At 43.9% G+C, this 72,089-nt stretch overlaps 2 protein-coding genes across 2 annotated transcripts in view; both read left to right on the top strand.

The window, feature by feature from the left end:
• The first annotated feature begins 20,400 nt into the window (after positions 1-20,400).
• Positions 20,401-65,207, top strand: plekhh1 (pleckstrin homology domain containing, family H (with MyTH4 domain) member 1). The gene is made up of 30 exons (XM_079528437.1): positions 20,401-20,437; positions 21,838-22,042; positions 34,248-34,310; positions 36,278-36,427; positions 36,530-36,613; positions 37,757-37,838; positions 38,221-38,403; positions 38,740-39,536; positions 40,269-40,347; positions 41,732-41,817; positions 42,607-42,754; positions 43,116-43,252; positions 44,965-45,075; positions 45,618-45,704; positions 46,178-46,336; positions 48,969-49,049; positions 49,760-49,939; positions 51,237-51,348; positions 53,021-53,133; positions 55,735-55,911; positions 57,000-57,097; positions 58,206-58,383; positions 58,693-58,848; positions 59,169-59,266; positions 59,455-59,596; positions 59,885-60,024; positions 60,305-60,434; positions 60,892-60,975; positions 62,461-62,607; positions 63,192-65,207. The coding sequence occupies exons 2-30, from the start codon at positions 21,899-21,901 to the stop codon at positions 63,345-63,347; spliced, it is 4,302 nt and encodes a 1,433-aa protein (XP_079384563.1). The 5' UTR covers positions 20,401-20,437; positions 21,838-21,898; the 3' UTR covers positions 63,348-65,207.
• Positions 65,208-69,809: 4,602 nt separating this feature from the next.
• The window catches only part of slc25a21 (solute carrier family 25 member 21), a 119,862-nt gene continuing 117,582 nt past the window's right edge, over positions 69,810-72,089 (top strand). The window contains exons 1-3 of the mRNA XM_079527730.1: positions 69,810-69,920; positions 70,234-70,467; positions 70,557-70,648. Of these exons, the coding sequence (XP_079383856.1) occupies positions 70,579-70,648 (70 nt within the window). The 5' untranslated portion in view covers positions 69,810-69,920; positions 70,234-70,467; positions 70,557-70,578. The remainder of the gene's footprint in view (positions 69,921-70,233; positions 70,468-70,556; positions 70,649-72,089) is intronic.

The following is a 72,089-nucleotide window of genomic DNA, read 5'->3' as shown; positions in this document are numbered from 1 at the left end:
AGGTTATTTGCCTCTTTTTTGTCCTATTTTCCTCCATTTTTGTGGTTATGTGCGGTTGTTTGCCTATTCTTTTTTGGCATATTTTCCTCAATTTTTTGGTTATGTGCATTTATTTGCCTATTTTTTGGCATATTTTCCTCCATTTTCTCTCCCCTGGAGCCATGGCAGCTGCCATAGCTTGCCATACGGAGCAGCAGCAGGAAACATGCTAAATGTTCTAATTCCAAGAGTGTACAAATGTGTAGAGACAGAGGAACCCCACTGCAAAATGTGCAGTTATGGCGACCTCTCAGGGTGAATGGTAGAACAATGAGTGAGACTACATTTTGTGTCCAGCAGAGGGCAACACGCTCATCTGAAACTAGCAGGACCAGACATCAAATATTGCCACCAACACTTTAGCATGTTTCATAAACATGTCTGTCTGTCTGTCTGTCTGTCTGTCTGTCTGTCTGTCTGTCTGTCTGTCTGTCTGTCTGTCTGTCTGTCTGTCTTGCTAGATGCAGTATGTATGTAGGCTACACTACCACACATGAAGGCTCGCCATATGAGGTAAAGTAGTAGTAGTAATGAAAAGTAGTGTGCCTCATTTATACTTGTTTGCACAAGATCTATGAACTGAACGTATATAAATGATTGAATACTTAGTATACATTCTGTATTGGCGCGTGGTGTGTTGACCTGTGCGTGTTGTGCTGCAGACCGAGGGTTGTTTTCCCCCTCCTTTCGGTCTCCTCGCAGCGCAGCGCTGCCTCTCTGGTCCCAGGTCTGGTAAAGCCATCACTCTGCCCCCCCTCCAGCCCTCCAGCCCTCCAGCCCTCCCGACCTCCACCCTCTGTTTTTCTGCTTACTGATTCTCCTCAGTCTTTTCCTCTCCCCTCCTCCCTCCTTCCCTTCCCTGCACCGCTTGTCTTTTCTTCAAACGTTTCTTTTCTTCTCTTCTCCTCTCCACAGTTTTCTCTGTTTTCTCTTCTCCTAAACTCATCATCAAGTTATTCGTCCCATCTCCTGGTTCTCCTCTTTTCACTTCACTTATACCCTCTCTTCTTTTCTAGGGTAGCTCAGTGGGTAGAGCACTCGCCTCTTTGGACTACAATGTCCTGGGTTTGATCACAGCCATCTCGGCAAGTGAATAGCACGGCTTGGATAGGTTGTGCTTCAAGTGCTGGGAGCGCTGATGGTAGGTGTTGCGCTCCATCTCAGCAATACATCTCCCGGGGGTCCCGTGTGTTGATAAGGGAGGCACCCTCAGCCGATACCGACAATTAGCCACTCCAACCTACTATAAATTACCTCTCTTTCAATGTAGTCTTTCATCACTTCTCTTTTCTTCTTCTCTTCTACTGTCTTCTCCTCTCTCTTTTCTGGTCTGGTCTGGTCTGGTCTGGTCTGGTCTGGTCTGTACTCCTCATCCTATAGGCCAGATCTGTCAGATCCATTGACTGGTGTCTATGACTATGACATCATTGTTCTGGGAGTCTCAGCATGGCCTCTGCTCTGTTCTCCTGAGATGAAAGAAAATGACACCTGATCAGCCCTACAAAACACTGCGTGCGTGCGTGCGTGCGTGCGTGCGTGCGTGCGTACACGTATCTGTGTTTGTCCTTATTTATCTATCAAGAAGCCATGTAACTCACACCTTCAACCCGAGGAGGAAACAAGAGGAATCAAACAAACGAAGACACTCTCAGACTTAAACCCTATGTTCTAGGTTGACTGGAGTAATCCAGGGTACTTGGAGTTGGTAGGCTACTACAGTCTACTGTACTAGGCCCTCTCTGTTTTTCCCTCTACATTGCAAACAATAGCCGATCTACAAGCAAATAACGCGTCACATTGTGACGTGTTCTGAGCTCGTGGATCTGCTATTTTGGTCAAATGTTCACCCCAGAATAGAGATGATACGGTTGGTTTCATGTGGTTCGTCTTCTTTCGTATGTCATCGTCAAATGTCCAAGGCAGTGTCATGTAGCCACGCCCTTGTCTCTGGTCCCACTTGGAAGTGACTGACCTCTGAAGGTGGTCGGTACAGGGGACAGTGGTCGGTACAGGGCCAGGGGACAGTGGTCGGTACAGGGCCAGGGGACAGTGGTCGGTACAGGGGACAGGTGGTCGGTACAGGGCCAGGGGACAGTGGTCGGTACAGGGCCAGGGGACAGGTGGTCGGTACAGGGCCAGGGGACAGTGGTCGGTACAGGGCCAGGGGACAGGGGTCGGTACAGGGGACAGTGGTCGGTACAGGGCCAGGGGACAGTGGTCGGTACAGGGCCAGGGGACAGTGGTCGGTACAGGGGACAGTGGTCGGTACAGGGGACAGTGGTCGGTACAGGGGACAGGTGGTCGGTACAGGGGACAGTGGTCGGTACAGGGCCAGGGGACAGTGGTCGGTACAGGGGACAGTGGTCGGTACAGGGGACAGTGGTCGGTACAGGGGACAGTGGTCGGTACAGGGGACAGGTGGTCGGTACAGGGGACAGTGGTCGGTACAGGGGACAGTGGTCGGTACAGGGGACAGTGGTCGGTACAGGGGACAGGGGACAGGTGGTCGGTACAGGGGACAGGGGACAGGTGGTCGGTACAGGGGACAGTGGTCGGTACAGGGGACAGTGGTCGGTACAGGGCCAGGGGACAGTGGTCAGTACAGGGCCAGGGGACAGGGGTCGGTACAGGGGACAGTGGTCGGTACAGGGCCAGGGGACAGGGGTCGGTACAGGGGACAGTGGTCGGTACAGGGCCAGGGGACAGTGGTCGGTACAGGGGACAGTGGTCGGTACAGGGGACAGATCTTCTCCTTCTCCTATAAACCATGCGGTTAAATTGACAATGGATATTTTGTTGTGCACAATGTGAAAGCAGTGGTCTGTTTTTTTTATGCACAAAAAAACACCTGTGATGTGACAATAAAGTTGTCAATTCTGATTCTGCCCAGGCATATTTCTGCATCAGAGCCCACAGATGTCCATGTCGCTCCTCACTACACATCCTCCCATGCAGGATGTATCTGTCATCTCAAACGTGCCGTATCAACCGCCTATCACGGCCTGGATCTTATCATCTCTTCCTGCAACACTCTCGCTGACCCGTGAGGGTCCATTTTGTTCCATTTGTGTAGTCAGGCCTACACAGGCTGCAGAGTCACAGTTTAAACTGTTGGCTTCTCCCAATTACATGCTCTCATACTCTCCATTGTCCTCCCAGCACACACGCTTAGTTCCTAGTCCAGGGGGTTTCACAATCTGTCACGTGTCATTGCCTCATCCTCTGTTTTTTTTTCTTGCTGCTAACGCCCTCCTCCATGTCGCACGGATTGTCCTCCACCCTTCACATTAGTCTTTTTTCCATTGCAGATATTTGCAAATATGTTGTTTGCTGTCTGTCTGTCTGTCTGTCTGTCTGTCTGTCTGTCTGTCTGTCTGTCTGTCTGTCTGTCTGTCTGTCTGTCTGTCTGTCTGTCTGTCTGTCTGTCTGTCTCTCTCTCTCTCTCTCTCTCTCCCATCACTTGATTTCCCTGAGGTATTTCCTAGAGTAAACAGACTGTGTGTCGTGTTGTGTTGTGTGCTTGTACAGATCTTCTCTGCTCTCGGTCGTGTGGACTTCATAAGAATCTTCATAAGAATCTGATAGATTGACACCCCCCCCGCCCCCCCCCCCACACACACACACACACACACACACACACACACACACACACTGATCATGACTGTCGTGTTGGCAAACTGACGTTTTCGATTTCTGTCGGCCTGCCTGCAAACAACACAAGCATTCGGTTCAGCCTCACAACCACAGTTTTTCTTGTGAGTGAGGGACTACATTTTCAGAATGACAGTGAATGCGGTGACATGCAAATGTAGTTTTGGTCTGGTGTGCTCTACCCCAAGATTTATTACTTTATTGGCTTGTCAACACCACAAACTAAAATTTGTGGCACTCCAACTCTGATTGACAAGAGACTGCATGCCTTTTGCTACATAACTCAGGAGGATCTGTTTGGAAAAATCAAGTTTTGATATGTTTCAGCTGTCAGAGACTGCAAGGAATGCTGTGGTATCTAAATAAATAAATATACATTAGCTTCATTTCACAATACACTGTTTTGATTGTGTTGTACAAGCTTCTCACTTATAATAACATGCCTACACTCCCAAGATCTTATACTTATGCCAGCTAGGTTAAAATATGTTAAGATATTTTTGTATTGTGTATACTGGAATAGAACAGTGCACACAAAGTAAGTAGGCTACTGGCCTAGTAAATAAAGAAATAACATACATTTTGTATAATATTATGTAATATTATATTATTGTAATATCCTACTATAAATGCGCCACGTCTCTGTCTGCGTGTGTGTACGGGTGGAATGCACGTAACTCGAGAACCGTTTGACCCACCGACTTCACATTTGACACACACGTTCCACACCCCCACAGGGAGTGCAGTGCCAGTCGAGTCGGTCAGACCCACGGTTCTCCAGAACCACCACAAAAGGCTCTTGTCAGGCTCTGCCAGTGGGCCTAATGAGGCCAACTCCTTTCACCTGGGCCAGGCTCTGCCAGTGGGCCTAATGAGGCCAACTCCTTTCACCTGTGCAATTTCCAGCCTCTGCCTCAGCCAATTGAGGCTCAGCCAATCAGGCTCTGCCAGTGGGCCGAATTGATTGCCAAGTACACTTTTCAGTTTGCAGTCTTCACACACAGGCACATACACAGATCTCCATGTGGGACACCGTCTGACAGTTAAAACGGGTGCTATGACAACGTATATCATTAGGTTCCCAAGTTGCATCGTTTCCAAGTAGGCCGGTGGCCGACTGCGACGGGCACGTACATAGTTGCAATAATAACATATGCTTGTCACAAATCCTATGGCCCAACTGGACTTGTCTCACGACAGCACACCAGTCAGCACACCATTTACTGTAGCTTATACAGAATATATGGCTTCCACTGACCACTGTGAATACTGCCGTACCAATTACTTAGAAAACCACTTTCATTTCTGCACTGTGCAGTTCGAGTGATAGAAGGGCTCTTAATGAAGTGTCACTGTTTCCTTTTGCACACACCATTAATCATTCCGTAAAACAACTGCCTTATATCTTCTTGAGAATAAAAAATGACAGGGAATGAGATGCAACAGACTCTGAATCGGTGACCACAGGATGTGAACGTGACTGGTTGCACAACGTTAGTGAGGGTGGAAGGCTGTATTCATATTGTGGCCCCGCGGTCTGTGGACTTTGGCTGTGATTTGCACACTGACTGATTGTAAACATTGTGACAGGATCACCTATGGTAAGTCTCCACAAAGCATGACCACAGGACTCTGCAGTGTAATTTAGCCTTGCACCGTCTCATCAAGCTACAGTAGTTGAAAGAGGACACGCACACACGCTGACACCCACTTTGCGCACACATATACGTGTACAAGTAGATGTGCACGCACGCACGCACGCACGCACGCACGCACGCACACACAGAGGTACGCACACAGGGACACAGAGCAAGAGACAGCTTTGTGAAATGAATGTTATTGTGAGGTGGATAAACAGTCATCAATCCTTGGACCTGTGATTTAAGGATCATTGTCTGACCACACTCGCACTGTCTGTCTCCAAAGCCACTGTCACCACGCGCTGGCTTGCATCTCACCCGCCAGACCCATTTTCCAGTGTCTCTAAATTGGAGATCACGGTTTAAAATATGTATGATGCCAACTCACCCCCCACAAGAACTCCTTTCCCAGTTTGAATGCCTATTACACATGCCCAGCATTGAGTCAAATTATTGTGGAGATTACGTGTAAGACTGGAAGGGTTTCTGAGGTTTCCTTTCACAACAGTGCCCAGAGAAGAGAAACTGTGGCTATAATCCCTCCTCTGACCAGAGATCCACAGACATGATCATCAGCATTGTATGTGGGACTCAGAAATCTACGTTTCAAGGACAAAGATTAAGCCCTTCAGTTCAGCTCATTAGAGCTCTAAAATTGTGGAGATTATGTGTCAAATTGGAAGGGTTTGTGAGGTTTCCCCTCAAAAGTAGCGACCAGGAAAGAGACCACAGCCATAATCTCTATACTTCCATAACACTGGTCATTATAGAGTAGTCCAGTCTCTGTCAAAGTCCAGATTCATATGTAGAGATTAGACCTTGTCCTGAGCTCATTACACTATGGATATTATATATGATCATTATTATTATATATGATGATCTGCTATGGATGGAGTTTCCATCTACAGTATAGCTGCAGGATGCGTGACCCAGGTAGGATGCGTAAATTATGTCAGACTTCGCGGTGCTCTATTACGTCAGTCATGTATGATGCTATATTAACTTGGGGGAGTTGTTTCAACCAATCAATGAAGCAGATTGAGAGACAGACAGACAGACAAATTCCTGCAGGATAGATTTGCTAACTTTGCATGGTGGGAAGCCGGCAGTGGATTGTATCCTTGTTGATGCCTGTTTTTCTAGGAGGCTGAGGGATCTGAGGAAGATACTGTAGCGTGAACCTCTAGCATGCCTCACGCTCAAAAGACGAAGCATGGGCCCATTCTTCTAGGTTTTCTGAGGTTTCCGTTCAAGACCAATAGAGAGACGACAGCCATGATCGTTGTAGTAGTAGCAGAGGACTTTCATGTCTCGTTAGATGAATTACTATTAGACGCACAAGACAAATAAATATAAAAAATCTCGTTCAAGATTTATTTACGACTGTAATGGTTTTTCTACTGTTTCCTCTCACAGTGGAGGCCAGAGGAGGAGAGATGACCCCCACCTGCATCTGTAGCCTTTGTTAACTTAAGCAGGACCACACAGCGAGCGGGAGGAAACACGACATAGAGCGAGAGAGTGTGTGAGAGGGAGGGAAAGAGGCAAGGGGGTGTAAAGAGGACTTAACGGTCTTGTTATCACAGAGGGGAGGAAAAATGAAATGGTGAGTAGTTTTTTCCGCCATAAAAACTCATAATGTATAGCCGCCATCCCATCCCATCCCTCCACCCACCGTGTCAAATCTGAACTGTAATCCACTGCATCGCTCATCCCCAGTGCTGTCCTTTGCTCACATTGTTGCTGCTGTTAAAAGTGAGTTTGGTTTATTTTCTTTTTATATGGAGTTTCCATCATGCTCCACTCCTTCTGTGGTTCCAGTGAGGCTCGCCAAATGGCAATAAAATGCTCAAAGAGGACATCAGAAGAGGAAAAGAGAGACCTATTTGTTAACCTAACAGAATCCCCAGTAGTTAAGTAACCAGCGGACAACATGAAAATGTGTGTATACCGGTATCTTCAAATCTGTTGTGGGGAGAGGTTGAGTGGGCCAGCCAGCTACCACCAACAGCTACAGATAAGGACTGTTAACCATTAATGTCTCTTTGTGAGAGATGGGTCAATAGCGCTCAATTGACCTCTGAAAATTCAACTGAGTAAGCGTTATTATTTTATAACACACTTTGCAGGTGAGCATGAGGTCAGGTGGACCTGATGGCGATGAGGTAATGAAAATGTGTAAAATGTAGAGGATTCAAAATATGAAACTATATAGAAACATAGCTTGAATAAAAGCAAATTAAGGCAGATCACTGAATGTGTCAACAAAGTCAAACACAGAGTTTTTAAACGGGTGTGTTCATGGAAATTATGGCGACTGTGGGTATGTTTGTAGCCCAGTCTGTAAAGCAGATTTTCCTGTGAACTGCAAATCTTCTTAGCTAAAATAGTTCTGACGAATCCATGTCGGCAATGCTATCGTCTCAGTGTACTAGTCTCACTCCAAAGAAGACAGACAATACATCATCATCATCCACATTGGAAAATGCAGGACTCCATAGACATCAACCTATACTGTATGCTTAACCTAAATACAGTTACCGGTATCCTATTTTGGGAATATGTGTGTTCAAAACTTTTCAAACATTTTCTAATTTGTCATATTTTTGAATTGAGCTTAAAGGGGAATTCCACTCATTTTCAACATTTTACTATGGCATTAATATACCTTAGAGCTGTTGTGTGGAAATAATAAAAAAGTCCCCCCATTCTGTGTTTCCTAGAACTGGAGGTCTGAAAAAAAATCATTAACATGGTGAAGTACATCTTGATGACATCATCAAGATGTACTTCACCATGTTAAACACATCTGTGTTTGGTGACTGAGTTTCGTCCATGTTTGACATGATGACTTCCTTTAGCAGCAAGGTCGCATGTGGTGACCGTTCATAACGCAGTGGCACTTTGGCTTTCGCTCATTGCGGTCAGCTATTATCCTTTGGTTTTCCCTCAATGGTCAGCTATTATCCTTTGGTTTTCCCTCAATGGTCAGTTAGTATCCTTTGGGATGATAGAAGATGACCAATCAGCACAAGCTCATTGCCCTCTCTGTCCATGTATCACCCACTCAGCTTCTGGCATGACTTGGTATGAGATCATTTATTTTTTCCTCAGGACTGTCAGTTGATTTGCACTCATTCCATGTAGTGTAAATATCAGCCTGGTTTCCCAGACACCTTTAGTAAACAAAAACAATAAAATTGTTTCAAATCGTCCACATGAGAACTGATGATAAAAAATGACTTTTAGAGCATCTACCTATCTACCTAGCTGTGCGTAGCAGTGTCACAAGCAGGCTATATAGTGCGGAAAAGTAGAGACACGTCAGATCTCTCCGGGACAGACAACACAGCGCTGACCCGCGTTTCGAGGGGCGCCCCACCAGGAAGTCTGCTATGGAGCGAATTTTGATTGATTCGCAATTCGGTATATCAGGCTTGTATCTTCTTTCTTATTATTACTCATTTGCTGTTCATATTCATATCATGAAGGGACATGTTTCCCTGTAGTCAATATATATGCCATATCTTAGGCTCAATTGGACTTTAGATAATTGAACAATGTATAACGACGCAACAGAACACATGGGCCTGGACTAAGATCTCATGTGGCCAGGCCCAGGCCACAGTCTATGACGTATCTATGACGTATTAAAAGAACATTCCTGTGGTCTCCGAGGCTAATGACGTATCGATATATGACTTTTTTAAATTAATTTGGGCAAGATTTCAGCTTGATATGGGCTGAGTTTACTTCTGTTATAAATAAATAAATAAATAAAAGACACATGAAAGACATTGTGTAGGTACTTCGTTATCCTACTGGCAGTGTGCATATGACGTTTGGTGCTGATTGGTGTGGTAATTTGCAAGATTAGCTGCAGACATGTCTGTCTGTGTGTGTGCATACACACAGACAGACACAGAGACAGACACACTGACAGACACGCACGCACGCATACACACACTCCACAGACCGCACCCCTCTTACACTGTATAGTTGGCAGAGACACTGTAAAAATAGACATAATGTATGTACATATCCAATGCAGTAACAAATAATACTGATGCTATTCAGCATGAATAACACTGTCTTTCTGGTGAATGGTGTGGGGATTTCCAGAGCCTGCATGGACTGGGGTTGCTATGACAATCAATTTGACAGAGATAAACAGTCATTGGACTCACTGATTGGCCAAACCCACCCATCTGATTCACACATTGGCTAAGCTTTGCATGACATGTTGTGCTGGACGGTGAATTTGAAGACAGGACCAAAGTGAGACAGTCATGCTCCTTTGGAGGGTACAGTGACATGGACAGCACTGACCAGATTGATGCGCTTGTCTTCAAGCACTTTGGATAATAACATCATATCCTGTGTTTGTAAAACTTCAGACTGGACTAAGTTGCCCACAGTTCCCCACAGCGACAACTGGAAGAGGACAAAGTCCACTTGGTTTCCTCCAGGAGCCACAAAGCTGTGCTGATAAAAGATATCATCTGCATCTGAGGGGCTATACTTACGCAGGGGATGACCGAAACATGCTCCAGCTCCTTCATCATGTTACTCTACCACCGTCCAGGAAAACGAAAACTATCATCCTCGATGCAGGAGACACACCCAGTGAACTGTACAAGACTTGAATCCTATTATGAAGACGTTGTGCAAGCTAGCAGTTATTCAGTAGGCAGAGCAGTTGGGACTCATGTGGGATCTGGCAACCATGACTACCAACAACAGAAAAACAAAAACATAGGCCCAATCCAAGCCCCTTGACTTACAGTATAACATCTAATTAGTTATTTTAAAAGTATAAAACATATAGGAATAACAATAGCAGAGGTACTAAGCACTGGAAGTGAGCACAATAAAAAAATGGCACCAATCGTGGTCCAGTCACAGTGGTTTGCAAGATTAGCCACACAGACTTTAGAAAGGCACACACACACACACACACACACACACACACACACACACACACACACACACACACAAACTGACACTCTTATAGACAGCTAGACTCCTGCAGAGCCACACCATGCAAATTATCTAAAAGAAAAAGCATTGAATCACCTTAGGGTTGCCACTGGTGTAAGCTTTTTAGTTTTACCAAAGGTCTGCTACCTCTGTTTAAGAAACCAGCTCACAGTCAGGTTAATCGCTGTGGTGTGATTTGACGTGAAGGTATGGTAAATCTAAATAGATCACAATTATAAGACTATCGCAATTGTGATCACGAAATGACAACTGGCCCCAAAGCTACTCTCACTCTCACTGCCCTGTGTTCCCCTCACTGCACTGGCAGCTCTGCCAGGGAGCCGGCATGTAAACCATGTAGGCCTGACACCACTTGTTTTGACTGAGAGCACTGAGGCACTGTGTGATTGTGCAACACACGGCACAAGGCCTGAGCCAGCCCAGCTTCAGTATAGCACTGAAAGCCTACTCTGAGCCCACTCTCTCCCTCTCTAGCTCCAACCAGGCTTGTGTCAAACATTAATTGCAAATAATTCTTGGCATTTGATTATTTGGAGCAGCAGATGGGCTCGATCACCGCATCAGGACAGCTATGTCCAGGGTCAGATAATTTGTTACTCACAGTGTGTACTACTGATTTATAAGTGTATGAACCTTCTGCCGTGGACTGTCCTGTATGACTAACCCCTGAGTTAAAAGAACACTTATTATTTACATATTTGATTTGATCCGGGATTGGTTCTAACTTAGAGTAGCCGTCAGAACAGCCTGACTAATGCACAGGACAGGAATAGTTTTGCTACGATACCAGCACCAGAATGGGACTTGATCTGAGCACGACATGGTGCTGAGGGAACCTTAGACGTGTTTAGAATAAGACAGATACATTACATTAGCATAGAGTAGATTTTGAGAGCCATATGTAGATATATAAATATACAAAGGCACTATGAAAGCAGGATGTACAGAGACCATTTTGTTAGGCCTACCTAAGTGCTGCTTTTATATGTTACCATGTGATTTAGTTTCCATGTAATGCAACATCCCTGTCCACTTTCTGCCATGACCTGCGGTCTGCTTTCATTTATTTATCTAGTCTCGTCAATCTGTGTTTCCCCAGAGTCTCTCCCTCACTTGTACTTGTTGGTGGCATTCGTGCATGTGAACGGGCATGGATAACCACCTGGATTCAAACCCAAGTGTCCCCCACAGCAGGAACCAAGTATCTACTTCTCATCCAAAGGGGAATCCCCCCTTTGGCCAAGGGAGATATTAGGCTTCAGGCAGGGCTATATACTGCTGCATGCATGTATCCTTTTGGTTAACATGGAAGAGTATGTGGTCCACATCACTGCATGCGCATACTGTAGTTATAGAGTATGTGGTCCACATCACTGCATGCTCATACTGTAGTTAACATGGAAGAGTATGTGGTCCACATCACTACATGCTCATACTGTAGTATGTGGTCCACATCACTGCATGCTCATACTGTAGTAAGAAGAGTATGTGGTCCACATCACTGCATGCTCATACTGTAGTAAGAAGAGTATGTGGTCCACATCACTGCATGCTCATACTGTAGTTATAGAGTATGTGGTCCACATCACTGCATGCTCATACTGTAGTAAGAAGAGTATGTGGTCCACATCACTGCATGCTCATACTGTAGTAAGAAGAGTATGTGGTCCACATCACTGCATGCTCATACTGTAGTAAGAAGAGTATGTGGTCCACATCACTGCATGCTCATACTGTAGTAAGAAGAGTATGTGGTCCACATCACTGCATGCTCATACTGTAGTTATAGAGTATGTGGTCCACATCACTGCATGCTCATACTGTAGTAAGAAGAGTATGTGGTCCACATCACTGCATGCTCATACTGTAGTAAGAAGAGTATGTGGTCCACATCACTGCATGCTCATACTGTAGTTGCACTGAGACAAACTTAAGTTCCCTGCATCATGCAGCAGTCCCATCTGAGACAGTGTTTACGTTTAGATTTAAAAAATGTTCTGTTCTTTTATAGCAGAGCCACTTCAGTGCCTGCCTGCCGTACTTCTGCTGTCTGTTATATGATTTAATCTCTGGCACTGAATGTTGTGAATTATTTATTTGGGCGTATCAGGCAACAATGTAAATGTTCATACATGATAAAACGTTCCAGATGGGGATGTCCAATTGCTTCCCACAAAGAGAAGGCTGTTTTGTTATTGAGCCCCATTACTTGCTACAGTATAAACCACTGGTTCCCAAAAACTGGGCCGGGACCCATTTTTGGCCACGGACCCATGTTTATGGGTGACAACGAGTAAATATAGCCTACCTTTATTCTCGTTTTTTCAATTGTTATTTTAAAAGGTAAAAACAAATGTCATTAATAAAAAAAATAAAAATAAACTTTTTCAAAAGAATTTAGAAACACAAATCACCCAAATTCCATAAATAAACAACAACTTGAAGTAGTGAAAATAACAGCTGCATGTGTTGTGAACTTTTTCCATACCCAAACTATTTCCCCTATAGTTTGGGTACTGAGGAGACATGACATTTCTCTTTTGGGTCTCGAGCTAGGTCAATGGTTTAAACGCTGCTGATTAAAGCAACTTTAACTTTTCATAAAGTAAAGACATGAGTTGACTGTCTGAGTCTTTGAGTGATAATAACATTGAAGGCTAGCTGTTCGTTCTTGTATTCTGCAGGCAAAGGTTCAGACCTTCCCAAATTAGGCCCTCACAAAAGTTTTACAGCCCAGATAATGATTCATTTTCTGTTCTAAGCTTCCACACCATGGTCTGAAACAACTTTTGATTCCAGGGAGGGAAAAAACGTTTTGATAGCCCTATTAGCCATTCCCAATGGACAAATGTAATTGCCTGAAGCAGCCTGTTTTATTTGACAGTTGAAGTTAAGAGTTTTAATAAAAGACAAGCTAGTCCAACATAGGTTAGGATTATTTCAGTGCCTTAAATCACGTCAGTTAGTTTTGAGGAAAATGTTCACAAATCGGATTATATAGGCTATGCTTTGTTTTATAGGCTACAGTAGGTTCGTTTGTGTTTACATGTTGAGAGAGGGGGGACCCAGGACCCAAGCAGAGCCTGGCTAATGCAATATCCTGAGTATATAGCTCCTACACACAAGGGGGTTTGACTCCTGGCGAAATTTGATCCTGCATTGGGCCCTTTAAAGGAATATGGGATGAGTCTATTCAATGGGTCTCTCGGCAGCAAAGCGGTAGTAGAGATCTGAACTCTCCGCTCTGAAGAAACCAAAGGACAAGGAGAAAAGCACTAAAAAGCCGAAAGCAATGAATGACCGACAGCGAGCAGAAAGTCAGTGAATGAATGTATCATTCGGTTTCGGTATGAGTCGGACTCGGAGTCGGACAATGAATTACCGGGGGAGGTGTACGTGAGGAGAGAGAGAGAGAAAGAGGCAAAGTCACAAGGTAAAGTATTTCAGAAGCTCCGCTAGAACTATAAGAACTGATTTATGTCATTGCAGCTCGGGCATTTGTTTATTTTCAAGACAGTGCACTATTTCAGTAAACGGAGGAGATGTGAAGTGATGGACTGTTTGGAACGTAACTCTATAGTTAAGTGCGACTCGTCTGCGGATTTGGAGAGATATCTGTTCTTACTTTCTGCTGCTGTCCGAGCAGACGCTTTTATGGTTGCTACTATTCTACTAACCAGTGCGTGTCTGTCTGGCACACCTGTTCCTTGTAACATTTTTTGGATAAAATCGTGGCCATTGCTTTATCCTTGCGATGCCTCCAAAACCATTAATAACGCTTATATTAGCAGGGCTATTTATACGGGGGGAAAAAACGAATATTCATGACTGTGCACGACCTTCAGATGAAATAGCCTGTGTGTGTGTGTGTGTGTGTGTGTGTGTGTGTGTGTGTGTGAGAGAGAGAGACGTGTGCTTGTCTGTGTGTCTGTCTGTGTTTGTCTGCCAGCTCTGCCTCTGTCTCATGTCTCTGTCTGTCTGCCTGTCTGTCTGTCTGTCTGTCTGTCTGTCTGAAGAATACACACATGCAATATTGTCCCAGGCATTATGAAAGCCATTTGTGCATCTGGACAGGAACGGGAAATAAATCCTGACTATCCATACCGGCCTATAACTCAATTTAACTCCTTCCGTCTCACTAAATCTGTTATTTAAACAGTTCCCACGCTGCCTGACATAATTTGGACTGAGAAGGATATTATCATGTTCCCACTCTCATACTGTATTGTATGGTTTTGGTATACATCTCCCACTGTAAGTCATGTTTTCCCCAGCCCAGCTGCCCCGATACCACCACCGCCTCCCCCTCCTCTCCTCGCTCTGTCTGCACTCATCCTTGAGGAAAGGAAAGACGCAGCCAGGGGGTTGTAGAGTGCCTGTGTGGTGGACAGGAGTGCTATCTGGAGAAAGGCTAGAGATGTTTAACACCTCAGCCACCTCAGCGTCACCTCAGCGCCTTGGAATGTCAAGGGGCCTGTATTTACGGCTGACGCTGATAATGATCGTGGTCAGTTTCCTCAAGGCCTGTCATTAAAGTGTCCCTATGGGAGCTAAAGCCTTCGAAGTAGGAGAGTGTAGGTGTGTGTGTGTATAGGAGGGGGTGGTTAAGGTATAGGAGAGTATAGAGTATGAGCGAAGGAAAGGGTCCGGAAGAGAGAAGCAGAGCTGGTGGTGGAGGAGAATGTAGAGGGAGTAGCGTGTCGTTGCTGTGGGGCAGAAACCTCCTATCTCCATATTTTAACTTATTTTCATAATTATTACTTTGTTTTGTTTTTTTAAAGATTTGTTTCTGGCTTTTCTGCCTTTATTGATAGTTTCAAGTGAAGATAGACAGGAAAGAGGGAGAGAGAGAAGGCGAGAGACATGCAGCAAAGGTCGTCGTCATGAACGGGACTCGAACACGCAACACGCTGTCAGGCTAGAGCCTATATTATGTGGCATGCGTCTGGACCACTCAGCCAGCGGGTGACCTTTTTCATAATTACCTTGATCATACTACAGCGTCTGACTCCCACAGAAGCATCAAAAGTAGCAGATCTGTGAGCTCAAAACGAGGCGTGAAGCAGCGCGTTTTGAACTTGCAGTTATGCTACTTTTGCTTTGAATCCTGAAAAGTAAGAGTTTTGGACATACTGTATGAGGTTTCCACCGGGCAGAGACGATATGCAGGTTAAAGTAGCGGTGTTGTAATCATGTATAATAGGAGTAGGGGAAACGTAGGGAGTATAGGTGATGAAGAAGTTGAAAGTATAAGAAGAGCTATAAGCCTGGGAATGAGGTTAAATAGGAGGTGGGACAGCAGGCAGAAGATCTTTTGGGGGAGGAAGAAGAGGAGGAGGAGAGGATGACAGTATAGATAAGATGATAAATGTATGGAGAATGGGGCGGTAGAGTGAGGGAATGGAAAAATAGGATAAAAGTCATTCAGGTGCTGCTGAACGACAATATAAACTTACGTTTTGACTTGACCTTTTGAATTTTGATTTGTCTCACGGTCCGGACAAAGGCTTCTCTTTTTGTACTCACTGTAAACACTTTGCCTTAAATCAGTGTTAATGCATTATGGCTATAAAAAGCACTGAGGAACTTTGTTGAAACATTTTTGCTTGTCAAATAACACAACCCTTTAGTCCTTTCAGGAAAAGCGTAAAAGGTTAAGAAATGTGTTACTGTGTGAGCCCTGGAGACATTTTCCCCTTTTTCTTTATCTATAACAATCAGCTGCCTCGACTTAAATTGTCGTTTAAACAAAAGCATAAGACTGGGTGGGAGTCAATAGGGGTCCCATCGCTTCAGCAGCTGGACCTTGGAAGGTTTTTTTTTTAACTCACTCCCCTTGACTCCATGTGCTCTGTGATACTTTATCTTCATTTGCATACACACAGTCAGACATACGCATGCACACACAGTAACACACACAAACACACACACACACACACACACACACACACACACACACACACACACACACACACACACACACACACACACACACACACACACACACACACACACAATTCAATTCAATTCAATTCAATTCAATTCAATTCAAAGGGCTTTATTGGCATGAGAAAACATACGTTTACATTGCCAAAGCAGAAAGCACAATACAACAATACATCAATACAATCAAAACAAAAAAATATGTACATTTGAACGTCAGAATCTTCAATAGATCAATTTCTATATTGTACCAAGATCACTGGATGCAGGTATAGTGCAGGAATATACACAATGATTAGTCTTTAGGGTGGTTGTGTTCCGTTTGATATCCTTCCACACACACACATACTGTACGCATGCACGTATGCACACGCACACCCCCCTGGGCCCTGGCTGACATACAGTATTCCATTCCCAGCAGGTGACCCAGATTTGCACATTTATACTCCTGTGCCAACATGTCATCTGAGTAATGCCGTTCAGACTGGCAGCCCAAATCCAATATTTATCTAGATCGGAATTAGATTTGTTGAATCAAATCTGCTCAAGCCTGATTTAGACTTCGGTATAAATTGACTGGGTCACTTGCTGAAAATCTCAGACCATTGTTAGCTTGTAGATCTGCTATTTTCGGCAAGGGATACCATCGTGCGACAGAGCATAATGTAAGCATTACTCATGCTTATGTGGTTACGTTGTTACCACAACAACCAATACAGAATAGGTCAACGATGTCTGCATTCACCAATGTGATCTGATCACTTGCCAATAACAATGTGGACAGTCAGTCCTAAAGACCGTATTTTGAGAAACAAATCGGATTTGCCTGCAGTCTGAAGTACAAAGCCTCGGACTGGGGATGCCAAATTCTGGGGAAGCCAAGTCGGATCTCTGCAGAGACACCAACAACAGCAGGGATTTGCAAATGTCTGGTGGGGATGATATCACTGCACCAACTAATCACTTACATCACCGCAGCTGCATGCTCAGCAGAGTGGGTGTGTGTAGTTGAATGTATATATATGTGCATGCTTGCATGTGTACGTGTGTGTGTTTTTATCTGTGTCTGTTTGTCCGCGTGCATACGTGTCGTCGTGCACACATTCGCCGACAGTCTTTCTGCAGGCCAGGGGGTATGTATGTGTATGTATGTATTTGAATCTGCAGCGATAAAGGAGGTGCTGGTCAATGAAATGACCAGCTAGAGAGACTTCCACATGTGTGCCATTGAGAGCAGCACACACCCTCCCTGCTCCATTTCGCTGGACTGGAGAAAGGTGCAAAACGAAAAAGGTCAAGTGAGGCGCAATCATTGCATGATGTCGCAACAGTGAAATAGAAACATCATGCGCCGTCCAAACAATTTTATTGCCTTCTGTGATAGCTTCCACAGCTTGAGCATAAAACTCTTCTGGATATCCAATCTCACTCCGTCAGAGGAATTATACTGTATAACTGTCAGTGTAAGTCAATGGAAAGTAAGTCGAAGGGGATGGCAGGCTTTTTCAACGGAACGACGCTGTAGCAAATACCCTGCTGGGATCCTTGTGGTGAGGGTTTCCATTGACTTGTCTTCCCCCAGTTGTTTGCTCTGGCCAGTGAGTGTGTCCAAGGTCTCCCAGCTGGAAGAAAGCAGAGTAGACGCTCTCTATGCTCCTTCTGCAGCCAGGAGAGGATTCACCATGCTGGGATCCAGCCCCTCTACCCCACCCCCCCATCCCTCACCAACCTGCACTGGTGTCACCCACACTGGGTGGCCCAAATGTTACTAAAAGTGGATCCAAATTGCAGATGCCGAAAAGCCTGCGTTTGTTTGTTTCCTTTACTTCCCACCTGAATTCTTCCACTATATTTCGTATGCCAGATAGAATAGAATAGTATTTATTAGTTCACATGCAATGGGAGTCTCGGTGGAAAAGTCTTCTGGACTTTTATAAACCATCTGCAAAATGGATGGATATGTTCATACGAGTGGAGAAAATGACTCCAGTTTATATCTCATCTGTTACAAAAGCTAAAGGTTAGGTTACACCCCCTCCACACACACACACACACACACACACACACACACACACACACACACACACACACACACACACACACACACACACACACACACACACACACACAGAGCAGGAGCAAATGCATGACCTCATTCTCAACCAACCCTAGTGTTGTGGTTTTTATGCCTGCGCACACTCATTCCATTAGACTCTATGAACTTGGAGACATGTGGCTATGTTTGAAGAGGTTTTACCCATATGGAGATAAACACCCTTTGTGGTAAACGGTGACACATACTGATTGATAGCACAAAATTGAGACCCTTTGCAATACGTCTTTCAAAGGACAGTAGGTAACTTAAGCCCTTTGTTTACAAAATGATAACACCTCCTTTACAGACTGGCACTTCTGGATATTGAATAATGAACAACAGCTGTTTTGTTTACACATTGGATCACATTTAAGAAATGAACTTTTCCTTTGCAGACAATGTTTACCTTCCTTTTCCTTCTTCTCAACAGGATGTCTATCTTGACATATGATGATTGTTCAGGGTGGGTTCCAGGCACCAGTTGGTGTGGGCTGGCTGGACCATTCCCTGTTCCCTCCCCTCCCTCCCATGTTGAACAAGCTAGTGGTACTAAAGGAATTGTTCCGGTAGAGAATTAGCATGGCTGTGCCGAGAGTGTTTAACCAGCAAATGGTATGTTTGCACCCAGCTGTTTTATTCTGTGAGCCTTTGCCTTTGGCCTGGTCTGACCTGCATGCCCTGCCCTGTCCGGGTGTGGGCCGCATGGCCTGGCATGGCCTGGTCTTGCCAACGCAGGGCTGGTTAGGGCTGAGTGCGCTCTCTCCTTGTGCCTGTCCCAACGCCTCCGTCTTCCTTTACCCCAGGCATGTCCTTCACAGTCTCCGGTCTCCAGAGAGACAGATGGGAGACGTCCGGAGCTGGACCCTGGCTGTCCGAATCCTGGGTTCTGTGGTCTGTCGGTGGAACCTCCGCATGCACGACTTCTGTAATTTGTTTGCGAGGCCTGTATTTATGAGCATGCTAATTGCAGGGAGCACCAGCATGGTGCCTTTTTAGCTGCTGGACTTTGAACGTCTGGTGTTCTGCTGACGGTGTCTGGGGGCACTGGTCTGAGTCTGTCTGACTCAGTCTGAGTGCTGTTTAACGTTGTTCTTAATTCATGCCACCACCGTATTTTTATGCAATTTGACGAAAGTGCATACACTGCAAAATATGTGAGTGTTAAATTAACTCTGTGTAAAATGGGCCTGTGGTCTTTACTCTGCAGGGAAATTAATATTTTTTTAGCTGGGAGTGGATGCTATGGATGCATGCATACTTACTCATGCATGTCTTTCACAGTAATCAGAGTGAGCTTCCCTGCACAACTACTACTTGTATCCTTTTTGATAGAGGCTAGTTAAACTATGTAGAGATATACTGTATATATATCTCTGGTTACTTGTTCACATACATTTTTGTTATTTAGGTTTGTTTTTTCCTGACTATAAATGTTTAGAACGTTATTTAGATTTCATGTTGTTTAGACAGATGCTAGGTTTGTTGTTTAGCTGCTGGTTTTCTTAAGCACTAAATAGTTTTCTTTGCACAACATTTACATTACTATTTGAGAGTGTTCATGCCTTTACTCAGACCTTCATGCCTTTACTCTGATCTTGCACGTGTAAGTTTGCAACATGCCTAAATTGTAATGTTGACCCCTAAACAACTCCGCTGCAGCCATTCGTTTTCACAGTTTTTCCCTGATAGACAAATCGTCGTACACAACAGTCATCTCAACCTCATTAGTGTGTCCACCACATAACAGAGGCACTAGGCCCTCAAAGCTGTTTGTTATGGCTCCTTTTATCTTGGGCTAATCAGGTTTTTATTGACACAATAGGGCCTGGAGACCTTTGTGAATGAGTATCCGGCCAGAGAAAAATGGCCACCAGTCAATCCCTTGCAGGTAAAAATAACTTCAGTGCCCCAGTTTTCCCACATTCAGCGCTCAGTCCCATTCATTCTCACACATTCTTTCCTCCTTTCTTTTTGCCTAGGAGAGCCCCCTCTCTCTCTTCTGCTGTGATGGAACTGTCATGCAGAAAGGCGCTATTGTGCCAGCTAGATCCTGTTTCACTCCTGCCCTGTAATTAAGAAGGGATTGCATGGCTGGAGATTTGTGGGTGGGGGAGGCAAGAGGGTGGTTGGGGGTGGGGTTGGGAGGGTCAGGGTCCAGGGATTGGGTTAGTAGGTAATATGGCTAGAAAGCTCAGGACGAAGTGTGTAGAATGGATTATACTGGGAAGTCCCAGCATACACACACACACACACACAGGCACGCACGCACGCACGCACGCACGCACGCACGCACGCACGCACGCACGCACGGACGCACGCACGCACGCACGCACTCACGCACACACGCACACACACACACACACACACACACACGGCATATGCGTGAGAGAAAGTGTGTGCACAATTGCACATTTCATAATATTGTGTTGTGGACCATACAACTTTGGGGTATTATCTTGTCACTGTACATTTGCAAAGACATGAAATAAGTCCTCTGCACTGCAACCCATTCTTACTAATAGGAGCAGTGGGTGCTGCATTTGTGTGAGTTGCTTGTATTTTTTCTTTTTGCATGTGTGCGTGTGCGTGTGCGTGCGTGCGTGCGTGCGTGCGTGCGTGCGTGCGTGCGTGCGTGCGTGCGTGCGTGCGTGCGTGCGTGCGTGCGTGCGTGCGCGTGTGTGTGTGTGTGTGCTTGCATGTGTGTGTGTAGGAGGAGTTTGGCAGGGAGAGAGAGTGAGGCTGAAAGTGACAGGAAGCTTTTATTCAACAGTGTCATCATGAAGTCATTGTGAGTGTTTGCTTTACTCACGTTTCCAGTGAGTGAGTCATGGGAAGCGTGTGGTCAGTGTGAAGTCACTCTGCCCCATCATGTGCACACTACAGTAAATGAAACCACAAGCTGGGCAACTGCCACCTTTGACGCCTTTTTAAAAATATATATCTTGTTGTCGAGTCGATCATGTGTGCTGTTTGTTAGGTTCCACCGTCAGCGTCTCATTATCCTGTCTAGATAAATGAACTTGATTAAAAGAAGAAAGTGCACATACAAGGCTCTCATTTGCAGGATAGTCTGGTATATACAATCAAATGAAATGCTGTACAAAAGTGAAAGGCATGCAGTAGTTAAAAAGTGCAGTCCTCCTCCAAACCTCTCTTTTTTAATATGGACCCTACTGCTTTCCCTGTTCCCTGTATTTATCCCATCCTAGCTACGTACTGTAGGAGCAGTGGGTGCAACGGGGGCAGCACCATGGGGAGAGCAGTTAGGAGTTAAGTGTCCTGCTCAGGGGGGGGCGAGGCGTGAACCCTGTACCTTCTGTTTTCCCACGTGGCCTCTCCCATTAAACCCGATTGTAAATGAACCAGAGAGAGCAATACCATCCTGCAGTCAAAAACGGGCTTATTTTGCATGCAATGAATACATAATTGTCTTGACCAGACTTATCTTGTCCCCGTGTGTTTGTTTAGGACGAGCGTGAGGTCAGAGACAGAACTCAAAAAGGGGGTTTCAACAGCTTCGGCGATCGCCATGGCCGACGTCTTGGAGAGTGGCGGGACGGAAGCCGTCGGATCGGCCAGCGTTGATTGGCAGAAGCGTTGCGTTGCCCTGGAGATGCAGCTGCTGAGGTTCCGTCTTCAAGCGGGGAAAATCCGAGAGCTGTTGGCGGAGAAGGTGAGAGACAGAGAGACAGAGAGAGAGAGAGAGAAGGGGAGATACTCTGTGACAGAGAGACCGCACACAGAAACGTATGGACAAAATAATACTGCCATTAAGCGTGTGAGCTCATGTCACATTCAACCTGACAGGTTCACTTGAGGGTTGATCTGGCCATGAATTACTTAATTATATACTTTAAATTGTGCGTCTGATCTTTGACATATTGTGGCGTATTTTTCATGCTGCAATGACAGGGCATCGGCTTTGTGTCAAAATGGACAGAAGCATTTCAGATTTTGTGATCATGTTTTTTTCCTCTCTTACCCATCTGTGTCTGCGCGGTCTGCCAGTGATTTTATTTTTTTTGCCTCCAGAAGTTTTCTGGTTCCGTTGACCTCTGAGTAACTACCAAAGAATAGCAGTCAGACTTGGCAGTACTTGAGTAAACCACTACCACATGTGACGATGTGAGTAAGTAAAAATACAGGTGTTTGTGTGAAGACAGATTACTTTGTTTAGCTTTTGTGGTAAATGTCTCGATCCTCTCACCATGTATCATCAGGGTGCTTGCCAGTGGTGGAAAAAGTACTCAAATGTTTTACTTAAGTAAAAGTATCAATATTGTAGAAATGTAGAAATGAATACTCTGTTACAAGTAAATGTCCTGAATTCAAAAATATACTTGAGTAAAAGTACAGAAGTATTCAAAATGTACTTAAAGTGCCAACAGTAGAAAGTATTCATTATGCAGAATGTCCTATTTCACAAATTCAAAATGTAGACTATACACATCTATCTATCTATATCTATCTATCTATATATCTATATTGTGAGATTGTAGATCGTCTATTTTCGAATGGGCAAAATGTATATAGGGCTAAAATGGGTAATCTACAAAGTAACTAGATTATAGTAAAAGTATAATATTTGCCTCTGAGATGTAGTGGGGTAGAAGTAAAAGTACAGACAATTGGAAATACTTCAGTAAAGTAAAAAATACCTAACAATTGTACTTAACCCATTTTGGGCGGGAACCCCTTTTGGTGTTAGCATTATGTTATGCTTTAGCTATTGAAAAATAGCAGATCTACAAGCTCATAGCGCGCCACCGAGTGGCGCGCTACGAGCTTGTAGGTCTGCTATTTTTGAAAAATCGAAGAACGACTGACATAGAAACATAGCTTTTTCAGAAAACTGTCAGGATGTAGAAGACATTTTTAGAATCTGATCTCAGGTCAAAATGGGTTAAGTACAGTACTTGAGTAAATGTGCTTAGTTACTTCACCACTGGTGCTTGCTTCAGTTTTTGGCCAAATTGAATATTCAACAGTCTCATCAGTCCTGGTATTTCCCTTCAGGAAATTAAGACCAGGCACGAGCAGAATGCTGTGTAAATTCTGATGGTGGCTAGTGAGCTATTCTACACTACTGGTTACTGAAACGGCAACCATCGTTTGGAGCAGTGCTGTAGTAGTCTACCATCATACGTACTACTGGTTACTGAAACGCCAACCATAGTTTGGAGCAGTGCTGTAGTAGTCTACCATCATACGTACTACTGGTTACTGAAACGCCAACCATCGTTTGGAGCAGTGCTGTAGTAGTCTACCATCATACGTACTACTGGTTACTGAAACGCCAACCATAGTTTGGAGCAGTGCTGTAGTAGTCTACCATCATACGTACTACTGGTTACTGAAACGCCAACCATAGTTTGGAGCAGGGCTGTAGTAGTCTACCATCATACGTACTACTGGTTACTGAAACGCCAACCATTGTTTGGAGCAGTGCTGTAGTAGTCTACCATCATACGTACTACTGGTTACTGAAACGCCAACCATTGTTTGGAGCAGTGCTGTAGTAGTCTACCATCATACGCTATACAGTATACTGTACGTAGTATGCCGTGCCAAACTTTTTGTCTACCGTCTGCTAATCATTTCATCCATGTGAGTGTATAGTATAGCCTATACACATCGGTCGCACAGGGAATAATTATGGCATACCGTCTGAAAAAACCTAGGCTACAGCACTGGTTTGGAGGTCCTACATGGGATTTACTGGGAGTACTGACTTTAACAAGAATGACTCAGTCATAACTGCCAGGTGCAACAAGCTCTTGTAGCGCCTGTTGCGTTCGTTTCTACCATTCTTTTGTTGGTTCACGCACTGTTTTGTTATGGTTGTCCTCTAGCTCCAGTTAGCTCATAGTGTAGGCTATAGGTGGCTGCGTTACTACTTGCCTATGGGGCCATGGCTCTTTAGCCGATTGGTAACGTACGCGGCTTACTGATACGACGTTCCGGGTTCGCCTCCCGGCCGGCGCTACATTGGTGACAGCGGTGTGTATGGGTTCTCTGTATCTCTGGCGACACAGACTAGCACCGTTGAGCATAGTCGACAGCACGTACCCTGCCTGGGGTGGAGGTCCCCCCAGTCAGTCGAGCCTAGCTCCTGGCGTGCGCATATGGACGCGCTTCCAGGTGGGGGGGGGGGACTGTAGGCTATAGGTGGCTGTGTTACTACTTGCCTATGGGGCCCTGGCTCTTTAGCCGATTGGTAATGTATGCGGCTTACTGATACGACGTTCCGAGTTCCCCCCCCCCGGCCGGCGCTACAATAGATTCTGTTCCACTCGCTCCGCGTTGAGGCGTTCAGAGTATGGGTTTTTATGCCATTCAGATTATCATTGGCTTGGGAGGCAGCCAATCATGACTAGGTCGCTAGTAAGGTCGCTAGGAGGCAGCCAATCATGACTAGGTCGCCACTAAAGTCGTCTTTATGGTCGTCAGTAGTGGTGGGTGCAAATGTAGTCCTATTCAAGCACCTGGCAAAACATATAATATAAAATCAAGTCAAAGTAGCTGGTGAATTTTGGGGGCTCTATACTGCACCTGTCACTGTAGCCTGTAGTTAGAAGAGGTTTCCCTTGTGGATTTGGTACAGTTTCTCTATATTCTTTATTTGTGAACTGTATTAACCACATGCATGAACCACAGCGCCAATATTATTTTTTCCTTATACATTTTGGCCGTTTGGTGCATATATATTTTGTTAGTGCACTGTGTGTGTTTTGCTCTCTGTCCTTGGCTCTGATTCTGCTGGTTCGTTAAGGCAGGATGTTTGGAGTCCAAACATAGGCCAGTGGTTGATAAGATGAAGATGGCTCCCTGCTGTGTCCTCTGGCAGCTTCTGTTATGCTGTGCCTGTCAGGCTTCCAACTCCTCACCTAGAAACCCTGGCCTCACATGCAAGTGTACGTCCCCCCCCCCACGCATACACACACACACACACACACACACACACACACACACACACACACACACAGAGGGGCGGCGCTCTTTGAGGGACCGCAAAAACATAAACAGTGAGCTTGTGGGTGTATACCGTCCGCAGCACGGCTGCTGCTCAGCCATTTTTGGGAGCATTGGTACTTCTAAACATTGTTGCATTCAATATAATATTGGAGTCAGTCAGTCAGTCAGTCAGTCAGTCAGTCAGTCAGTCAGTCAGTCAGTCAGTCAGTCTCACCTTCTCTTCAGTTTATGTTGTCTCCATTCTCTCATCTCTATTTCAAGGTACTTTATTGTTACAACTTGTGTACAATGTACATAAGACATTTTAAGAATACAACTTATTTTGGTTTTGGCTTTCATCAGACAATTGCAATGATAAAAAACGTAAAAAGATTTAAAGAAAGAAAGAGAGTGCAAAAGAGAGCAAGGAGAGAATAGAATAAATTCAAGAGCATCTTCGGTTGGTTCTCTCCCATATCACACGAACACACGTATGCACGTACACACACACATGCACGCATACAAGCGCTTGTGCGCGCGAGCGTACACACACACACACACACACACACACACACACACACACACACACACACACACACACACACACACACACACACACACACACACACACACACACAGCAAGTGAGAGTGCACAGTAAAATCCTTCGTTAATTGATCAGTTTGTGACTCTGAGGGTGTACAAATGTAACCCAAATGCATTTGGGTTACATTTGTACACCCTCAGAGTTAAATTAACAGTGGGAAGTTTGTAGTACTGAGTGTTTAACCAGAGGCCTGAGTGTGTTTTTCTGGGGGTGCTGAGTGACTACTGTTCCGTCATGTTATTGCTGTTTGGAAAGAGTCCTTCACGCTCCTCATCTCCCTTCTGGCCAAGTTAGGACTGTTTAACGCATTGACCCACTTTGGTATGGAAAAACATGAGGGGAAGAAAGAAAGGAAAAAAAGAAAGAAGCCGTTGACGTGGTTGTGTGTGTGTGTGTGTGTGTGTGTGTGTGTGTGTGTGTGTGTGTGTGTGTGTGTGTGTGTGTGTGTGTGTGTGTGTGTGTGTGTGTGTGTGTGTGTGTGTGTGTGTGTGTGTGTGTGTGTGTGTGTGTGTGTGTGTGTGTGTGTGACATGGCATTTATCTTGAGTGTGAGTAAAGGCAGAGAGACAGTAAGAGAGTGAGAGAGATGCCCCACTTGCGTTGTGTGTTAAAAGGAAGAACACCATTTGGCTTCAAGGATTTATACGTGTGTGTGTGTGTGTGTGTGTGTGTGTGTGTGTGTGTGTGTGTGTGTGTGTGTGTGTGTGTGTGTGTGTGTGTGTGTGTGTGTGTGCGTGTGCGTGCACATGTGTGTGTGTTGTCCGTCTGGTCTAGTAGGAACGTCAGCTGGTATACAGCCTAGAGCTGGCCTGCCTTTGGAGAATTACTGTAGATGGGGGAGAAGGGTAGGAGAGCATCCCAGTCAGGAGGGAGTATTGTGGATATAACCATGTGTTTTCTGGGTCATAGTTGAACTCTTAATGCCTAGTTCAGACCAGGTCCAAAGACTGATCTATTTACTTTGTCGTATGGCCATGTCATGCGACGAAAATAGCAGATCCAAAAGCTCATCGTGTGTCGTGGATACACCGCGTTGTGAGTTTATAGATCTGTTATTTCCGACACGCGGCACTGTCATATGACAGACAGAGCATAAATGAATCATTTAGATTAATATTGTGGAGCGTTGTGGAATGTCTTCTCTGCAACAGTCTGGATTTACCCTTACAGTTACAAATGGATAACAATAACACACACACATGCACGCATACAATCGCTCGTGCGCTCGTGCACACACACACACACACACACACACACACACACACACACACACACACACACACACACACACACACACACACACACACACAGCAAGTGAGAGTGCACAGTAAAATCCTTTGTTATAATTGATCAGTTTGTGACTCTGAGGGTGTACAAATGAGCGTTGTGGAATGTCTTCTCTGCAACAGTCTGGATTTACCCTTACAGTTACAAATGGATAACAATAACACATGAGGAATTCACTATGCAGAGAGATAATTATGTAAGGTGTACTTATTTCAGTTACCGGTAAGTACAAGTCTTGAGGAGTCACATCATCAGTCTCGTATTGATTGACAACAGAGTAGCTCCAGATATAAAGTAATACCTGCCAACTTCACAGGTTGCGTGAAATGTGAAGTCTTAAAGCTGTAAGGAGGTTTACGTTGAATTAAGTTTACGTTTCGTGCCCTATACGGGATTTGAACTTGCGTCTCAATGGAAGTGTAGGGAGACCAATGCTGATGTGCTAGTTCTATTTTATTAACATACTCCATACAAAGGGTTTAAAACGATGTTATATTCATTAAGCTCTGGATTACAGCTTTCATTCTCAAATTTGTGGTATAGGAAAAAGATTTTATATATATATATATTATATGCCACTGCGTGGCCTGTCCTTGGCCACTATAATAACGTATAGGAATTTGTAAAGTGAGCCGTCTTCCTCTTGAAGGTATTCTATTTCAGTGCTGAGTTAAGCTAATTATGGACGTATACACTCCCAAATTAGATTAATTTCTTCCATAAGCCACAGAAGGCCAGAGGGCCGAACGTGCTCTATCATTTGACTCAGACCAGCCGGATCGCCAAGCAAGGATGTCTGCAGAAAGGTCACAGGGTTCAACTTTGTATGTATAAACATTTATTTAAATGGCAGGATTTGTTTGGATCGGTTCTTTTTAACAGTCCTGTCTGGTTTCAGAGAGATTTGAGCTGAGCTTTGAATCGTAGCATATGGTCCTTAGTGATCTGTGTTTAACTTTAACTGCAAGTCCATAAACTGCTTTTCGGGCGTGCTTTCTTGAGGTTATGTGAGGGAAAGGTTCATTCATTGTGCAATCTATAATGGGAAAGAAACCCAATTCCTAATGATGAGTTTCAACCCCTCTTTTTGCATGATCTATGTTTGATACGAGTCCCCACAATTAAAAGTCCACACTTAAACTTCACAGAAATGTCTCCACTTCATTGTGAATGAAGTGGGTTCCTTGTAAAGTCAGATCAGTTTTCTCTCCACTGAGCTAGACAGTATCCTTAGTGGAAAGAGTAGTTATTTGTAATATTTTGTACACTCACTATATTTTTTTCAACCAACAACTTTTTACAATTAAGTACTGAGCTAGATGTTACTCTCAGTACTAATGCCCTTCATGGCCGAGTGCTTATGAAGACCTCTGTCTTTGAATCTACACGTCCTTAACCGACCTCTAGGGGGAACCCCCGGTGGTACAAAACAATCCTTGTGTGCATACCTTCACTGTCTAACCTTTTAGTTTAATAAAAAATGGCTAAATCAACAATGGGACTTGACTGGACTCTTCAATCTACTTCCGTGGACAAAAACTACAAAAACTGCTCTGGAATACAAGGGTTAATGAAGTTGAGAGAAGCATCTGAATCTCTGAGAGGAATTCGAAGCAGATACATACTTCACAGTAAAACTATTGTCGGTTGACCCCTTTTCTACCTTTCTGCTTTCTAAAAGTAGTGCATAGCAAACTTAAGTTAGTTACACACAATTTATAGTTCATCTCATTAAACGGAATTCCGCCATGGGAAATTAGTGACACATGCCACCATCTTTCTCATCTAGTCATGTCTGCACTCCGCAGGCATTAAGTGACAGCATCAAATCTTGATTTTACTCACACTGAAGTCACCAGGCTTGAATTTGCCTCATAAAATAGCCTGGACATACAGTAACCTTGACAGCAAAGAGATTTATTGTTTTGTTGATTAAGGGGTTTGAGTGGAATTATAGGAAAAAGTAACAAAAAAAAGATTTCAATCAAGGACATATCGAACTTATTTGCCAATATTTGCTTAAAAATGTGTTAACATTATTGGAACCAATATCAGCCTGATTTGTCACACCAATGTAACTGATATTAGATCGGTTTATGTAAAGCCAGTGTGCTAGCCAAATTAAATGTTATGTGTTTCTTCATTTCAAGACGCCTTTTGTCAAGATAAAAACATTCATTGCAATCATATTGAATCATATTTGGCAGTGTGGCTTTCCTCCCATGATACTACCAGTACCGAATAATCAGACTCTGAGATTACAACCCCCCTAAGCAGAGCCTCAGCCTATAGCAGCGCAAAACAAAAACAAAAACAAAAACAAAAACAAAAACAAAAACAAAAACAAAAACAAAACAAATTTACTACCAATACGTGTTTTCTTTCCCTGCCGATGGCGCTTTTCCTCAGAAGCCTTTCTCAGATTGAGGTATTTGATCAGAACGTCGATGTTAGCGGTCATTACTAAATCGTCGCTATACCTCGCGGTTACAATATTAACACTTCTGATGACTTATAAAAAGATGGTAGCCTACTACATCAGCTTAGTCGATTCTGCTGCCGGTTCATTTTGGGATCATCAAAATACAACTTCTGGCTGCATGGCCGTGGCAGGGAAGGGACTACAGACTGAATCAATTCTGAATAAATTCTAAATGAGTTAACCCATTAAAACCGCGAAAGCAACATTATTATGTTATTTATAGCATGCATAAAGTCCATTACTGTATGTGAAAACCACCTCGACAACCAGTGGTTGAATTATGGTGGTCATCAATAATTATATTTGGCAGAGGACCATAGAAAATGATGGAGTCAGATATTGTTATTGCATAAATACGTTGAAATAATTAGAAAAGTGAGAGTACGGTGAAGGCATACTTATGCCATATTTAACAACAGTGTTTGAAAGTGATGTCCAAACTCAACTCCATCTCGTTTGTACTTCTGTGTCCGTGAGGCGTGTCTCAAAGTGTTACAAATCGATACCTGCAGCCAACAGGCATGTGTACTGCTGAACCACTGAACCTTACTACCTGCTCACTCATTGATTTAGGCACCCTGGCTTGTGGACGGTGTCGGCGAAATGCCTGAGATGTGACGGTAAACAGATCGAGGTGGTAGGGCTATCAGCTGTCTGCAGAGTATACCATCTGCTGTCTCGTCTTATCTGTTCACCTCCATGGTTATTATCAGTCCCCTTGGATTCCTCACTCCACCCTGTGGGGGGGGGGGGCTCTCCTTATCTTATCCAAGGGTCTTCAACAGGGGGTCCGGGATCCCTAGGGGGTCCTCAGAGCTACTATACAGGTGGCCCGCCAACTATTTGTGTGATAACCACTTGAACCGTACGAACAACATACACATTAACATGAATCCAACACACTGATGATAGCGCTGTCAAACAAGTCTATGCAGCTATCTATGAAATCTATGGAAAACTTTAAACACAAACTGCAACACAATTTTATACAATATGTACTGGGGGGGTCCCAGCTTCATCTCTCTGTTAGCCGGGTCGTTGGGCTGACAGAGAAGACCCCTGACCATTTTGTTTAAATTTACTTTTCCATTGCACACCCATTAAAACACAGTGGTTCTATGAACTTCTATCAGTTTAAAAGTCCACTTAGTTTGTGATGATGCAGTGTTACAGTAGCCTACAGCTTTGGGTTTGAGCACTTAGCCCAAAGGTAATATGAGACCCCTCCAAAATAAAGTGTGCCTCGCTAACACCAGCTAGCTAGGCCAATGTGTGTCTAGAACAGATGCTGGATAGTTCACATAGTTGTCCCACGCCTGCTCAGCGGTCCAGGCCTCACCTGTTGGAGCCTGCGGTAACTAATCAGGCCCCAGGAGACTGAGGGCTGAGAGAGACACCCAAGACTGACAGCACTCTCCTTTACAAAGCGTGTAATGATGGGCAGTTTGGGGAATTGGGTTTATGTCTAGCTGCTATATGAACACGAAGCGTGATGCAAAAAGACCGATATGTTGGCTGAATGGCCGTACATCGGTATCTGTTGATCATTTGCCTTGTTGACACATAACATGACATTCACGACTGCCAGCTAATCGCTAACAGCTTGATTGATCAGTGCCACATTTCTGGAGCACATTTCTTGTAGACTACAAATGTCAACTTATTTATTTTTTCATGTATGTTTTATAGTTTTTGCAGCATTTGAGTTTATAATGGAAGTCATAGGGGCTCTGAGTCATACATCATAGATATATATATATATATATATATATATACATCATATATATCATATGTCACAGGCTGGTCACATGATCCACCTTGGTATCAAGTCTGAGATCCTCATTGGAGTCACACCGTTCCCATTTGGATTCCCAGATCCACATGATTTCATGTTTTATAATGAAGATTTCTTTGTTTACACGGCACAAAAGGGGGAATAAATAACAACAAAAATGGAATAAAACAACAAAAATATGTTGGAATCGGCTATATCATCCAAATTGGTATTTTGCAGCATGTTTTATTTTTTTAGCTCAGAATGAGTGAAAGTGACTTCAGAGTTCAGACTCAGAGACCTTTGTTGTGACCTCATATTAGCGCTCCCACTTTGTCCTAATTTATGACTATCGTCCCTGGAACTTTACATCTCCAAGCCTCCGGTACTGCTACCAAGTCAGCTCACATCTCAATCCCATGACACCAACCCCACCTTAACCTCGACCTCTACCTCTCAACCTCCGACCTTTCCTCCTCCAAAGGGGATGTGTCATCTCCGGAGGCGGGGCTGACAGCTTCTGTCAATGAGCTGGTCTGCACATCTGTCCTGCTTTATGGATAGTTATATTCACCTAAAGTGCTTCCTTTGCTTACTGTTTCTTGGCCCTCAAATGGAGGATAAATACTGTTTGCTCCTCTTCTCTGACTTGGCTCCATAATGGCTTTGACTCACAACAGAGGCTTTTGACCTTGAGGCGAGCAGTCACTCAACCACTAACATCAACCTTCGCCCCCACACCTCCTCTCCTGTTGCGCCGCGCCTTTGGTGAGTGTTAATCTGGCCGCGAGGCAGCGCTCAGCTGGTGTGAGAGGTCTCTGAGAATCTCTGGGCTTTGGAAGGCGACTGGCAGGAGTGGCTGAGTGCTCCTGAAAAGAGAGAGAGAGAGAGAGAGAAACAAAGAGAAGGGAAACAAAGCAGATGAGAGGAATTCAGATACCTCTCTTAAGCAGGGCTGAATCCATTAGTGTGTTGGTTCTCCTTTCAGACGGGTCACTGAACTCGGGGGGGAAGGGCATCCTGTGTCAAACTATGTGTGTGTGTGTGTGTGTGTGTGTGTGTGTGTGTGTGTGTGTGTGTGTGTGTGTGTGTGTGTGTGCGCCGCGTGCTGCACACTCATAGGTGCATATGCAAATACTTTCAGTGACTGTGTGCGTACTTGAAGGTTGAAGTAAACATGATTGCACACAAGGTGACGCAGGCATGTGGTCTCAAAGTTGAGTCCGAGACTATATTAGTGTGCCTTCCATCACGCCACTGTTTGTCCAGAGGTGGTGTTGTTGTGAAAGATGGACGGCTTCCCAGAGGAGGAGAGGCTTGCTGTTAGTTCTGCAGCTATGCTCTGTGTTTACGTTACCATGCCCCTGTGCTTTAAGTACCAGCCCTTTAGCGATGTGAAAACATCTGATCTCACCACAGATAATCCTTCTGAGATAATAATCCCCCTCCTTTCTGTCTCTGCTCGGCACAGGTTTGACCCTCCTTCCGCCATACTGAGTTCAAGGGCTGCCCTTCACCTTCAACAAGCATTTTATGTTCACTGCCTTCACAGTTTATCATATCTTATCCAATTAAACTCCTCTAGTCTTAGTGAAACGGACCTGAGTTGCAACTGTAGTTGGACCGCTTTTTTCCTTCTTCTCCAAATTTGTTTTCCAAAAACTATATATATATATCTCTTTGAAAGCTCACAGCGCTGGGCTATTTTTGGCGACTGTTCCTCCCAGAATACGAATGCTGAGGTTCGACGTGGTTATAATCTTCCAATAACCTTTTATTATCTCCTATCTCCACCACACTCACTCACTGTTGAAATGTCTTCAGAGGGTAAAAAGCTATTGTTTGTAGGATGTGTGTGTGTGTGTGTGTGTGTGTGTGTGTGTGTGTGTGTGTGTGTGTGTGTGTGTGTGTGTGTGTGTGTGTGTGTGTGTGTGTGTGTGTGTGTGTGTGTGTGTGTGTGTGTGTGTGTGTGTGTGTTCGTTCAATACGTCTGCGGTCTCTGTATACGTTAGTGAGTGTGTCCACAGGCAGACTGCTGGCATGGTGGTCTGTCTGTCTGTCTGTCTGTCTGTCTGTCTGTCTGTCTGTCTGTCTGTCTGTCTGTCTGTCTGTCTTGTGGATCAGTTAGTCTGTCTGTCTGTCTGTCTGTCTGTCTGTCTGTCTGTCTGTCTGTCTGTCTGTCTTGTGGATCAGTTAGTGTGTCTGTCTGTCTTGTGGATCAGTTAGTGTGTCTGTCTGTCTGTCTTGTGGATCAGTTAGTGTGTCAGATTGCAGGATGCATCGTGCCAGAACCTGCAGCACACTGAGTCTCCGTCGAGAGCTTTGAGCTAGACCTGCGTTCTTAATTAAATGGAACTATTGCAGTGCCAGAGCATGGGGGAGTCAACCCCCCTCCAAAGGAGCTCATTAGGAGGTCTGGATTTTCCCCTAAGGCTCCTTAACCACCCTCCAACCCAGTGGCTCTCAAACGTTTTCACATCAAAGATCCCCAAAAGAATGTGTTTGATTGCGGACCCCCATTTGAAAAGATTTTGTGCAAGGTACCCCCATACAATGTTTAAAAGGTTTAAGAAATGTTCCCGATCTACGCATGTTGGTAACCGTGGTAACCTGTTTGTCCCGTCTCCATGTTGGTAACCGTGGTAACCTGTTTGTCCCGTCTCCATGTTGGTAACCGTGGTAACCTGTTTGTCCCGTCTCCATGTTGGTAACCGTGGTAACCTGTTTGTCCCGTCTCCATGTTGGTAACCGTGGTAACCTGTTTGTCCCGTCTCCAGATGCAGGAGTTGGAACAGAGGGTGATGGAAGCTGACCTGCGGGCTGACAATGCTGAGAAACAGGTACAGGTACCGGCACAGTTATTGTTCCAAACGGCACTTAAGGTCACTAACAGGCTGCAGAAAAAGTACTCACATTCTTTACTAAAGTAAAAGTATCAATACTGCAATGTAGAAATACAAGTTACAAGTACTGTAAAAGTCTGAAACTTTACTTGAGTAAAAGTACAAAAGTATTTGTATTAAAATGTACTTAAAGTACCAAAAGTATAAAGTAGCCTACTCATTATGCAGAAAGTTTTCAAATGAAATTGAAAATAGCATTTCTATAAGCTTACAATGTGCAGTGTGAGCTTATATATCTGCTATTTTCAAATGGCCAAAATGTATGGGCTGAAGTGGTTCATGTATGTTTTGTAACATTAATTCAAATCTACAAAGTACTAAATAATATAGTGGAGTAAAGGTATAATATTTGCCTCTGAGATGTAGTAGAAGTAAAAGTACTGTGAATTGTACAGTATAGTACTTGTAGTAGTAAATGTACTACTTACTTTCCACCACTGACCACAGATTACAGGCTGCAGGAAGGACTTTCAACTGTAAATTCATTATTTGAGCCCATTCTTCGTTAAGTTTACTTAGACTAAAGTCACTAGACTATGTGACAACCAGGTAGTCTGGTGACCACCGGACAGCCGGAATGTAGACGGCACCCCGGGAGCAGTATGGGTTGGTGCCCCAGCCTGAATCCTCCGTGAGGAGGAAGCCCAAAAAACCTTCGGTGAGGCCTTTAGGAGGGCCATTCGAGCTGCAAGCGGAGCCTGCAGTACCACCGTTGCCCAGGTGGAGCCTGCAGAACCATTGCGGCTCAAGAATCCACCACTCCTGAATAAAGTGGCTGGTGCTGGGAGTCTGGTGCAACGCACAGGTCCTGGCTGCACCTGGTGAGAGCAGGAGTGGACCTGGTGAGACGTATAGGAGGGGACGGACAGGAGTAAATCCACAGAGCCTAGTCCTTCCACATGCCAGAATTGTGCCTCCCAGTCCCAGCAGAGGCTTTGGTGTTTACCTAGTGGGTCTGATCGAGGGTAGCTACTGGGACGTAAGTCGGGACTTGATCACCCCGGCTGGGTCACCCGAGTGAAGGGTATGATGTTCACGAGACCCGAAACCCTGATGACCTTGGGATACATCACTGAGGACAAGTCCCAGGTGCATCCAATGCGATGTATTTTCGTACTTAGTGTGTACTAGTCTCAGTTCAATCTGTTTCTCCCGATGGTCATGAATCTTTCACTCCTCTTCACACATTCCATCTGTGATAAATAACCACACAAACTGGGATTACTTCAAAACAAAACTATGCTAGTGTCTGCTACAATATTTAAAAAGTTTATTTGAATGTTTCCTGCCTTAATAGACACCAAAACGTCATGTTATGAAGACAATTCCACTTTTTCATTTTACTGCAATTGAGTTATTGTGTTGGGACTACTATCTGGTTGAATATCTGTGAATTTACATTTTTGGTGTTGTTTGTAAATGTATGGGTGCATGTTTTAATGCATGTACCCATGTGGGTTTTGCTCTGAAATTTAAGGGTATTTTACCCTAAAATATTACCGAATGAAAAGCCCACTGGCACCCCAAAAGCACATTTAAAGGGCAATCTGCTACAACACGCACGCACACACGCACGCACGCACGCACGCACGCACGCACGCACACACGCACGCACGCACGCACGCACGCACGCACGCACGCACACACACACACACACACACACACACACGCATGCACACACACACACACACGTGCGCACACGCTTTCCACCATTACTGGGTGTTCCAGGTGTTTTCTGAAGGTGGTAATTTGATGGTGCCGCAATTTCTTTTCCAAAACGTTAAAGACTCAGTTCTCAAGGGCTTTGGAGGCTTATTCCATTCACAGACATGAGTAAATGTATCTCCATCTCCAGTAACCTTTGGTGCTAATACCTTTTACTTTATCAAAATGATGTCTTTTAGATCCACGTCATGGAAGAGAAGCTCAAATCTGCGAACATCCAAACCAGTGAATCGGAGATCTCGTTGTACAGAAAACACCAGGAACTGACCAGTCAAGTGCAAGAAAAAGATGCGGTGATAAAGCGATTAGAGATACAGCTGGAAAAACAGGTATGTGGAGCGGCTACTGTAGATAAGGATCAAGAAATGTCCATTTATGTTCATAAAATGTAGGTTGTAATCCACCGAAACCCTATTTTTCTCTGACTGCAGATCTTAGTCAGAGCCCAGGAGGCAAAGATCATTGAAGAGAAGGCTGCCAAGATTAAAGACTGGGTCACCTTTAAGCTTAGAGAGGTAAGCTCAGACATGTATAGTTAGAGCTCTGCCTAAAAGAACCAGGCTCTGTAAAAGCTTTCAACCTGCTCAGAGACACTATTCCCAGTGATAGAAACCATACGCTTTGTTGATTGATGGTTGAAGAATGAATAGAAACATCACCGTCAAGGAATAGACAGGTTTCCTGTCTGGCGATCTAGCCATGTGTACGTTGATGACAAACTCTGGCAACCAGCAACAAAGCGGGCGGAAGTCATTCATTTGCAGCGATGTAAAACGTACACACATTTTTTACTTAAGTAAATGTATCAAATCAATACTGCAATGTAGAAATACTTAGTTACAAAATGTACTTGAGTAAAAGTATTAAAGTATTGGAATCAAAATGTAGAAAGTACTCAGTATGCATAATGTCCCATTTAAAGTTTTCAAATGTATAAAACTAATTTTAAAATGGCTATCTACAAGCTCACGTCACACAGTGAGCATAGTGAGCTTGTAGATCGGCTATTTTCAAATGGCCAAAATGTATAGGGCTGAAGTGGCTAATGTATGTTTTGTAATAATAATCAAAGTAACTAGTAACAAGATTTTTCAAGTACAATATTGTACAAAGTAGAATATAATTTTAAAAAAGTACAATATTTGTCTCTGAGATGTAGTGGAGTAGAAGTATTGGAAATTGGAAATACTCAAGTAAAGTACAAATACCTCAAAACTGTACTTAAGTATAGTACTTAAGTAAATGTACTTGGTTACTTTCCACCACTGCTAATCATATCCTTTAGCTGTGAAACGTTTTTTGTTAGTTCCCATAGCCGACTTTGTGGTGAACTGATTGCAGCTGTTGCTGGCTTTCCCGTCGTTAATGATCCATCCCTGCTGCCTATTTATTTGACCACTTCTCAGCCCACAGGTTGAGAATCACTGAGCTAGGCGACAGTAGTGACAAAGCGTCTTGGACCTTTTTATTATTATTATTATTATTATTATTTTTAACAAATTTGGTTGACAAAAGAAATAGAATTTTAGAGACTGAGTCCTATTTCTTAAACTAATTAACTGGATTCTTCAAAAACAATTATTGTCCATTTGAAAGCTTGGTAATGAATTCATTGTTGTATTGTGTTAAATCGTGTTAAATCATGTTCTGTGTTGTAGATGGAGCTGGAGAACCAGCAGTTGAAAATGGCCAACTTGAAGCAGACCGAACAGATCCTGGTGCTGCAGGACAAACTACATGGTGATCTGGAACTAAATGCTAAAGCCCTGTGGGCCTGATCTCAAATCAGCTATGTCTTTTGCATTACAATGGAATTTAGAGCACATCTGTATTTCACACACACTCACGCACACGCATACACTACCATTTACACTAGCATTTTGCTTATTAATAATTAGAACGTTATAATGGACACATACGGGTATAGGCTTTAGTTCCGACACATCAAAGGTGTGACAACATACCCCAAACCCTAACCTAACCCTAACCGCTAGCACGACGCAGCGCATGTCGGACCAACGCACGTTGGGAGCGACGGGTGATTTCCGCATGTTGGACCTTTGGTGTGTCAGATATTAAAGCGTGCGCACCTCGGGCTATTTAACACTTATTTTCCCTGCAGTTCTCTTGGAGAAACCTGCAACCCCTGCACCCGCCACTACCTCCCCAGCCACCGACGCCCACCTGGTGCCCAACAGCCCCCTGTATCCTCCCAGCTGCCCGGGCACACCGCCAGCCCAGGACGACGGCTGGCGACAGGCTGGGCCCCGTGCAGCCCCTTGTAGCATTAAGACCTCGCCGTCAGGTGTGGCCGCCATATCATTCACATTGTCTTGCAGGGACAGGCAGAGCAAAGCTTTTGAAGCAGTGGGGTGTGTGCTTGAATATAATAAACTGGGCAATGTCCTGTTACTGAACCAGACGGCACCGGTAAGGGTGGAGCACACAGGGTGAAATGAAAAGACTTTGGGATTAGGTGGCTTGAATCAAAAGAAACGCGCCTGTCGCTTCAAAAGCATGTCTCTGCCCATTCATACTATCATGACCATCTACAGTACTATTGCCTTGCATTGTTTTCTTAACCTCAATCTTGGGCCTTGATTTCAATGTAAACTAAACATGCTTTTTTCTCTCCTTTCAGATGTAAAGAGGTCTCCTGAGCCTGCCAAAGGGACGTGTCAAGGCGACATAGGGAACTATGACGCTCACTGTCGGAGTCGAGGCAAGGAGTGCCCTTGCAGCCATATGTGCAACAGTGGTCTGGATCAATCAGTGGGACCCCTGCCTCCCACCAGGGAGAGGCCAGAGGGCAGAGCCGGCGGCTTCGATAGAGACAATTCCTCCGACGAGCTCAACATCAAATTCCGCTCCCAGTGCCTTCACTCGTCGTCCTCATCATCCTCGTCGTCTTCCTCGGCCTACGAGATGGCCCACGGGCCCAGCACCCACAATACACCTCTCCCTGGGATCACTCCCAAAAGCCCACTCTTGTCTCGCTCTCCTTCCACCAATCACCCCTTCCCGACAAGTCCTCTCCAACATCAGGCCCACCCATCAGGCACCAGCATGACTCTGCCCAAGGTTCGGACCCCTCTGACTCCCAGGGACAGCATTCAGCTGGTGAAGAAGCACTATAGCCAGCCTCAGCCCAGCCTGGACCGGCTCCACCACCTCAACGTCAACATAGACATCATGACCTCCTCGTCCACCCTGCAGAGCTCCGGCACCGCCACCTCGCCCTTCGCCCAGGTTGTGGAGGAAACGGACATCGACGACGGCCTGCCTGACGGCATGGAAGGGGTGGTGGAGGGGCAGGGCCCGGAGGAAGAGCCTCCACACGATGGAGTGTCCTTCGTGGGGCTCGCCGAGGAACTTGAGCGTCTGGATCCGGAGGTTCTGAAGCCCCCGACTCCTCCCTTGCATCGCTTCCCCTCTTGGGTAGGATTAGAGGACGTCCTTCAAGTCACATTCTAGATTTGTGTTGTTTTGTTTGTTTGTAACGGGCTAAAAATATGTTTATTTTGGTAAAAGAAATAACTGTTTCCACATTGTCTTCCCTTGCAATGACAATACTTATTCACATTATATTGACAGTATTGCAGCCATTGTCATGTATAATTATTTGTATTGCCAGGTACTGTATATGTGGAATGTGTCTCTGAAGTTGATGCATTACACCAAAATAGACCTGTGCCCGTCGGCCACTGACCTACTTGGGAACCTAGTATACAATACCCGTTGTCATAGCACCCGTTTTAACCGTCTGTCTGTGTCCCATATGGAGATCTCGGTATCTGTCTGTCTGAATAGTGCAAACTGACTGTGAAAAGTCCACTGGCAGAGCCTGACCAGAGCCTTTTGTGGTGTTTCTGGAAAGGCCGGGCACTGCCCTCCTTGTGGTGGTGTGGAACGTGTGTGTCAAATTTGAAGTCGGTGGGGCGAACAGTTCTCGAGTTATGTGGATTACAGACGTACGTACTGTACACACGTACAGAGAAGTGGTGCATTAACAGTATTAAGAAACATTTACAATTTATTTTTAAATGTTTTCTCAAAATGTAAAAATAAGTATAATGATCACACGTGCGGCTTATTGGCCTTGAAGTTAAGAGAAGAATCTATGAAAATGGTGTAGATTACATCATCAAAATTATTTTTCAATTTCTGCAGGAGAGTCGCATCTACGCGGTGGCTAAGTCAGGCATGCGGGTGTCAGAGGCCAATCCTGCAGCCAGGGGACCTGGACGAGGTGAGTAACCCGTCAGTGCTGGGAAAAACAAGAAACCAGCCATCTACATCTTCCCTTGTTGCCAAACACAATTTTTCTATGACAGTATGGCATTCACTTGAAGCCCATAAATTTCATTAAGTCTAATCCAGCAAAGACAAGGAAATAAAACGGCCTTCCATCCAGTTCTGTCTGTCTGTCTGTCTGTCTGTCTGTCTGTCTGTCTGTCTGTCTGTCTGCGTGCGTGCGTGCGTGCGTGCGTGCGTGCGTGCGTGCGTGCGTGCGTGCGTGCGTGCGTGCGTATATGTATGGCATGGTGACTCGAGTACTGTGAAGTGATATGTCATTCTTAAGGTCCTTTCAAACGCGGAGCGAGTGACGCAGGCAGTGTCGCCTATGCATCAGTGACAGGTCTGCTCATGAGGGGCACAGGAAAAAAAATATCACCATAATCCAGGTCTAGATGTTGATATTGATTTTGTATTCGTCTTTAGGGCCCCAAATCACACCTTAGTGCATTTCAAACACAAAGTGTTTTTTACATGGGAGTCATATTTTGACGGCAGTAACTGCTTGTCATAATTTCACCCACCTCTGTATCGAACTATTGGACAGTATTAAGATGTTGATATTAATTTTGTATTCATCTTTAGGCCCCCATGCGCCCATGAAAATACGCTTGTGCAATGCGTAATCGCCCCTCAACTTCTCTGCGCGTCCAAAATAAATGCACGCCTCTCATTGAAAATGAATTACTAGGCGCGTCAGTCGCTCCCCGTCTGAACAGGCCTTCATGCTGAAGAGGTGGGTGGTGAGTGTACAGGTAGTTGGTCAGATCTGTCATTGCTGCCTTTGATGTCACTTCCTTTTTTACCTGAGGCGTTCGCGCACCTGTGCAGGTGCAAGCCCTTCGCCGGGAGGCTTTTAAGAGCTCCCTTTAAAGACGCAGAGGGAGAACAGAGGGGGGAGTGTTGTGGTGGATGTGAGGGAGGGAAATCCTGCTTTTTAATCAGCTGTGATGAAAAGAACAGGGACCAGGGTGTAATTACATTTCACCGTGTTTTTTAACACTTTGAGATTTGACAGCATTCAGAACCCTGCGTTTACTGAGTGCCTGGTATATATCTCATCGACTGCCAAATGGGCTGTTTTGGATGACTTCATAGGTTGCTGTCAGATAAATTCCCTCCCTTAGTTTTTCCTTTGAGTGCTGTTGGCATATTTTGTGCTCTGACCAGACTGAACAGATAGTCTGAAATAAACACAAGTTGCTTGTGGTTGACATCGCTTTTTCAACAGTTTGTTATTCTGGAATCGGCACACCTGTTGTTATAGTAATTACTAGAAAAGGATGAAGCCAACAGTCTTTAAAGTGTTGTTGTTTTTTCCCCTGTCTCTGTTTCAGGGTTACCCCAGTATCCAGCAGCAGGTCCATTTACCCACATGATCTACAAGAACATCAATGTGCCTGTGTATACTACACTGAAGGGGGTAAGGGGATAAAGAACAAAAACAACCCTGAAAGACAGGGTTTAGGTTTAGGTACAATGTGAGGACGAGTCAGTATTTTGTTAGTTTGTTGCGTTGAATCTGTTCTTAAACTTGAGCCAACTTGATCTTCTGCCTTAGCCAATGGTCCATCCACACCAAGTCTACTATAATTAATAGATACGGACACAGTGATTTTATGGTTGCTGGTCCAACCAAATTCCCTTTCAGCACAAATGATTTCCAGGTCATCAGCGACAAACACGCCAAGTTTGAAGTCAATTAGATGGACGCTGCCCGAGCTATTCCTTAGACAGACAGACAGACAGACAGACAGACAGACAGACAGACAGACAGACAGACAGACAGACAGACAGACAGACAGACAGACAGACAGACAGACACCTGTTTCTGCAATTTATAGATGGATAACTGATAAATTACTATATTATTATACAAATCGATCTAACTCAAGTGGATGGCAGAGTTCACACCACAACTACAGTATAACAACGACAGTAGTGAATGATATAGATGGTGTGTTGACTTCCCTTAACCACTTCAACCCCTATGTAGGTCACCCAGGACTCTACTAGTTGCTTCACTCCAAATTCACACCATATCTCTTTGCCGAAAACAGCTGATCTACAAGCTCACAACTCAACGCAAACATGAAGCGCTGTGAGCTTGTAGATCTGCTATTTTCTGAGTGTTGAGTGTCGCCCAAGAATAGTGACGGCATGTGGTTAATGCTTACCTCCCGTGTTTATGTGTTTTGTTTGTGTGTAATAGAAAGCCACTCAGATCAGCAGTGTCCCTCTTCCTGATGATGACTCTGGGTCAGAGGATGACAGCAGTTCTCTGGCCAGCTTACGCACCTCGATGCTTAGCCCGGACAGAAAGGGCAGCATCCCAGGGAGTCCTCGTGCTGTCAAGAGAGGTGAGGGATTTTACCAACATCACTTGGTGGACGGGTTTCTGAACTGCCCACATCCCTCCCATGAGACACAGAACAATTATGGGCTTGTGGCATTTTATCATGAACATTAGTGAGCAACAATTATATGAAGATAGGTTGAAAAGTGGTTAAGTGGTCCTTGATCTGTAGGCTGCCCCAAAGAGATGATTATGTTTTGGTTGAAAAGGTCAAATGTAAAAGAGACAATCAAGAGACATAGAACAAGAGATGAAATGTTGCGTGTATAGTTTGCACTCCTAGCTGTTTGTTTCATTGTATATATTGTTTGATCTCTTTAAATACTTTCCGCTCCCTGGTTCCCTGGTTCTCTGCTCTCCTACAGGTGTGTCCATGTCCTCCATCAGCTCAGAGAGTGACTACGCCATTCCACCAGATGCCTACTCTCTGGACAGTGACTATTCAGAGCCTGAACACAAAGTCCAGCGCACCTCTGCTTACTCCTGCGAGAGCACTGGACCTGTGAGTGGGGATCTTTCATTTTCTCCCAATTTAGTCATTGTGCCAATTACCCAAGTGGTCCCTTTCACTGACACCTACTGGTTATCGCTTCTTTTCACTTGTCAGTGAGGTGTTTCACTGGGAGGACATACAGTAATGCATGCAGAGGAACATGCTATTGTTCCCAGTTCTCTCTCCGCCGAACAGGCACCCTGACAAAACTGTGGGAGTTGCTGGTGCAATGACAATTGAACCCCTAGTTTCCACAGTGGTGTGCAGTAACTTGACCCCTGTGCCACCCGAACACCCACAATTGTCATCTTGCTGTTTGCTGCTGCTCCGTGCTTCTGCCGCTTGCTATAGAGCAAAACAGTAGGTTGTGGTGATGAAGGGTGAGCAGCGAACTTAAGCAACAGTGACAGCAGGAAGAGTATAGAGTGTCGCAGTCCCGCCCCCTGAGAGGGCACCGGAAGAGAATTTCAAAATGTATTTATTTAAAGACCTGTAAGACTCGGACAAAGCCAACAGCCGAGTTGACAAATCATGACAATAAACATTTTTTGGGGGGGCCGAACAAATAATTAGAAAGAAGAAAAACTCTAAAAACAAGAAATGATATAGTCATATTATTACCAGCTGCTTTTATATTTGCGGCGGTGGTGGTCCACAGTTAAAAATAGCAGATGTACAAGCTCCCAACATGGCGAGATATGAATAGGGTGCATTGTGAGCTTGTAGACAGGCTATTTTAATTATTTTTTATTATTATATATTTTGTAAAGGAATGGTTTTGGTCACAGGCCTGGATATACAACCTGGCCTGGCGGGGATATGCCGCTCAGCACTCACAGCAAGTGAGTTATATCAGTGTCAGTCAGTTTGGTCAGATTCAATGCAAATTAGCTACTATGAATTCCACATTCCTGGGTATACAACCTGGCCTGGCGGGGATATGCGCCCGGGCCGCTCAGCAGTGCAGCACCTGTAAAAATAGCAGATCTACAAGCTCCCAACGTGTCAAGATAACAATATGATGCAGCTTGTAGATAGGCTCTTTTAACTGGTATTATTTATTATTATTATTATTATATATTTTTGAAAGGAACGGTTTTGGTCATACAAGGTTTCCACCTGACAGCAATATATGGTTGCTGGATACGATGATGAAGTTGTACTTTGTAGCATAAACTGCTGCTGCTGCTATATTATTATCACAACATGAAGTTATACCATGATGTCGACAAGGCTTACAGGTCTTTAAATAAATACGTTTTGAAACGTCTATGGAAAAATGTATTTGAAATTCTCTTCCGGTGCCCTCGCAGGGGGCGGGACTGCGACGCTCTATACTCTTCCTGCTGTCACTGCTGCTTAAGTTCACTGCTTACCCTCCATCACCACAACCTACTGTTTTGGATCTACTTGTACTGTATGTACTACAATGTAACATCTGCCCTATTGGTAGCACCTAAAAGTCATCACCAAACCAAAATAAATGTATTGCTCATTTTATATTCATAACAAATATTTGTATTCAATTCATGAGTTGTCCTAACTCTTGACTGAAATGGATGCCGTGTGAATATGGTCAATGGTTTCCACAGAATGAGATAATATTAAAGATGATTGAAACTCAAATTAACTACTAACCTAAACGCATGACAGTCTGAGCCATCAGATTGTCATGCTTTGCGGTCAGTTGTGTTGAATCAGGTTCTCTCGTGTGTATGTAGGAGATGTTGGAGAAATCTGGTTACCTGCTGAAGATGGGCAGTCAAGTCAAGGCCTGGAAACGACGCTGGTTCATCTTGAGGAATGGCGAAATACTCTACTACAAATCTCCTGTGAGTCTGCCTCGCTCTCACTCGCTCCAGACGATACTTGGGTGGTGGTGGTGGTGGGGAAGATCTCGTATCCAAGCAACCTCAAAAGTGAAACAGAACCTCCTCAGTCAACAGTAGGGCCATTCAACCGATGTGAAGTGAAGACACATTTACATAACTGTGACATCATCCATGCTGTTTCAATTTCATGCTTGTGCACAACGTCCCGTGCAACCTCCCGATGCATCCAGTGGTGGAGGCCACAGTTTCGTCATTTTGACGGAGGATGAACCACATGCAAGGATGGGCTGATTCCACAGATCACTGCAAAACCTTTAGTGAATTAGCTAATTGTGTGTGTCCCTCCCTATGTGTAATGTATGTGGTAGCAGCTAACACTGTGTGTGTGTGTGTGTGTGTGTGTGTGTGTGTGTGTGTGTGTGTGTGTGTGTGTGTGTGTGTGTGTGTGTGTGTGTGTGTGTGTGTGTGTGTGTGTGTGTGTGTGTGTGTGTGTGTGTGTGTGTGCGCGTGTGCGTGTGCGTGTGCGATGTGTGTTTCTTCAGAGTGACGTAATCAGGAAGCCTCAGGGCCAGATGGAGCTGAACTCGTCGTGCCGTATCGCGCGTGGAGAAGGAGCGCAGACATTCCAGGTGAATGTGCACAGTACACATCTGAAACTGGTACATCCATTAGTACCAGTTACATTCAACTATCATATGATTGAACAATCACTTAACTGCATTTAAGGACACACACCCAGAAGTGCACACAAGCACACACATGCGCACGCACGCACAGACTCACGCACGCACACAGCCACACACTCACAGACACACGCACACACACAATGAACACAACACGTAGAGACACACACGGTGCGCACACATGCACACACTGAATCCCCTTCCTAAAGCAGTGTGTTGGGCTTTGCATTCCAGAGAAGCGGCTTAAGATGACATAAGGTACAGCATGGCTGTGGAATGTTTTCCCGGCTTTGTTGGAAACTGATTCTCATCTTCTCTCTGACGTGATGATGATGCTATCTCGCTCTGCTTTTGCGTTGCGTTTTTCCCAAATGTCTTCTTATCTTCCCCTGTTTTTGTTTTCTCGTTAATTTCATCAGTTGATTACAGAGAAGAAGACCTTCTACCTGACAGCCGACTCCCCCAACATCCTGGAGGAGTGGATCCGCGTTCTGCAGAACATTCTCAAAGTCCAGGCCAGCGGCCCCGTCACCGTGGAGACCACCGCCAAGCCCACCGTGAGAGGCTGGCTGACTAAGGTCAGGGGTTCAGAGGTCACTGGGTCGGGGTCGTAGTCAGCATGAAGTTGAAGATTCTCACAGTTCTTGTGATCGTGTCACTCGCTGAAAATCTGCTCTTTTCGGCAAGTGACACAGTCGTACTGTACAACAATGACACAGTCGTACTGTACAACAATGTATAAATGAGGCTCAATATGAATGAGCTGTGCATTGTATACAGTAGTATGCTATTTAGATAGTAATTCATATTGTATATATTTTGTAATTTTGTACCTTTTCGTAAATCCATTACCTAGTCCTGGGATTCTCAACGTTTTTGGCTGGGGACCCCTGGAAATGCTTTGGCCATGTCTTGTGACCCCCGCCCCCCTCCTCCCCACCCCCAATACAAATTGAAGGCTACAATAACCTTAATAATAGAGACAATACATCATAATAAATACTGAAACCAGATATAATCATTAAGGAAAGTTTATGCATGTACATGTGTACTATGTAAACTCTTAATTTTTAGTTTTTTTTTTAACTTTTTTTAATTTAAATATTACTTATTTTTTTGTTTTGTTGTGATAATCCGCCCTACTATAGAGTGTGCTGACGATATAAGGAGTTCCTCCCTGTCCCCAGTTAACCCCTGGGGTAAAAAAACCTGTAGGTTTCGTTTTTGGTTATACGTGGCCCAGCCTTCATCCAATCAGGATAGAGAGGGGCCTTCCGCCAATCATGATCGAGCGGGGGCGGGCCTTGGTGTGCATGCTGTTGGCCTGTTGCGTGTCTCCAAACTGTAGTGCGTGCATGTGCACATCTTGTTACCGTGGGGTGACCGGTAACAAGATTAAAGGAGCATTCACTGAATGCTCCTTTAAGGAAAGGAATAGGAAAATTGTCAGATATTCAAATATTTCTGATAAGAGTAGAGGTAAAATATAGAAGACTCATGATGCATAAAAAGAGGAAACCAACGTTTCCTTCAGGGAATGAAGTGAAATAGAGTGAACATATATACTACCTACATATGTACATATCGTTGCTGTCGGGTGGAAAACTCATATGTCCCAAACTGTTAATAAAGTTAGAATATGGAGATGGGAGGTTTCTGCGATGATATACAAGCAGTTCAGATGTAGCAAAATAAAAGTAGTCCTGTGTGGAAGGACAGTTACGGGCTCACAGCGCATTACGGTATGGTTTAACATTGTTTAAGGCAATCAGATAGGACTTTTCTGTTTGGGTATGTATGGACTGTCAAGGCCAGAAAGTCATTTTTTGACACTCAGTAGGCGTTCCCGCATAATGTCCAGGTATAATGAATGATGATGTCACGCGCATACCCTATTCAAATGAGAGAGGTCTGTGAGGTCGCAGCCAGATTCTCGGACATCGGGACACGGCTATTGTGGCAGAACCGTTGGAATGTCAAATCCTCAGTGTTAACCGCTCGAACACGAGCGTACCTTTTCTGCGCATTTTACTCAATCGTGTGAGTTGTCTTCGCTGAGGTCTGTCTGCCCATTAGCTAGGGTTGAGATTGATGCTCAGACGGACCCATTGACATCAGAGGAGTGTGGTTGACAAGTCTCTGACAGATGACTGACAGCCCCTGGCTGGCTAATGATTGATCCCTCCCTTCCGCCCCATTAGCTTTGATCTACAGGCTATGACGTGATGAGAATGAAAGGGTAGCCAATCTCGTGCGGCCTCGCGCCACACACTTAACCTCAGTGACCCGTAGTTAGCTGATGAACAGCTGGCTTTGTGTTGCAGGCCTCCTCCGGTGACATCATTGCCCTCACTCGGATTTCTAAGCCCTGCTTGAAAACATTCCATCTATGATGAATGATTATCTTCACCATCCCAGGTTCGAAATGGATTTTCGGCATGCAGGTGAATCAGGGTGGGAAGTGAGTGCACTGTACAGTTGTGCCTTTTTTCAACTGGCAGGAATCAGCTGTTGCTTGATTCACGTTACTCAGCTCAGTTGAAAAGTTTGAAGTTGCTTGAAGTTACTGGAGTAGGAGCTCTAACGTTCTGCACACCCAGCTGTAGAGTCCCAGGAGGACACCTACATGTCAGACCTGGAAAGAATGATTTCCTTTCCTGACTTACAACATCTGTCCTGTCGGACTACAACATCTGTCCTGTCAGACTACAATAGTAGTCCACAGACTACAATAGACTTGAGTCACTGTAGTCAGGCGATAGTCTTGAAATTGAGTGGCCGTATAGAAGAGTGGATAGAGTGACCATCTGGAAAGGAAGGTTGCCAGTTCGACCCCTCGGCCCACCAGACTATATTGAAGTGTCCCTGAGCAAGGCACTTGCCCATAACAACTCCCCCTGTGCCCTCATCTACCCATCTGAGTCACCTGATCTACTGGCTGAATACAGAAAATAATTTCCCCTCCCTGGGGACCAGTAAATAGTACTATACCCTTTCCCTTTCCTTTGTCTCTCACATGCTCAGTTCAGAGTTATACGACAAAATTGGCAGGGTTAGATATATTCTTCTTTGTAGTAGAATATTGAAAGAATAAAATAAATGTCTTTGTTGGATGAATTGCAGTTTCAACAGATCACATTTAAAACTAACTCACATGAAAATAGATTAATGCCAATTCTATTAACACCAATTCTCTCTCTACACTTTCAGGTCAAACATGGACACTCCAAGCTGGTGTGGTGCTCTCTGGTTGGAAAAGTGTTCTATTACTATCGCAACCAGGATGACAAGGTTGGTATTCAAAAACAGTTTTAGAACTTGTTTTCACAGCATTGCAGTTGGATTCCCTCCTTTTTAATGTTTAACTTATGTAAGAACTACCAGCTGACTGATCTACAGTACATGTGATTTGTTTTTGTTTTTCTAACAGCAATTCATTTCTAATGGGACGTTACACATTAAAATCCTCTGTGATAATTTATCCATTTGGAACTCTGAGCTAACCTATATACTTAGTTGGCCCCCAGCCTCTATACTAGGTCGGTTACTTTTTCGCCTAAACACATCTCTTTGGGAAAAATAGCTGATTTTGCCCTCAGAATAGATTACTTTTCTTGTAACCACTGCCGCTCTGACTTCTGGTGCGAAATCCACTCAAAACAACATCATAGAAAACAAAGGTGATGGATCGCACACAGTGCCAAGAGTAACCTTAATTATCTTTATTTTCTACATCATAGACAGACGTTTCGGCTATCCCACCCCCCACTGATGAAGGTTGAAGTCTTTGATGTAGAAAATAAAGATAATTGAAGATTACTCTTGGCACTGTGTGCGATCCATCACCTTTGTTGTTCTATGATGACCTCAGAATAGGGACACTAAGGTTAAAGTGGGTAAATTAATCCTGAGGATTTGACGGTATACCCATGATCTCCATGTCTTTTTCCATGTTGTCTTGTGTTTCTGATGACATGCTGGTGCCTTGTTCGGAACATCAGCTCCCTCTGGGCCAGCTGCGTGTGCGGGAGGCATCCGTGGAAGAGGTGGACCGCTCCTGTGATTCAGACGAAGACTACGAAGCTGGGAGCCGAGGTTTCCTGTCGTCTCACTGCACGCTGGTGGTCCAGCCCCGAGAGCAAAGCCCCACCTACCTGCTCATTGGCACCAAGCAGGAGAAGGTACGTACCAGATAAGGCCAGTGGTGGAAAACGTTCTCACATTTTTCCTCAAATAAAAGTATCAATACAGCAATGTATATATACACTGTTTACAAGTAGAAGTCCTGTGTTCAAAAAATTCTTGAGTAAAAGTACAAAAGTAGGCCTGGGCCATGGCTCAGTGGTCCAGGCACCTTGGCTGGTAATCCAGTCTGGCAGTGTGCCGCGGGTTCGACTCCCGATCCTGACGGCCTTTACTGCATGTCTCCCCCCATCTCTCTCCCCATTTCCTGTCAGCCTACTGTCTGTCCCTCCATAAAATATATAAAATAAAGGCGAAAGCCACATAAAAAATACAAAAAAAGTACAAAAGTATTGGTATCAAAATATACTACAAACTCACAATTCGACACATTGTGAGCTTGTACATTTTCGAATGGCCAAAATGTATATAGGACTGAAGTAACTGACGTTTTCAAATAATTGTAACGGAGTAAAAGTACATTATTTGTCTCCGAGATGCTGTGGAGTAGAAGTAAAAGTATAGACAATTGGAAATACTCCAGTAAAGTAAAAGTACCTCAAAATGGTATTTAAGTACTTTACTTCAGTACAGTTACTTTCTCCCATTGGATAAGGCCTGTTAGCTCAGCTGGTGAGAGCTCCCACCCAGAGCATGACATCAGAGCAAAATGGTGGCCTTGTGAATGTCCAGTGATGCAAAAGTTGCACTGTTGCATGTTTAGAAACCGTAATGTTTCTTGAATTTCCCCCAATTAAAGTATAATCTAAGATTCTTTTATCTTCCACTGACCTTTTTGTAATTCATTTAACTTTTATCATTTCATTTTGTAATTTCCCCATTATGTACCTGAATTATCTTGGTCGCTGAAAGAATTGTATCCCCTGCAGGGATCAATACAGTGCAATCTAGACTAGTATATAAAGACTAGGCATGTGAATGAAAAGGCAGGTTTCTATGTCCACTTCAACAGCATGAAATTCCAAAAATACATTTCAGCATGTAATTATCCAAAACTTTTGTTCCCTGCTTTTGTTCAAAAGAAGTGCCCTGAACTGAAAACGTGACATGTCGGATCATCCTCACAGTGATATGCCATTACTGTGTGCCTGTCCAAAATGAGAAAATCATAATCCAGAAATCTAAATTGAAATACCATGCTGCTGTCTGAATTCTGGATTTAATTTTCTCCTTCAGAGTTGCTGTCATCCTCCAACATTTTTCTTTTTCAGTAACAGTCCATCCTGCTCATTTAGTTTTGACTTACATTCTACCATGATCTGTTCTCTGTGCCAGGACACATGGCTGTACCACCTGACAGTGGCAGCTGGCAGCAGTGCCAACTTCAAGGTGGGGACAGAGTCTGAGCAGCTCATTGGTAAACTCCTGGATGCAGAAGGAGCCCCAGGTGAGACATCCCTCACCCAAATTGCACAAAGTGCACATTTGCTACAGCTGTCCATGGCGCTTGTATGCACCTGCATGAGAGTACGGTACATATATCTACAATATTGGGTGAATACATGAATGAATAACATACCATTACATTGTTGAACTCTGGTTCACACTGGGAACATGCGAAAGAGAGCTGCATAGAGAGGGGATAGTTACTGTGGGTATAACCGACCCACACAGACGCCTCACTACCACTTGGGCTCTGCTTTCAAGTGTGAATGCTTAACACAGGGTTTAGTGTAAGCTGAGGGTTAATGAGTATGAGTATGAACTATGAAATGACTGTATCTCCCGTCCGTCCGTTAGTTAGTCACCCACGCCTCCATATGGTCACGCCTCATGACATCACGTCCCCATATATATGGTCATGCCTCGTGACATCACGCCTCCATATATGGTCATGCCTCGTGACATCTTAAACCCTTAGATCTCCATATATGGAGCTGACCTGTTCTGACATTCCATGTGTTGATCTTTCCCACCCGTCCTTCCTGTTCTGACATTCCATGTATTGATCTGACCTCAACAAACCCTGTACACTGTACAAGACACGCTCCATATATGGCCAGTACAGAATTCATTCCATATGTTGATCTGACCCCCCATGCCAAAGCGCCAGCGCTCACCCAGCAGTCTGCCGTCTGCCGTCACCCAGGCGGATGCATGCACACAAAGTCGCTTCTCGCCCTCAGGGCGTCTTACTGGTGATAATAACTGAGGCATTTGAATCTTTTATTAATGACATCTTTTATCATCATCATCATCATCACCTTTATTTATACTCGGAATACAGTTGAGGGCAAGCCCTCATTGTCAATGTAGCCGAGGTTTACAATACACAAAATACAGTCAAAAAACAATACATCAAACAACATTATAAATCAGGATAAATTACAAAGGAACTTTATACAGAACAAACATCAGTAAAATAGATACATTTTTATGAATGTTGTTACTCAGCACAGCGGAGTGCTTTCTCAATAACGTTTTATTAAATAGAATAAAAAGATATGTTTGAGAAATCAAATTCAGCCCAATAGATTGAGCCTTAGGAAAGTATCTGCGGGAGAGGACCAATATTTAGTCAGCAGATGTTACATGTTATTTTATCCAGGCCCACTGAACGCCTTAATCCATTGAGACCTGGAACGCATCCATGTCACGTTAGCGTTTAACCACATTAACCATTAACCCATTTTGGGGCGGGAACCCCTTTTGGTGTTTTAAACATTGTTATAATTTAGCTATTGAAAAATAGCAGATCTACAAGCTCATAGCGCGCCACCGAGTGGCGCGCTATGAACTTGTAGGTCTGCTATTTTTGAAAAATCGTTAAAATGTGCCTCAAATCTTTCCGAAAATTGTCATGATTTAGAAAACTTTTTTTTTTAAATTTCGACGTCAGGCCTGAATGGGTTAATCTAGACTGCAGACAGTGTTTATGACTGTCTGTGTCAATGATTGTCAGCTGTTGGGTCACTACTGTTTTGAAACTCAATACTGTGTGTGTGTGTGTGTGTGTGTGTGTGTGTGTGTGTGTGTGTGTGTGTGTGTGTGTGTGTGTGTGTGTGTGTGTGTGTGCGCGTGTGCGTGTGCATGTGTGCGTGTCTTCTACTCATTTCCAGACTCTGCGCTGTGGAAGAGTGAGGCCTTATGTTTCAGTAAGGAGGGTCTCAGATCCCCTCTCACCACTCTGCCATCTGAAGCTCTGCAGACTGAGGCTCTCAAACTCTTCAAGGTCTGTCTGTCTCTGCTACGGTTACAATGTAGGCATTTAGCAGACGCTCTTGTCCGGAGCGACTTAACAACAAGCACGGTAATCACATGCATCTAATGGAGAGACAGTGTATTGCCTCAGTTATTATCATTACATATTCTCTCACATTGTGGTCAAGAAAAAACAAGTAACACAAATGACCAAGGGCAGGTTTCTCTCTCCTGCCACGTCTCTCTCTCTCTCTCTCTCTCTCTCTCTCTCTCTCTCTCTCTCTCTCTCCCTCTCTCACATACACACTCACACTCACTCTCTAGGCTTCTCCTTTTGTCCCTCTCTCAACTTGTCCCGGCTCTATTGTACTTGCTTTCCCATTCTACTTTCCATCATCATCCATTCCCCCGCCACCCCTTTCCCCCGTACCCCCATTTCAGTCCCTTCATCAGTTGAAGAAGCCATTGTCCATCGTTGCCCAGGCGGTCCTCACTGTATGGCTGTATGCCCCTTCCCTGTCTCTCCCCTCATACTGTTGGATACGCTCCATGCTCTCTCTGTCTCTCTCTCTCTCTCTCTCTCTCTCTCTCTCTCTCTCTCTCTGAGGCCTGTGTGACAGATCAAAGCACCAGAGACAGGGGCCTCCATCTCATTAAAAGTGTGGAAGAGAGATAATGGCCTTGATTATCTGCTCTGATTGAGGCTAACCGCTCCTCTGGTTTACCGCTGTGTGTTTAAAGAGCTGGGAGACCAGGGCTCCCCTAGACAGGCAGCAGTGTTTAGTTCTGTTACTTTTAGTTTAGTTTCAGAATGATAAAATAAAATGAAGGCAATAAATCAAAATGGAATTATGAGAGATACTATACAGGTAAGTATACTCCCATATAAAATATATGGGAGAATGTGTTATATTAACAACATATTTGTGTAACGGCAAAATAGAAAAATACGGAAATAATAAGTAAGTGTAGAAGACAGGAGTGGTATTTTATCGACAAATATACTTATACTTTATATAGTATGGATAGATGAAAACGTTCAACGTTGTGTGTTATTCACACTGTGCTGTGGAAGCATGAGAAGAGAGATCATGGCAAAAGGAGAAGAGCAGGAAGTTGGAGGCGAAGGGACCTTGATCTTGCGTAGTGGAAATATCCTGTTCCTCTTTGTAATGTCTGAGGTGGCCACACATAATGCACCCACCCCGTAAGCCCACTCACTCCCCTGTGTCCTATTCATGCTCCAGAGAGCTCTCCACTACAGCAGGGACCTGGTTTCACTCTGTGGGATGGCAAGATGAATGGAGCGCGTCTCCCTTTGACCACCCAACCTTACAAACATTCCCATACGCGCACAAAAGGAAATGAGAAAAGAAGAAAGAAAAAAAAACATAGAACTGACACTTCTTTCAACTCTAACCCCGTTTTCAGAACGTTGAAGGGTATACACTTTTTTTACCTCCCCTGTCCTCGGTGAAGTATTCATGAATTTGACAGGACCGATGAGAATGATGAAACGGGTCCTTTGTTTGCATCCATCTTGTGGCATTAAAAGACAGCGGTCACTTCAAAGAATAATCAAGTTGGGGAATTGTCCATCCTTACAGGGGTGTCTTACAATGAGAAACTGCTCCTGCTGCATCATTTGACAGTGTGATAAATGTATTTTTATGGCATGGTTTGGATTTCCAAAACAAGTTTCACACAAGTTTCACAACTGTGTGTGTTAGTGCCTCCACCTGGTGGTAGCTCTGATTATTGTATGTTTTAAGCTTTAAGTTTGTTTAAATAGAACACCTGTTGCAAGAGTAGAATTAGCTCATGCTCCAGTTTACATTCTAAGCAACCAAAAGTGAAATATTTTTGAAACATTTTAACAACACAAATCTTGTATGGGGGTCCCTGGCACAAAATAATTTCAAATGGAGTTACAAATACAAATTCATTAATCTGGGGGTCCTTGACATGAAACATTAGGAAGGAAGACCAAATATGCAACTACACTGTAGGAACAAGCCCCCAATAAAACGCAACCACCAAATGTACAAGCAACTTTACAGAGGTTCAGCCTGCAGTGAGACATTTTCTTAGTTTTATAGTTATTAATTAATTAATTAATTAATTAATTAATTAATTAATTAATTAATTAATTAATTAATCAATCACCTCACTTCAATCCCAATACGATAATGATTGAAACAGATTTGGTTACGTCACCATCAACAGCCAATATTCTTGGTGACGTAACTAAGGTACGTTTCAAGGTTGGTATAAGGTCAATAACGGGTCTAAAGGATTTAGAATAGCAGAGAGCTGCAGGACTCAGAGCAGCAGTCTTACCCAGGCATCAGCAGAGAGCTTTACGACTCAGAGCAGCAACAGTCGTTGCGGTGATGCCAGTGGTGAGCGCACCTCATGGTGCGTTATGCTTGCGCACAAGTAGGCCATATATGGGCTACTTGTGTGCAAGGCGCAAGTTGGCATCTCGAGAGAGTGCATTTCTAGTTGCACTCTGTCATCGGCACTTCGCCCCAAATTCCTGGTGTGCGTTTCTTTTTCATAGCACATAATGAATGATGAACAGATTAAGTCATTGTTATTGAGCTGTTTTTGACTATGTCCTCCTCTGCAGTCCTGTCAACTGTTCATCAACGTGCTGGTGGAGTCCCCATCCATCGACTACCACACATCGCTGGCCCAGAATGCATTGCAAGTGTGCCTGACCCACCCAGAGCTGCAGAATGAGATGTACTGTCAGCTGATTAAACAGACCAACCAACGGACGCCAAACAATTACTCCCTCACACAGGTCAGACTGGTTTCAACCGTGCACGCACGCACGCACGCACGCACGCACGCACGCACGCACGCACGCACGCACGCACGCACGCACGCACGCACGCACACACACACACACACACACACACACACACACATATACTACCATAGGGCTCTGAGCCAGAGCATAGGAAAAGCATTGCTTTGAAGAATGCGTGGGTACAAATGTGGAGGAATGCTATTTGGGGATGATTAAGGCCGATGGTGACCATCATTAGCCCTAGTTGGCTAGAGGTGGAGAGTGCAACGATCTTCTTGATAGAGTAGAGTAGCATTTTGCTTATGAGGTGGGCTCTAAGTTGAAAAATCACACCTGTGTGAAGTGAGGGGTGCTCTTATCATCGTACATCATCCATTCCTTGTCAATGGGAATTTAGTCTTTGTGTAGGACAAAAATAGCCGATACGGACTCCTAAATGCAAGTTACTGTAGTTGCTAGAACAGCGGCGAGAATGGCCGCTAACAAATGCACTTTGTAAACCAATCCTGTCACCGACTGCCCCAATATGAAGGACCACCCTAAAGACTCCTTGCATTGCTCCTGCAATGCAGTTTACTCTGTTAACACTGTTACTGTTACAGTGTATAAGTAAGTAAGTAGCCTTGCCGAGCCATGAGGCCCATAGGGCAGGAGCCTATCTCCTGTTTCTGTAGCGTGAGGCAGCTTGATGTACAAGTACACCCCCTGGACATGACGCTAGTATGTCGCAGGGACAACTGTTACACTGTTACAGTGTATAGATGTAACCAAATGGACCCGTAGAGTACATTAACACTGAGGATGATTAAACTGTGTACTACTACCCCAGTTGCCATATCATTTTTGGGGTTGGGCTTGACATGAAATATTGAGCACCACTGATACAGAAACATACGTAGGTATTTCAGAAAACTGTCAGAATTTAGTAGACGTTTTTAAAATGTCGACGTCAGGACTAAACGGGTTAAGCTGATATTAGAACCTGAAAAGCGAGACAGCAACTCCATGTGTCTGAGAAAGAGTAGCTCCTTCATTCATGTATTGATGGGTTTTCCATGTCTCGTGTTCTCTGTGTGCAGTGCTGGCAGCTGATGTCTCTGTGCGTGGCTCTCTTCCTGCCCCAGCAGCACTTCCTGTGGTACTTGAGACAATACCTGCAGAGAAATGCTGACCCAAGGTGAGCTGCTTCTTTATTCACTTCCTCTATTCCTAGAAGCTGTACTGTACATGTACATGTACATGGACATGGACATCACACACTCACCATTAATCCATTGAGACCTGGAACGCATCCATGTCACGTTAGCGTTTAACCACATTAACCATTAACCCATTTTGGGGCGGGAACCCCTTTTGGTGTTTTAAACATTATGTTATAATTTAGCTATTGAAAAATAGCAGATCTACAAGCTCATAGCGCGCCACCGAGTGGTGCGCTATGAACTTGTAGGTCTGCTATTTTTGAAAAATCGTTAAAATGTGCCTCAAATCTTTCCGAAAATTTTCATGATTTAGAAAACTTTTTTTTTTAAAATGTCGACGTCAGGCCTGAATGGGTTAATAGCTCGATTCTCCTCATTCAAAATAAAAACATGACGTTCCAGCCAGGAGGCTGTCATCATCAGATAACAAAACAGACAAAGATGTGCGGTGATTGCCGATTGGCTGGTGCATATTGGAACCCCATGAACCAATAGTTTGGGGGTGGGCACATGCAGGGAGACAGAACAGTCAATAAGCATAGACTCGTTTTGGAGTTATCAACCTTACAAATAGTATGGCTTTTATCTTCTTTGTTTATGAAAGGCAATACATATTCAACAAGCATTATACAGTACAGTATGTGCTGTTGTGATTGAAATGTAGGGTAAATCACTGTATAATTCTTTCTAAGAATTTTATAGCAAATTTTTCAGGGTTGACTGATATACATTTGCATAATTTCACATTTTGATGGATGCATTTTCATTGTATTGGATGCACTTTCATTGTATTCATAAGAGTGTGTCAATATACACAGTTAATTGACCCATAAGTCAGAGTGTACAAGTGGAACCAAATGGATCCTGTACACTCTCAGAGGTAATTAATACTCAGGATTTTACATTTATTTGTGTGTGTGTGTGTGTGTGTGTGTGTGTGTGTGTGTGTGTGTGTGTGTGTGTGTGTGTGTGTGTGTGTGTGTGTGTGTGTGTGTGTGTGTGTGTGTGTGTGTGTGTGTGTGTGTGTGTGTGTGTGTGTGTGTGCGCGCGCGCGTGCATGCGTGTGTGCGTGCGCACTTTTAGGAGTGAGGTTGGGAAGTTTGCAGTATACTGTCAGAGGTCAGTGGAGAGGACCTTACAGAATGGGGAGAGGGAGGCTAAGCCGTCTCGTATGGAGATTGTGTCCATCCTGCTCAGAAACCCATATCATCATTCCTTGCCCTTCAGTATCCCTGTTCACTTCATGAACAGCACTTACCAGGTAATACACACAGACGTACACAACCATTTACTTGACTTAATGGTACGCTAATCTGACTCGCTTAAGGCCCTTGCACCCACAGTGAAATGCATTTTTTTTATTGGACAATCAGTTTTTAATGCATCCAGAAAATCACAGAAATCTGGGTTCAGTTGAAAACATTATGCACCGTTGCAGTAGCAATTCCAGAGTAGGTGTGCAATAGGTCATAGAGAACACCTTATCTCACTCATGTTGCATTTTCAACCTAATTGACTTTCTGTATTGGCAGACAGGTGCAGGTGAACAGTGTCCTTTCTTCCATTGCAGGTGGTGGGTTTTGATGGGTCCACAACTGTGGAGGAGTTCCTCAACACTCTGAACCAGAGGGTGGGCATGAGGAAGCCTCAGCTGTCTGGGTTCGCTCTCTTCACCGACGACCCTTCTGGCAAAGACCCTGAGCACTGCCTGCAACCGTCTGCCAAGGTGAAACCTCTGCCCGGGCTCTGGACAGGGCCCCTGCCCAGTGTCCATATATGGAGCTGGCCTGTTCTGACATCATTCTGATGTCTGCATAGACTCCATATTTGAGCATGCCTGACAAAGAACTCCGTATATGGGTATAAAAGGGACAGACATAATATCTGGGTGGGGCATGCATTTCCAACTTGCATCATTCCAAGTAGGCCAGTGCCCAACGGGCACCGCTCTAGTACTGTTAATTTTCACTTCCGGTTTTTGTCTTTTCAGATAACATTTTGAAGTGCACTGTCTCTGAATTCTGATTTCATATTCCCTTTTGCTAGATCTGTGATGTAATTTCCAAGTGGGAGCAGGCCCTGAAAGAGTTGCACCCTGGGAAGTATGAGGGCACAAGAATTGTCCGTCTTACATACAAGAGCAGGTAGGATTTCTGTATTTGTATAAAATACAGAAGGTATTATTATTGGCTTATTATTGCACATATGTATCACATAAAATAATTATTATTATCTGTTTGATTGCTTGCTTGATTGATTGAATACTTTATTCTCCATTTCAGTCTCTGCTTCTGCTTAATACTGTGTGTTGTCAACCCATCTTTTCATGCAGGCTGTGTTTTCGGGCTCACGCAAAGGGAGAAACAGAACGAGAGCGCCTCCTGCTGGCTTACCAGGTGAACGATGAAGTCCACCAGGGACACTTCCCTGTGAACAAGGAGCTGGCTCTGGAGGTGGCTGCCCTCATGGTTCAGGTGGGGAAAAGTCATCTGATCTGCATACAAGCACAATGTTAATCAGTCAAATCAAATACATTTATTACCCCACACTCAAAATTAGTTTGGTCACTTTTGAGTGTGAGGTTACAGTAGCTTCCACTGTTACAGTGCGTGCGTGCGTGCGTGCGTGTGTGCAGCCGTGCCAGTGTGTGTGTGTTTCTGTTTTCTCTCATCGACAGACAGTGACATCTGTGTCCTGTGTAATTGACAGCCTTGCTCTGGACTTGAGATCAGCAAGTGTAATTTTCTTCCCTCCATTCCCAGGTTGAACATGGTGATCTGGAGCGACCGGCGACCTCCTCTCCTGCTTCTCCTCAGCCTAAATCCCAGCTGGTTCTTCTGCAGGTGCTAGAGCGCTTCTACCCCAAACGCTACAAACAGGACTGCTGTAATGAGCAGCTCAGGTAAAACACGCATTGTTCACATATATCACATTATATATATATATCACATTCTCATCCACGGGCAACTTATCTTTATTCTTTGTTGTGATATTATGTAATTATCAGAAACAATATGTAATAAAATAATTGTGACCGTGTCTCCTTCACCCTCAAAATCGTGTTGTGAGCTTGCAGATCTGCTATTTTCTCTGATGGTTGGTCCCCGGAATAGGGCGATGGGGTTCATGTGATTAAAGACTCCACTATAAACAAAATATTTTGTGTTTTAACCCCATTTCAGGGACCTTGCTGAACGTCTGGCCACTAAGTGGTCTGTGCTTCGTGGGTGCAGTGCATCTGAGTGTGTGAGAATATATCTAACTGTAGCTCGGAAGTGGCCTCTATTTGGCGCTAAACTCTTCAGTGCTAAGGTAAACGCTGAAATAGATTCCTTATCACTCCTAACCATCTTTGTTTCATTATATGCCTCATTGTGACTTGTTTTCATGGATTAAAATTCAATTCAATTAATACACTCCTTTTGTCAAATATGCAAGACATGCCTTGACTGGTTGCATGCTTGTCTAATGTCTATCATGCTGTAAAACAGGACTCGTGAGACATGATTGAAGCTTGCTAGCATGACTAACTTTCAACCTGGCTTCTCTATTTTGGGCATGTCATTAAAGGTGAATGTGGGTTTTCTTTATAGCGAATATATAGCCTATCTACTAACTCACTCGTGTGTTGGGATGTAGCGATTTGTGAGCTTGTGGGTCAGCTATCTTATATTATATATATCTTATATTCGGCATATGCCAAAGTACAGTATATACTGTAGCCTGTAGGGCTCAAGTGGTTAACTTTATTTGTGCTTCCTGTCCATAGCCGGTCCCGCCCTCTCCTGTTGAACAGAGTCAGGTGTGGCTAGCTGTCAATGAGGATGGATTGTGTGTTCTGGACTACACCATGGTAAGTCTACAGCAGGGAAACGGTTTACATCAGTGGTCAATGAGGATGGATTGTGTGTTCTGGACTACACCATGGTAAGTCTACAGGATGGATTGTGTGTTCTGGACTACACCATGGTAAGTCTACAGCAGGATGGATTGTGTGTTCTGGACTACACCATGGTAAGTCTACAGGATGGATTGTGTGTTCTGGACTACACCATGGTAAGTCTACAGATGGATTGTGTGTTCTGGACTACACCATGGTAAGTCTACAGATGGATTGTGTGTTCTGGACTACACCATGGTAAGTCTACAGATGGATTGTGTGTTCTGGACTACACCATGGTAAGTCTACTGTCAATGAGGATGGATTGTGTGTTCTGGACTACACCATGGTAAGTCTACTGTCAATGAGGATGGATTGTGTGTTCTGGACTACACCATGGTAAGTCTACAGGATGGATTGTGTGTTCTGGACTACACCATGGTAAGTCTACAGCAGGGAAACGGTTTACAAACCTTTTAATTTCAAGGACCCCCATAACTCTGAGAGTGTACCAATGGAACCAAATGGACCTGTGGATACATTTGTAGTACACAATATGTCATTTAAAATAGTATAAACTTTAACGATAACTGTAGCTGTGAACGATTTAGTTTGGAACACTTTCAGCGTGACTTTATGAACGATAGAAACACTGACAGCCAATCAAACCCACCTGAAGGACATCTGGGATGCAATCGGGCTCATGCTCACCCAGAATCACGTCAGTGAGTTATATTCTAAACGATTATTGATTAGTTATGGTTTTAGTTAACGCTATAGCTGATAGGCTAGCTGGAATTATACCCCTCAGGCAATCATCTCTAATAATAAATAATAATATTGGGTCCTCAGTCAGGTCCATGACAGAAACGTTGCCTTTTAAGGTTTTCTCTATTGAGCAAATGAAGACGACAGGCTTCTGTTTAATATATTTAAAAAAAAGTTAAGCCTCATGGATTCACAGGTTTAAAACTAAAGGTTTGGATTGCAGGCCAGGCCACAGCTGCAGAAGTTTGTTGACCCTCTGGTCTGGAATGATTTTTCTTCTGTGGTGTTTGGAAACACCAGAGCTCCACAGGAAAGCAAAAATGACCAATGACTGACTCAACGCCCTTGACCCCAAGGGACCTAGCAGTTCCAACATATAAATGTTAGCTAGAGCTCTGTAATTTTCGGCAGCTTGTTCCTTAATTTTCGTTTCTCGGTTTGGCCTCAGCCTCACTCATGTGCTCTCATGTAACGCTTATGGTAAAAGAGAAAGAAATTCACAATAAATCATTGGAAATTATGTTACGCTTCTTTGCACTCAATTTGTACCTTACACATACACACAAAAAGGACCACCAGAATAGTTTCTGACATGAATTACATGGTCTATTCTGGGTCGAGAGTAAAAACGGACTGTTCCACGTTTCATTTTTACTGTGTGTTTCACACTGAAAATCCTTTGTTTTTTAGCACACCCTGATCACGTACTCCTATCAGTCTGTCATTACCTTTGGTGGATGCCGCGAGGACTTCATGGTGGTCGTAAGCCAGCAGAGGGAGCCAGGAGTTGGGAAGAAGAGTGTGGAGAAGCTGATGTTTGCAATGGCCAAACCTAAGGTAAGCTTTCCTGTTGTACATCTGGACAAATGTTCAGGCGGAGATTGATTTGTGGACAGTCTCCGACCTTCAAATGCTGAGCCAAGTTTCCCCTTTTCTGCAACGCTAGTCCAGGTCATTATTTATCACTTGGCTAGATGATCTAAGGCATTAACAACGGAGGCGTTAAGTAAACCATGGGTTGGTGAAATCAGTTCTCAAACTGCTGAAGTGTTATGAGGGTTTTCTAATAACTGACGACGGTAAGCAAGGGAAAAGCAAACTTGAACTTTGTCTTTATTCAACCCTCATGAGATAGGATTACACTCAACTACCTTGGGCTAATGGAGAAAGCAGCTTGATCTTGTATATATTGCAGACAATCTCAAAGGGGCCTTAGCGCAGAGTCACATTACTACAGAAGGACGTGCTAATAAGGTTGAGCACTAGTTCAGTTGCATTTCTAAAGGTTTTCACATCAGCTTTGAGAGATCCTGTGTGACCAAGTGTGCATTTCCCAGCTCCCCAGAATCAAATGAAACAAATATTAATAATGGCAAAGCTATTATCCCCAATTTGATCTTACCTGTCCTTCCCCTTCCCAGATCCTGGAATTGACTTTACTCATGGCGAGCTACATCAACTACTGGACCCCGATCCTGCCGTCTTCCTCCCACCACCAGCCCCAGGGCCACTGGGATGTAGACAGTCGGCACTTCCCCTCCATGAACTACACCACCAAGGGCCCAACACTACTGTGAACTGCATAAATGACCACCTCTTAAAGGTGCACCTTAGTGGCAGTAAAACTGTTAAACCACAGGGTATGACAGGGAGAGGACTGTACTCGTTAACACTCACGGACGGTATATAAGAATGCAGCATCGTTTTACCCTCATTTTTATTTATATTTTCCAGAATCTGTGGTATGTATGAAGATTTACATTCAGAGATATTAATGCTCATTTGGACTGTATTTATTTATATACAACAAAAGGGTGATCCAACTCTGCTTTGTTTACTGTAGGTGTACATTAAGATAACTTCCTTCCTTAAAGATCGAGCCTTGGAAAAATGTTATTTAAAGGAGAACAGAGAGCCTAGGACTGGCTGCCACTTGTTGAACTTCCACTTGGCGAGAAGTCGTTTTAGTAGCAGGCCACACCTCCCTGTCAGGCCACGCCTCCCTGTCTTGCCTTTGCCCTCGCGTTCATCTATTCCAGTCTTCCAGACCTCAGCCTTTTTACTATGAAAAAGTAAAAATGTGTTGCTTTCATGCTCTTTTATACTTAATATGGAACGGGTGTGGTTGAAAATACCCCTTAGAAGTTAGCATGGCAACGTCATTATGTCATTCATTGTGATTGATCACTGGTACACGCTCCTCCATAGACTACCTGATGGAATGGGATTTGCTACTTTATACTTTGTCATATGACCATGTTTCAGCTAATAATAATTACTTATTTTGACACAGAAGTATACATAATGCTTAAGCGGTACTGTATTATCGGAAAGGGACCTGTTGAAATTCACTGATACAGCATAGTGTGCATTAACACAAATTCTGTGGCTAGTTTTTCATACTTTCCAATTAGATTGTAATTGTACATTTGAATTGTAGATGTAATCTGCATCTAATATTAATCTATTTGTATATAGTTGTCTTCATAGCATTGAAGAAAAACTGTTCCATTTTGTCATTCCCATCATAGCAACCAGACCCAGGTCAAATTGTCAGACAATTCTTAAGTAGCATTTGTTTGAACCTACTGAGTAACAATTGAGTGGGGTATCCAGTACCACATCACAACAAATCAGTTCATGTCAGCTATGTTATCAACCACAAGTATGCTACAGTACGGTCTAAACTTTTCAGCCACTCAAACTGATGGTGTGGTACTATACACCCGTTTGGCACTTAGGGGTTGTTTTTTTTTGTCTACAACCAATATGGCATTCAACTTGTGGTACATGACAACACATTTTGTGGGTTTGCAATGTTGTAATATGTATAATATCAAGAGGTGTCTAGGAAAGTTTAGTTTAGTTTTTTGTTAGTTTGCTGTAGAATAGATAAAGAATTCCTTATTCCTTTGACAACACTAACATAGCCACTCACTAAGCCACTTTAACCCTGGTGTCCAAATTTGGACAAAATTATAATAATAATTCACAATTTTCAAAAATGTATAGAAAATAGCTGATTAACAAGCTCACAATGCGGTGCATCACGATGGGTTATAGTGAGTTTGTAGATCAGCTATTTTCTAAATAATAATACAAAGTTTGTGGTTAAGGGTTAAGAGTGGGCACAGAATAGAGCTACCAAAATGTTTTGATGACTTGAAATGTTTGGATAGAACCACTGTCTTGGTCAGTTCCCTCGTAGTTATTTATTTAATTTCCAACATTTTGGGGCTTTTGCTTAAAGGTACCTTCTGTTTTCCAGAATTGTCAGTTATATTTAGAAAGTTACATGATTTTTGACCGTTTGCTTCATGTAGCAGAATAATTTAAGAGCAAACTATATTTGTTACTATGTGAAAGAGATTGTTTTGAGTGTAATGTTTGTAGCGGTGGATGTGTAATGTATGTGTGTGTGGACAATAAAATAGCTGCCACAATATTATCTTCTGCACTTGACTATATATCTTTTTCTAAACTTTTATTGATGTTTTATTTTCATCATTAGACAACCATGAGTGAACTTAAACATGGTTTCTATATCTATTTATTTTTGTATAAAATATATTTCAATCTAAATTATAATAGAATTGCATAAAGTATTTTCTAGTCTTGAGATACTGAAATATTCTTTCCTCGAGTGTAATTCACCCAGGAAACGCGGTGTTATGCAATTTAGTCTTGTGGGAAATAGAACACTTCTTTTACACTCATCATAACTTTTTTTCACTCATTACATTATAAAATTATGGATTTACACTTGACACTGGTTATATTTTATACATGGCGAATCCAGGGTGTGGGTTTGGTTTGGGGGTTGCAAGCAGATTTGACTTTCTGTCCAAACGGGTCAAAGTGGTAATGGCATTTTCCTGCCAAATTTGCGTTATAAATCATTCATTTTTATGGTTTGTCTGAAGCCCGTGTTCCGTAGCTGCTCTTTTATGAAATGAAATACTCATTATAAGCATTGATGCTGACTCTGTGCACTGCACCTCCATTGCTTGTCAAACTACCGAATAACTTCTCTAATTTTTCCATGGAGAAATGTGCCCAGCCAAAATGCTTTATGAGATTTCTAATCCACCTTCAATATTAAATAAAAGATTTCAGTGTGGCAAAAACTTTTTTTTTCCTTTTTCTGTTATTGTCAGATCACAGATATTCTTGCATTTTAGCCAGATCAGAAATAAAAAGACATGTTCACACACACACACACACACACACACACACACACACACACACACACGTAATATAAAAATATGTAACAGAACAAGGCACCAAAACAAAAACAACGGCCGAAACAAACAAATATGGAATTTAGTTCAAAATAAGCATTGGTGAGTCGAGAGTTTTTGTTGATGTAATTGTAAGGTGTGTGGATGTGTGTGCGTGCGTGCGTGCGTGCGTGCGTGCGTGCGTGCGCGCCGGTGAAGCTAGTTAACAGGCAAGTCTAATGTGATGTTAGAGTGGGCCTACATTTTTTCAAGTATGAGGTTTGTTGCTGGAGTGTAATATGTAATTTGTTCCACTGATATGTGCTCTTTGAGGAGATTTATCCATTGCTTAATGATTATTGTATTTCTAGTTTTCCAGTTTAAAAGTATAGTTTTCTTGGCGATAGTTAAGGCAATGTTTTGTTCCAAACCCTCATTTAATAGCTGACTATATTTATTTTGCAGGCTTTAGGCTTAGGGTACATGTGAAAGTGATTTTAAATCTATACGCTTATAGGGCGGTATGTGCATCATGTGCGTGCACCGTGCACGTGCGTGTTGTATTGTGTGTGTGTGTTTGTGTAAAAGAGGAACAGAAAATAGGCTATAGGCTAGTAGGCTATAGTCAGGGACGGATTAACCTCCACGAGGCCCCACCAGGTTTTTTGAGTGGTGCAACCACTCCTATAGACAGCTATGTGTGTCTCTGGCTGGCTGGCTGGCTGGCTGGCTGTGTCCGTCCCTGCCTGGCTGGCTGTGTCTGAGCACGGAAATTGCGTTTGGTTTGTTTGCACAACCAAGTGTCACTGTTGCACAGCCTAACACACACACACACACACACACACACACACACACACACACACACACACACACACACACACACACACACACACACACACACACACACACACACACACACACACACAAACAGTATATATGATGATTTGTGGTGTTATAGTACAGTACAGTGACAGTACAGTACAGTAGAGGGCCCACCTGGGGACCCCCACTAGGGGGTTTTCATGATGTTGAATCCATTCCAAGCATTCGTTTTGCAAAAAAAACACTCCTTGGGCTATAAACGGCCATAGCTACTAGCCCAAATGTGCTGACATCATCACATTTGTGATTACGGCTATGGCCTAAGGAGTGTATTTTGTGCAAAACTAATGCTTGGAATGGATTCAGCATCATGAAAACCCCCTAGTTTGACATGTCACATGCTACATAAAGGATGATGAAATTTAGATTTTTTTTTCCTTATAGGTTGTTAATGGTATGGTCAGATATTATGCCAATTATGAAAATTGCTCAACATAAGCAAGTTAGCATCCGGCAGTTTCTACATGCTGGGGACCCATACTCAACATTTCTAACATAAAACGTTGGTGTACTCAACATTTCCGGGTTCACATTCTGGCTACTAGACTATATATGCATACGCCTACTCACATAAATAAGAACAAAGTACTAAGTTAAGCAACTATGATACCATATCAATTTACGCCTTGACCTTATATAGTCTCGCGAGACAGCCTGGCGACAATTTTCCACAATCTTGAGCGCACACATCCCACTCCTAACCAGGACCACAATGGAAACAAGCAGGGTTGTTGTGGTATTTTAAGCAGAGGCTTCTTCAAGGTTAACCTGCTATCTAATATTGTTGACATGCCAGGAGGAGCCCATCAGATGAAAACAAGACCAACAATATAGCTGCAAGCAGCGATAAGACGGGGCCAAGCAATAACAAAAATCACACCTGTGTCAACTGAGCTGCTGAACAACAACTGCTCAACAACACCGTTGGCTAGCTGCAGTTATAGTTATAGTGCTCAGTTCGGCTGCTGGTGGTCTCTCTAGCACCGTTCCCATTTTGTTGCGCAATCGTCGTTGTGTTTGCCTCTCGCCGCAATGACCATTCTGGCTATATAGCCTACCCTACTGGTCCACAAGATTCGATACACCACCAAGATACCCATGTACCTGTCTAGATACTTCCTTAATGTTAACGAAGTCCACACCCACAACACCAGAGGGAGTGCAACGAACCATGTACAACCCAGATTCGGCACAAACAAGGGACTAAATTCTTTTCGCTCCTATGCCACCAAAATGTGGAACGCCCTACCAACTGTCATTAAGACATGCGAATCCCTTGACTCTTTCAAAACCGCTCTCAAAGGGCATCTACGGACGGCTGCAATTCGAAACTGGCCCCTGTAAAATCGGAATCCCTCAAACACGAACGCAAGGACAACACAAGAGACGGTCGCGGCCACACAGCCAACTCAAGGTATGGCCACTGAGCCAACTTGGGGACCCAACGCAGCTCCTCCAAGGAAAAAAAAACAAATTAACGGAGCTGAACGTGAATCCCCCCCACCGCCCACCCCTTTTTTTCCCCCTCACTGTATATGTTTCTTTTCCCTTTTTACCTCCTTTATGATGAATTCCTGTTCTGTCTATAGAAGTGTCTATTTGTACGTCTCTAAATGTTTTGATGATTTGAACATGGTGGACCCTATTGGAAACAAGTGTAATGCTTAATTGGGTCGTCCACTCACAGTTAACAGCCTTTGTATTGAGTTTGTGCTTGAAATGTACTGTAATTCTGCAAACTGTTAATAAATTCTTCAATCAATCAATCAATCAAACCCTACGTGCAGTAACTGCAGTTGCACTCTAGTCTCAACTCTCGATCTCAAATATTGTCCCCACACTATTTACGTCCCGATAGCGCCACTGCCCAGCGGTATTGCAGCTGTTCGTTCCCTAAACAGACAGACAGACAGACAGACAGACAGACAGACAGGTTCATGAGCTATGCCTGTTCAAAGTTTGCATTTTCAATTGAGTGCTATAGCGCCACCCTTTGGCCAATGGTTGTGGGCTTTGCGTCCTCACCGTTTGGCATAGCCCTCTACCATATTGCCAAGTTCCGCGAAAAACGGTTAAGCCAGAACTGCAATTTTTGGTGGAAGAATAAGGAATCACACCGTGTGAAGGGAGGGGCGCTCTTGCATCTTATCATCATACATCATCTCATTCTGGCCAATCACAATTTGCGTCCTCACTTTTCCGTCTTCACTTTTCTGTCCTCACTTATTATCCTCAATACATACTTTGCTCAGCCAAGCAAATCATCAAATCAAACCAAATCATTGCTATGGGGTGATCAGCCAATCAAATCATCGCTATTATCCACACAAACACACAAAGCTGGGCAAAGAAAAAGAAGACAAATACAATAAGCCCTTATTGCTTGGCCCCTTCAATATTGGAAGCACTGTCTGCCAGGCAAACACTTTAATACTGTAAACTGTACACATACAAATGAAAAATGGATAGTGAGTCCAAGTCAAGAGGACATGCTAAAATAGTCTCTATAGGCTGTCATAAGTAAATTATCCATAACTAATCATTAATCTATATATTGTGATTAGATCACCAATCTATCAACTTCAAGTATAGGGCTTTTTGTGTTATGCTTTTAACAATCATTGTAAAAGCATACCACTTACAAACTGTTAATAAAGTATTCAATCAATCAAAATCCGTCATGTGCCTATAGAATCATAGGGATATGGTTTGATACAGATGGCACATTACGGTTTGATAGGACCGTCTCACGCCAGTGTCACGCCATGACTTGCTAGCTGGGTAGGCCCGTAGCCTACGGGCTGATTGGGCTTAGGCCAGTTGAGCACTATTCTTACATAATAATGGTCTCCTATAATCAATTCAAACAGTATGTCTCGTCATCCTCGCAGACAGGTTTGACAGGAACAGGATACAGCTCAAAGTAAGAAAAGTTGCATGCCCATATGCCGATGGTGTAAAATGTTATAATAGAGTTTAGAATATAACCAGTTCAGCACTTTTCATAAATCCAGATACATTTCTGCAATTGGGACTTCTATGATAAAGGTAGGAGGCGTAGGCTACACATCACCATAGTAGGCCTATGCTGTTTTGAGTATTAGTAGCCTACAGCAATACACGTCTGTATTAATTGTTTTAATTATAGTGATTTCGAATAGTTTGTAAGCGTCTGACATGCTGGTCATATTAGCTCTGGTCCATCCATAGCCTTACTGCCGGCGTTGCGACGGCATTAGAGCTATGGACCAGAGCTATGGTCATATCGACCTTTGGCTTTGTCGCACTTTCCGAGCGGCCATTTAATTGGTTCCATTTCTCTGTGTGAATTTACATAATGTAGTTTGCTTGCTCTTTACAGCGCGAGTTTTGTGAAGCAGCTGTTTTGGAGTAATTGATACCATCACATCAGCTCCCTCGTTGCTACATGCAGCACCACAGACCGCAGCACTCGGAATGATATCGCTGCGACTCTTTCTACGGCGTCGAGGCAGCAACTGAACAGCGACCACCAGCTTTAATCTGTTCAAACTTTCAAAGCTAAAACAGTGACACAAGAAGACCTCACTTTAACATTGATTCAAAGAAAGACAGGGTGGGTTTTTTATTCCTTGGCAGTTTATGAACATGAATATGAACTGCGTAGTGCCAATGTTTAGATGTTTTTTGAATGTCTGCTTACAGGAAACTCATTGGAAAGTTCAACATGACAACCAAAAAACCGAGAAGTTTACTACGGGAAGCATCTCATCAGATTATTGCCGGCGGGTCCGCAGGTAAGACTTTTTGAATCCATCCTTTTTTTAAACAAGTGATAATTAAGCAATACGTTCTGAATGTAGCCTGCTCAACACAGTAACAGCATGTGTCAGTTACTACTCCGTTTCGGAATCCACCCCCGCGTTGAATTCAAGGCTAAACTAATGGCAACAATGTTCTGATGCAAATTCAGAATGTGAGTGTGTGTGAACAATCGCGGCGGCTATTATAGGCTAATAACACTCGAGCAAATTTGGAGCAATATTAATAATGATCGCCCTCGCTCCCTACCCGGAATGTGTCTGCATGTGGAACCTTCAGAAAACATTCCCCAATGTTTGGTTCCGCTTCCCCCCGTGTCCCTGTCAAGCGAAAGGGCATGAAAGTGAAGAACTGCAAAATAACAAGTCAAATATGGATATTATCACATATCCGTATTAGAATAATGAAATAGTTTAAATTAGTTTGTAAACAGCTGTGTTTTGTGTTCCTCGCACCCTTCTGGTGGGTGGAGCCACACATTACCATGTCAAAGCCAACATTTACATCTGCAGTTTCTGTTGGCTAACGGTTCCAGAGTATTATAATATTCTTCTGAATGGTTCATGCTTCAGGCGAGCTACAGGTCACCACCGCCAATAGGTTAGGGGCGGAGTATAGAAGCCATTGTTCACCTTTTCCTGACTGCTAGTAGTGTGTGGAAAAACTTCACAAACTTTGAGAGCCTTTTACTTAGATTCTTGGTTAGAGGTTTAACTACATTCATATTTACAATTTCAATTTTAGGCATTTAGCAGACGCTCTTAATCCAGAGCGATTTACAGTAGGCCTAAGTAAGAACCAGTAAGACGCCCTGAGGGCGAGAAATGAGCGAGGTCGCGTGCACGCCTGGGTGACGGCAGACTGCTGGGTGAGCGCTGGCGCTTTGGCATGGGGGGTCAGATCAACATATGGAATGAATTAATTCTGTCCTAGCCATATGTGGAGTGTGTCTTGAGTGTTTGATGACGTCAGATCAACATATGGAATGTCAGAACAGGAAGGACGGGTGAAGGGGGTATCTGGTGGGCGTGATGTCATGAGGTGTGACCATATATGGAGGCGTGATGTCACGAGGCGTGACCATATATGGAGGCGTGATGTCACAAGGAGTGACCATATATGGAGGTGTGATGTCACGAGGCGTGACCATATATGGAGGCGTGGGGTGACTAACTGACGGACGGGAGATGCAGCTTTTCATAGTAAATGCAACCTACAGTCGTCGAGGCTAGGGCTAAGGGCAGGTGCTACAGGCTAAGATAGAGTCTGAAGAGGTGGGTTTTCAGACTACGGCGGAAGATTGGGAGTGAGAGCAGTTCTGATTGCAATGGGAAGTGCATAGTGTTGGAGCCAGAATGGAGAAGAGTTTGGGACGTGTAGAGCGTTGTCTCTGCATTTTAGTGAATGTACTTCCAG

This window comes from Electrona antarctica (assembly GCF_951216825.1).
Source record: "Electrona antarctica genome assembly, chromosome: 18".
In the NCBI taxonomy this organism is placed as follows: domain Eukaryota; kingdom Metazoa; phylum Chordata; class Actinopteri; order Myctophiformes; family Myctophidae; genus Electrona; species Electrona antarctica.
Note: the sequence above shows the minus strand (reverse complement) of the source record. Positions and strands in the feature narration are given on the sequence as shown.

Coding starts and splice junctions, on each gene's coding strand:
- plekhh1 (XM_079528437.1), top strand. CDS start 21,899: ATGGCCGACGTCTTGGAGAGTGGCGGGACGGAAGCCGTCGGATCGGCC. Junction 22,043..34,247: donor GAGAGCTGTTGGCGGAGAAG/GTGAGAGACAGA, acceptor TCCCGTCTCCAG/ATGCAGGAGTTGGAACAGAG. Junction 49,940..51,236: donor TTGGCACCAAGCAGGAGAAG/GTACGTACCAGA, acceptor TCTCTGTGCCAG/GACACATGGCTGTACCACCT.